This window comes from Anas acuta, chromosome W (genome assembly GCF_963932015.1).
Source record: "Anas acuta chromosome W, bAnaAcu1.1, whole genome shotgun sequence".
NCBI classification, from domain to species: domain Eukaryota; kingdom Metazoa; phylum Chordata; class Aves; order Anseriformes; family Anatidae; genus Anas; species Anas acuta.
In genome coordinates, this window is record NC_089016.1 from 7,930,370 (window position 1) to 7,999,628 (window position 69,259).

Below are 69,259 nucleotides of genomic sequence, written 5' to 3' on the forward strand. Positions count from 1 at the left end.
CTGCCATGCTGGCTAGGGATATATTTAGGGTTGCTCGTAAACAGCAAACACGGAGGGTCCAGTTGCATGTGGGGCTGCATAAAGGCTCCCCTGGGGAGTTCAGTTGTACCCAAAGCCTTCCTTTGGGGGCACTTCTGGATGGGTGAATGGGGCTTGAAACGCTTTTTCTGTGGCCCGAGTTTTCAGTCTTCTGCCATGCTGGCTAGTGTTATATATAGGGTTGCTCGTAAAGAGCAAACCCGGAGGGTCCAGTTGCATGTGGGGCTGCATAAAGGCTCCCCTGGGGAGTTCAGTTGTACCCAACGCCTTCCTTTAGGGGCACTTCTGGATGGTCAAACGGGGCTTGAAACTCTTTTTCTGTGGCCCGAGTTTTCAGTCTTCTGCCATGCTGTCTAGGGCTATGTTTAGTGTAGCTCGGAAAGAGCGAACCCGGAGGGTCCAGTTGCATATGGGACTGCGTAAAGGCTCCCCTGGGGAGTTCAGTTGTACCCAAATCCTTCCTTTAGGGGCACTTCTGGATGGGCGAAAGGGGCTTGAAACTCTTTTTCTGTGGCCCGAGTTTTCAGTCTTCTGCCATGCTGGCTAGGGATATATTTAGGGTTGCTCGTAACAGCAAACACGGAGGGTCCAGTTGCAAGTGGGGCTGCGTAAAGGCACCCCTTGAGCAGTTCACTTGTACCCAAAGCCTTCCTCTGGGGGCACTTTTGAATGGGTGAAAGGGGCTCGGAAATCCTTTTCTGGGGCCCGAATTTTCAGTCGTCTCCCATGCCGGCTAGGGCTATGTTTACTGTTGCTCGTAAAGAGCAAACCCGGAGGGTCCAGTTGCATGTGGGACTGCATAAAGGCTCCCCTGGGGAGTTCACTTGTACGCAAAGCCTTCCTTTGGGGGCACTTCTGGATGGGTGAATGGGGCTTGAAACTCTTTTTCTGTGGCCCGAATTTTCAGTCTTCTGCCAAGCTGGCTAAGGTTATATTTATGGTTGCTCGTAAAGAGCGAACCCGGAGGGTCCAGTTGCATGTGGGGCTGCATAAAGGCTCCCCTGGGGAGTTCACTTGTACCCAAAGCCTTCCTTTAGGGGCACTTCTGGATGGTCAAACGGGGCTTGAAACTCTTTTTCTGTGGCCCGAGTTTTCAGTCTTCTGCCATGCTGGCTAGGGATATATTAAGGGTTGCTCGGAAATAGCGAACCCGGAGGGTCCAGTTGCATGTGGGGCTGCGTAAAGGCTCCCCTGGGGAGTTCACTTGTACCCAAAGCCTTCCTCTGGGGTCACTTTTGAATGGGCGAAAGGGGCTTGTAACGCGTTTTCTGTGGCCCGATTTTTCAGTCGTCTGCCAAGCGGGCCAGGGTTATATTTAGGTTTGCTGTGAAAGAGCGAACCCGGAGGGTCCAGTTGCATGTGGGGCTGTATAAAGGCTCCCCTGGGGAGTTCAGTTGTACCCAAAGCCTTCCTTTGGGGGCACTTCTGGATGGGTGAATGGGGCTTGAAACGCTTTTTCTGTGGCCCGAGTTTTCAGTCTTCTGCCATGCTGGCTAGTGTTATATTTAGGGTTGCTCGTAAAGAGCAAACCCGGAGGGTCCAGTTGCATGTGTGGCTGCATAAAGGCTCCCCTGGGGAGTTCAGTTGTACCCAAAGCCTTCCTTTAGGGGCACTTCTTGATGGTCAAACGGGGCTTGAAACTCTTTTTCTGTGGCCCGAGTTTTCAGTCTTCTGCCATGCTGGCTAGGGCTATGTTTAGTGTAGCTCGGAAAGAGCGAACCCGGAGGGTCCAGTTGCATATGGGACTGCGTAAAGGCTCCCCTGGGGAGTTCACTTGTACCCAAAGCCTTCCTTTAGGGGCACTTCTGGATGGGCGAAAGGGGCTTGAAACTCTTTTTCTGTGGCCCGAGTTTTCAGTCTTCTGCCATGCTGGCTAGGGATATATTTAGGGTTGCTCGTAACAGCAAACATGGAGGGTCCAGTTGCAAGTGGGGCTGCGTAAAGGCACCCCTTGAGCAGTTCACTTGTACCCAAAGCCTTCCTCTGGGGGCACTTTTGAATGGGTGAAAGGGGCTCGGAAATCCTTTTCTGGGGCCCGAATTTTCAGTCGTCTCCCATGCCGGCTAGGGATATGTTTACTGTTGCTCGGAAAGAGCGAACCCGGAGGGTCCAGTTGCATGTGGGACTGCATAAAGGCTCCCCTGGGGAGTTCAGTTGTACCCAAAGCCTTCCTTTGGGGGCACTTCTGGATGGGTGAATGGGGCTTGAAACTCTTTTTCTGTGGCCCGAATTTTCAGTCTTCTGCCAAGCTGGCTAAGGTTATATTTATGGTTGCTAGTAAAGAGCGAACCCGGAGGGTCCAGTTGCATGTGGGGCTGCATAAAGGCTCCCCTGGGGAGTTCACTTGTACCCAAAGCCTTCCTTTAGGGGCTCTTCTGGATGGGCAAACGGGGCTTGAAACTCTTTTTCTGTGGCCCGAGTTTTCAGTCTTCTGCCATGCTGGCTAGGGATATATTAAGGGTTGCTCGGAAATAGCGAACCCGGAGGGTCCAGTTGCATGTGGGGCTGCGTAAAGGCTCCCCTGGGGAGTTCACTTGTACCCAAAGCCTTCCTCTGGGGTCACTTTTGAATGGGCGAAAGGGGCTTGTAACGCGTTTTCTGGGGCCCGATTTTTCAGTCGTCTGCCAAGCGGGCCAGGGTTATATTTAGGTTTGCTGTGAAAGAGCGAAACCGGAGGGTCCAGTTGCATGTGGGGCTGCATAAAGGCTCCCCTGGGGAGTTCACTTGTACCCAAAGCCTTCCTTTAGGGGCACTTCTGGATGGTCAAACGGGGCTTGAAACTCTTTTTCTGAGGCCCGAGTTTTCAGTCTTCTGCCATGCTGGCTAGGGCTATATTTAGGGTTGCTCGTAAACAGCAAACCCGGAGGGTCCAGTTGCATGTGTGGCTGCATAAAGGCTCCCCTGGGGAGTTCAGTTGTACCCAAAGCCTTTCTTTGGGGGCACTTTTGGATGGTCCAAGGGGAATCAAAATGCGTTTTCTGAGGCCCGCTTTTTCAGTCTTCTCCCATTGTGCCGAGTGCTCTATTTAGGCTTGCGGTGAAAGAGTGAACCCGGAGGGTCAGTTGCATGTGGGGCTGCGTAAAGGCTCCCCTGGGGAGTTCACTTGTACCCAAAGCCCTCCTCTGGGGGCACTTTTGAATGGGCGAAAGGGGCTCGGAAAGCCTTTTCTGGGGCCCGAGTTTTCAGTCGTCTCCCATGCCGGCTAGGGTTATGTTTAGTGTTGCTCGGAAAGAGCGAAACCGGAGGGTCCAGTTGCATGTGGGGCTGCATAAAGGCTCCCCTGGGGAGTTCACTTGTACCCAAAGCCTTCCTCTGGGGTCACTTCCGGATGGCTGAATGGGGCTTGAAACGCTTTTTCTGTGGCCCGAGTTTTCAGTCTTCTGCCATGCTGGCTAGTGTTATATTAAGGGTTGCTCGGAAACAGCGAACCCGGAGGGTCCAGTTGCATGTGGGGCTGTATAAAGGCTCCCCTGGGGAGTTCACTTGTACCCAAAGCCTTCCTTTGGGGGCACTTCTGGATGGGTGAATGGGGCTTGAAACGCTTTTTCTGTGGCCCGAGTTTTCAGTCTTCTGCCATGCTGGCTAGTGTTATATTTAGGGTTGCTCGTAAACAGCGAACCCGGAGGGTCCAGTTGCATGTGGGGCTGCATAAAGGCTCCCCTGGGGAGTTCAGTTGTACCAAAAGCCTTCCTTTGGGGGCACTTCTGGATGGGCGAATGGGGCTTGTAACGCGTTTTCTGGGGCCCGATTTTTCAGTCGTCTGCCATGCGGGACAGGGTTATATTTAGGGTTGCTGTGAAAGAGCGAATACGGAGGGTCCAGTTGCATGTGGGGCTGCATAAAGGCTCCCCTGCGGAGTTCACTTGTACCCAAAGCCTTCCTTTAGGGGCACTTCTGGATGGGCGAAAGGGGCTTGAAATTCTTTTTCTGTGGCCAGAGTTTTCAGTCTTCTGCCATGCTGGCTAGGGATATATTTAGGGTTGCTCGTAAACAGCAAACACGGAGGGTCCAGTTGCATGTGGGGCTGCATAAAGGCTCCCCTGGGGAGTTCAGTTGTACCCAAAGCCTTCCTTTGGGGGCACTTCTGGATGGGTGAATGGGGCTTGAAACGCTTTTTCTGTGGCCCGAGTTTTCAGTCTTCTGCCATGCTGGCTAGTGTTATATTTAGGGTTGCTCGTAAACAGCAAACACGGAGGGTCCAGTTGCATGTGTGGCTGCATAAAGGCTCCCCTGGGGAGTTCAGTTGTACCCAAAGCCTTCCTTTAGGGGCACTTCTGGATGGTCAAACGGGGCTTGAAACTCTTTTTCTGTGGCCCGAGTTTTCAGACTTTTGCCATGCTGGCTAGGGATATATTAAGGGTTGCTCGTAAACAGCGAACCCAAAGGGTCCAGTTGCATGTGGGGCTGCATAAAGGCTCCCCTGGGGAGTTCACTTGTACCCAAAGCCTTCCTTTAGGGGCACTTCTGGATGGGCGAAAGGGGCTTGAAACTCTTTTTCTGTGGCCCGAGTTTTCAGTCTTCTGCCATGCTGGCTAGGGATATATTTAGGGTTGCTCGTAACAGCAAACACGGAGGGTCCAGTTGCAAGTGGGGCTGCGTAAAGGCACCCCTTGAGCAGTTCACTTCTACCCAAAGCCTTCCTCTGGGGGCACTTTTGAATGGGTGAAAGGGGCTCGGAAATCCTTTTCTGGGGCCCGAATTTTCAGTCGTCTCCCATGCCGGCTAGGGCTATGTTTACTCTTGCTCGGAAAGAGCGAACCCGGAGGGTCCAGTTGCATGTGGGGCTGCATAAAGGCTCCCCTGGGGAGTTCACTTGTACCCAAAGCCTTTCTTTGGGGGCACTTTTGGATGGTCCAAGGGGAATCGCAATGCGTTTTCTGAGGCCCGCTTTTTCAGTCTTCTCCCATTGTGCCGAGTGCTATAATTAGGCTTGCGGTGAAAGAGTGAACCCGGAGGGTCAGTTGCATGTGGGGCTGCGTAAAGGCTCCCCTGGGGAGTTCACTTGTACCCAAAGCCCTCCTCTGGGGGCACCTTTGAATGGGCGAAAGGGGCTCGGAAAGCGTTTTCTGGGGCCCGAGTTTTCAGTCGTCTCCCATGCCGACTAGGGATATGTTTAGTGTTGCTCGGAAAGAGCGAAACCGGAGGGTCCAGTTGCATGTGGGGCTGCATAAAGGCTCCCCTGGGGAGTTCAGTTGTACCCAAAGCCTTCCTCTGGGGGCACTTCTGGAGGGGCGAATGGGGCTTGTAACGCGTTTTCTGGGGCCCGATTTTTCAGTCGTCTGCCATGCGGGCCAGGGTTATATTTAGGGTTGCTGAGAAAGAGCGAATACGGAGGGTCCAGTTGCATGTGGGGCTGCATAAAGGCTCCCCTGGGGAGTTCACTTGTACCCAAAGCCTTCCTTTGTGGGCCCTTTTGGATGGTCCAAGGGGAATCGAAATGCGTTTTCTCAGGACCGCTTTTTCAGTCTTCTCCCATTGCGCCGAGGGCTACATTTAGTCTTGCGGTGAAAGAGTGAAACCGGAGGGTCCAGTTGCATGTGGGGCTGCATAAAGGCTCCCCTGGGGAGTTCACTTGTACCCAAAGCCTTCCTCTGGGGGAACTTCTGGATGGGCGAATGGGGCTTGTAACGCGTTTTCTGGGGCTCGATTTTTCAGTCGTCTGCCATGCGGGCCAGGGATATATTTAGGTTTGCTGAGAAAGAGCGAATACGGAGGGTCCAGTTGCATGTGGGGCTGCATAAAGGCTCCCCTGGGGAGTTCAGTTGTACCAAAAGCCTTCCTCTGGGGGCACTTCTGGATGGGCGAATGGGGCTTGTAACGCGTTTTCTGGGGCCCGATTTTTCAGTCGTCTGCCATGCGGGACAGGGTTATATTTAGGGTTGCTGTGAAAGAGCGAATACGGAGGGTCCAGTTGCATGTGGGGCTGCATAAAGGCTCCCCTGCGGAGTTCACTTGTACCCAAACCCTTCCTTTAGGGGCACTTCTGGATGGGCGAAAGGGGCTTGAAATTCTTTTTCTGTGGCCAGAGTTTTCAGTCTTCTGCCATGCTGGCTAGGGATATATTTAGGGTTGCTCGTAAACAGCAAACCCGGAGGGTCCAGTTGCATGTGGGGCTGCATAAAGGCTCCCCTGGGGAGTTCAGTTGTACCCAAAGCCTTCCTTTGGGGGCACTTCTGGATGGGTGAATGGGGCTTGAAACGCTTTTTCTGTGGCCCGAGTTTTCAGTCTTCTGCCATGCTGGCTAGTGTTATATTTAGGGTTGCTCGTAAACAGCAAACACGGAGGGTCCAGTTGCATGTGTGGCTGCATAAAGGCTCCCCTGGGGAGTTCAGTTGTACCCAAAGCCTTCCTTTAGGGGCACTTCTGGATGGTCAAACGGGGCTTGAAACTCTTTTTCTGTGGCCCGAGTTTTCAGTCTTCTGCCATGCTGGCTAGGGATATATTTAGGGTTGCTCGTAACAGCAAACACGGAGGGTCCAGTTGCAAGTGGGGCTGCGTAAAGGCACCCCTTGAGCAGTTCACTTCTACCCAAAGCCTTCCTCTGGGGGCACTTTTGAATGGGTGAAAGGGGCTCGGAAATCCTTTTCTGGGGCCCGAATTTTCAGTCGTCTCCCATGCCGGCTAGGGCTATGTTTACTCTTGCTCGGAAAGAGCGAACCCGGAGGGTCCAGTTGCATGTGGGGCTGCATAAAGGCTCCCCTGGGGAGTTCAGTTGTACCCAAAGCCTTCCTTTGGGGGCACTTCTGGATGGGTGAATGGGGCTTGAAACTCTTTTTCTGTGGCCCGAATTTTCAGTCTTCTGCCAAGCTGGCTAAGGTTATATTTATGGTTGCTCGTAAAGAGCGAACCCGGAGGGTCCAGTTGCATGTGGGGCTGCATAAAGGCTCCCCTGGGGAGTTCACTTGTACCCAAAGCCATCCTTTAGGGGCTCTTCTGGATGGGCAAACGGGGCTTGAAACTCTTTTTCTGTGGCCCGAGTTTTCAGTCTTCTGCCATGCTGGCCAGGGTTATATTTAGGTTTGCTGTGAAAGAGCGAAACCGGAGGGTCCAGTTGCATGTGGGGCTGCATAAAGGCTCCCCTGCGGAGTTCACTTGTACCCAAAGCCTTCCTTTAGGGGCACTTCTGGATGGGCAAACGGGGCTTGAAACTCTTTTTCTGTGGCCCGAGTTTTCAGTCTTCTGCCATGCTGGCTAGGGCTATATTTAGGGTTGCTTGTAAACAGCAAACACGGAGGGTCCAGTTGCATGTGTGGCTGCATAAAGGCTCCCCTGGGGAGTTCACTTGTACCCAAAGCCTTCCTTTGGGGGCACTTCTGGATGGGTGAGTGGGGCTTGAAACGCTTTTTCTGTGGCCCGAGTTTTCAGTCTTCTGCCATGCTGGCTAGTGTTATATTAAGGGTTGCTCGGAAACAGCGAACCCGGAGGGTCCAGTTGCACGTGGGGCTGCGTAAAGGCACCCTTGGGGAGTTCAATTGTACCCAAAGCTTTATTTTGGGGGCACTTTTGGATGGTCCAAGTGGAATCGCAATGCGTTTTCTGAGGCCCGCTTTTTCAGTCTTCTCCCATAGTGCCGAGGGATATATTTAGTCTTGCGGTGAAAAAGTGAATACGGAGGGTCCAGTTGCATGTGGGGCTGCATAAAGGCTCCCCTGGGCAGTTCACTTGTACCCAAAGCGTTCCGTTGGGGGCACTTTTGGATGGGCGAAAGGGGCTCGGAAAGCCTTTTCTGGGGCCCGAGTTTTCAGTCCTCTCCCATGCCGGCTAGGGCTATGTTTACTGTTGCTCGGAAAGAGCGAACCCGCAGGGTCCAGTTGCATGTGGGGCTGCATAAAGGCTCCCCTGGGGAGTTCAGTTGTACCCAAAGCCTTCCTCTGCGGGCACTTCTGGATGGCTGAATGGGGCTTGAAACGCTTTTTCTGAGGCCCGAGTTTTCAGTCTTTTGCCATGCTGGCTAGTGTTATATTTAGGGTTGCTCGGAAACAGCGAACCCGTAGGGTCCCGTTGCATGTGGGGCTGCGTAAAGTCTCCCCTGCGGAGTTCACTTGTACCCAAAGCCTTCCTCTGGGGGCACTTTTGAATGGGCGAAAGGGGCTCGGAATGCGTTTTCTGGGGCCCGAGTTTTCAGTCGTTTCCAATGCCGGCTAGGGCTATGTTTAGTGTTGCTCGGAAAGAGCGAACCCGGAGGGTCCAGTTGCATGTGGGGCTGCATAAAGGCTCCCCTGGGGAGTTCACTTGTACCCAAAGCCTTCCTTTGGGGGCCCTTTTGGATGGTCCAAGGGGAATCGAAATGCGTTTTCTCAGGACCGCTTTTTCAGTCTTCTCCCATTGTGCCGAGGGCTATATTTAGTCTTGCGGTGAAAGAGTGAAACCGGAGGGTCCAGTTGCATGTGGGGCTGCATAAAGGCTCCCCTGGGGAGTTCACTTGTACCCAAAGCCTTCCTCTGGGGGAACTTCTGGATGGGCCAATGGGGCTTGTAACGCATTTTCTGGGGCCCTAGTTTTCAGTCTTCTGCCATGCGGGCCAGGGATATATTTAGGTTTGCTGAGAAAGAGCGAATACGGAGGGTCCAGTTGCATGTGGGGCTGCATAAAGGCTCCCCTGGGGAGTTCAGCTGTACCCAAAGCCTTCCTTTGGGGGCACTTCTGGATGGGTGAATGGGGCTTGAAACGCTTTTATGTGGCCCGAGTTTTCAGTCGACTGCCATGCTGGCTACGGATATATTTAGGGTTGCTCGTAAATAGCGAACCCGAAGGGTCCAGTTGCATGTGGGGCTGCATAAAGGCTCCCCTGGGGAGTTCACTTGTACCCAAAGCCTTTCTTTGGGTGCACTTTTGGATGGTCCAAGGGGAATCGCAATGCGTTTTCTGAGGCCCGCTTTTTCAGTCTTCTCCCATTGTGCCGAGGGCTATAATTAGGCTTGCGGTGAAAGAGTGAACCCGGAGGGTCAGTTGCATGTGGGGCTGCGTAAAGGCTCCCCTGGGGAGTTCACTTGTACCCAAAGCCCTCCTCTGGGGGCACCTTTGAATGGGCGAAAGGGGCTCGGAAAGCGTTTTCTGGGGCCCCAGTTTTCAGTCGTCTCCCATGCCGACTAGGGTTATGTTTAGTGTTGCTCGGAAAGAGCGAAACCGGAGGGTCCAGTTGCATGTGGGGCTGCATAAAGGCTCCCCTGGGGAGTTCACTTGTACCCAAAGCCTTCTTTTAAAGGCACTTCCGGATGTGCGAATGAGGCTTGAAACGCTTTTTCTGTGGCTCGAGTTTTCAGTCTTTTGCCATGCTGGGTAGGGATATATTAAGGGTTGCTCGGAAATAGCGAACCCGGAGGGTCCAGTTGCATGTGGGGCTGCATAAAGGCTCCCCTGGGGAGTTCACTTGTACCCAAAGCCTTCCTTTGGGGGCACTTCTGGATGGGTGAATGGGGCTTGAAACGCTTTTTCTGTGGCCCGAGTTTTCAGTCGACTACCATGCTGGCTAGGGATATATTTAGGGTTGCTCGTAAATAGCGAACCCGAAGGGTCCAGTTGCATGTGGGGCTGCATAAAGGCTCCCCTGGGGAGTTCAGTTGTACCCAAAGCCTTCCTTTGGGGGCACTTCTGGATGAGTGAGTGGGGCTTGAAACGCTTTTTCTGTGGCCCGAGTTTTCAGTCGACTGCCATGCTGGCTAGGGATATATTTAGGGTTGCTCGTAAATAGTGAACCCGAAGGGTCCAGTTGCATGTGGGGCTGCATAAAGGCTCCCCTGGGGAGTTCACTTGTACCCAAAGCCTTTCTTTGGGGGCACTTTTGGATGGTCCAAGGGGAATCGCAATGCGTTTTCTGAGGCCCGCTTTTTCAGTCTTCTCCCATTGTGCCGAGTGCTATATTTAGGCTTGCGGTGAAAGAGTGAACCCGGAGGGTCAGTTGCATGTGGGGTTGCGTAAAGGCTCCCCTGGGGAGTTCACTTGTACCCAAAGCCCTCCTCTGGGGGCACTTTTGAATGGGCGAAAGGGGCTCGGAAAGCGTTTTCTGGGGCCCGAGTTTTCAGTCGTCTCACATGCCGGCTAGGGTTATGTTTAGTGTTGCTCGGAAAGAGCGAAACCGGAGGGTCCAGTTGCATGTGGGGCTGCATAAAGGCTCCCCTGGGGAGTTCACTTGTACCCAAAGCCTTCCTCTGGGGTCACTTCCGGATGGCTGAATGGGGCTTGAAACGCTTTTTCTGTGGCCCGAGTTTTCAGTCTTCTGCCATGCTGGCTAGTGTTATATTAAGGGTTGCTCGGAAACAGCGAACCCGGAGGGTCCAGTTGCATGTGTGGCTGCATAAAGGCTCCCCTGGGGAGTTCAGTTGTACCCAAAGCCTTCCTTTGGGGGCACTTCTGGATGTGCGAATGAGGCTTGAAACGCTTTTTCTGTGGCCCGAGTTTTCAGTCTTTTGCCATGCTGGCTAGGGATATATTAAGGGTTGCTCGTAAACAGCGAACCCGGAGGGTCCAGTTGCATGTGGGGCTGCATAAAGGCTCCCCTGGGGAGTTCAGTTGTACCAAAAGCCTTCCTCTGGGGGCACTTCTGGATGGGCGAATGGGGCTTGTAACGCGTTTTCTGGGGCCCGATTTTTCAGTCGTCTGCCATGCGGGACAGGGTTATATTTAGGGTTGCTGTGAAAGAGCGAATACGGAGGGTTCAGTTGCATGTGGGGCTGCATAAAGGCTCCCCTGCGGAGTTCACTTGTACCCAAAGCCTTCCTTTAGGGGCACTTCTGGATGGGCGAAAGGGGCTTGAAACTCTTTTTCTGTGGCCCGAGTTTTCAGTCTTCTGCCATGCTGGCTAGGGATATATTTAGGGTTACTCGTAAACAGCAAACACGGAGGGTCCAGTTGCACGTGGGGCTGCGTAAAGGCACCCTTGGGGAGTTCAATTGTACCCAAAGCCTTATTTTGGGGGCACTTTTGGATGGTCCAAGGGGAATCGCAATGCGTATTCTGAGGCCCGCTTTTTCAGTCTTCTCCCATAGTGCCGAGGGATATATTTAGTCTTGCGGTGAAAAAGTGAATACGGAGGGTCCAGTTGCATGTGTGGCTGCATAAAGGCTCCCCTGGGCAGTTCACTTGTACCCAAAGCGTTCCGTTGGGGGCACTTTTGGATGGGCGAAAGGGGCTCGGAAAGCCTTTTCTGGGGCCCGAGTTTTCAGTCCTCTCCCATGCCGGCTAGGGCTATGTTTACTGTTGCTCGGAAAGAGCGAACCCGGAGGGTCCAGTTGCATGTGGGGCTGCATAAAGGCTCCCCTGGGGAGTTCAGTTGTACCCAAAGCCTTCCTTTGGGGGCACTTCTGGATGGGTGAATGGGGCTTGAAACGCTTTTTCTGTGGCCCGAGTTTTCAGTCTTTTGCCATGCTGGCTAGTGTTATATTTAGGGTTGCTCGGAAACAGCGAACCCGGAGGGTCCAGTTGCATGTGGGGCTGCGTAAAGGCTCCCCTGCGGAGTTCACTTGTACCCAAAGCCTTCCTCTGGGGGCACTTTTGAATGGGCGAAAGGGGCTCGGAATGCGTTTTCTGGAGCCCGAGTTTTCAGTCGTCTCCAATGCCGGCTAGGGCTATGTTTAGTGTTGCTCGGAAAGAGCGAACCCGGAGGGTCCAGTTGCATGTGGGGCTGCATAAAGGCTCCCCTGGGGAGTTCACTTGTACCCAAAGCCTTTCTTTGGGTGCACTTTTGGATGGTCCAAGGGGAATCGCAATGCGTTTTCTGAGGCCCGCTTTTTCAGTCTTCTCCCATTGTGCCGAGGGCTATAATTAGGCTTGCGGTGAAAGAGTGAACCCGGAGGGTCAGTTGCATGTGGGGCTGCGTAAAGGCTCCCCTGGGGAGTTCACTTGTACCCAAAGCCCTCCTCTGGGGGCACCTTTGAATGGGCGAAAGGGGCTCGGAAAGCGTTTTCTGGGGCCCGAGTTTTCAGTCGTCTCCCATGCCGACTAGGGTTATGTTTAGTGTTGCTCGGAAAGAGCGAAACCGGAGGGTCCAGTTGCATGTGGGGCTGCATAAAGGCTCCCCTGGGGAGTTCACTTGTACCCAAAGCCTTCCTCTGGGGGCACTTCTGGAGGGGCGAATGGGGCTTGTAACGCGTTTTCTGGGGCCCGATTTTTCAGTCGTCTGCCATGCGGGCCAGGGTTATATTTAGGGTTGCTGAGAAAGAGCGAATACGGAGGGTCCAGTTGCATGTGGGGCTGCATAAAGGCTCCCCTGGGGAGTTCACTTGTACCCAAAGCCTTCCTTTGTGGGCCCTTTTGGATGGTCCAAGGGGAATCGAAATGCGTTTTCTCAGGACCGCTTTTTCAGTCTTCTCCCATTGCGCCGAGGGCTACATTTAGTCTTGCGGTGAAAGAGTGAAACCGGAGGGTCCAGTTGCATGTGGGGCTGCATAAAGGCTCCCCTGGGGAGTTCACTTGTACCCAAAGCCTTCCTCTGGGGGAACTTCTGGATGGGCGAATGGGGCTTGTAACGCGTTTTCTGGGGCTCGATTTTTCAGTCGTCTGCCATGCGGGCCAGGGATATATTTAGGTTTGCTGAGAAAGAGCGAATACGGAGGGTCCAGTTGCATGTGGGGCTGCATAAAGGCTCCCCTGGGGAGTTCACTTGTACCCAAAGCCTTCCTTTGGGGGCACTTCTGGATGGGCAAACGGGGCTTGAAACTCTTTTTCTGTGGCCTGATTTTTCAGTCTTCTGCCATGCTGGCTAGGGTTATATTAAGGGTTGCTCGTAAACAGCAAACACGGAGGGTCCAGTTGCATGTGGGGCTGCATAAAGGCTCCCCTGGGGAGTTCAGTTGTACCCAAAGCCTTCCTTTGGGGGCACTTCTGGATGGGTGAATGGAGCTTGAAACGCTTTTTCTGTGGCCCGAGTTTTCAGTCGACTGCCATGCTGGCTAGGGATATATTTAGGGTTGCTCGTAAATAGCAAACCCGAAGGGTCCAGTTGCATGTGGGGCTGCATAAAGGCTCCCCTGGGGAGTACACTTGTACCCAAAGCCTTTCTTTGGGGGCACTTTTGGATGGTCCAAGGGGAATCGCAATGCGTTTTCTGAGGCCCGCTTTTTCAGTCTTCTCCCATTGTGCCGAAGGCTATATTTAGGCTTGCGGTGAAAGAGTGAACCCGGAGCGTCAGTTACATGTGGGGCTGCGTAAAGGCTCCCCTGGGGAGTTCACTTGTACCCAAAGCCTTCCTTTAGGGGCACTTCTGGATGGGCGAAAGGGGCTTGAAACTCTTTTTCTGTGGCCAGAGTTTTCAGTCTTCTGCCATGCTGGCTAGGGATATATTTAGGGTTGCTCGTAAACAGCAAACACGGAGGGTCCAGTTGCACGTGGGGCTGCGTAAAGGCACCCTTGGGGAGTTCAATTGTACCCAAAGCCATATTTTGGGGGCACTTTTGAATGGTCCAAGGGGAATCACAATGCGTTTTCTGAGGCCCGCTTTTTCAGTCTTCTCCCGTAGTGCCGGGGGATATATTTAGTCTTGCGGTGAAAAAGTGAATACGGAGGGTCCAGTTGCATGTGTGGCTGCATAAAGGCTCCCCTGGGGAGTTCACTTGTACCCAAAGCCTTCCTCTGGGGGCACTTTTGGATGGGCGAAAGGAGCTCGGAAAGCCTTTTCTGGGGCCCGAGTTTTCAGTCCTCTCCCATGCCGGCTAGGGCTATGTTTACTGTTGCTCGGAAAGAGCGAACCCGGAGGGTCCAGTTGCATGTGGGGCTGCATAAAAGCTCCCCTGGGGAGTTCAGTTGTACCCAAAGCCTTCCTTTGGGGGCACTTCTGGATGGCTGAATGGGGCTTGAAACGCTTTTTCTGTGGCCCGAGTTTTCAGTCTTAAGCCATGCTGGCTAGTGTTATATTTAGGGTTGCTCGGAAACAGCGAACCCGGAGGGTCCAGTTGCATGTGGGGCTGCATAAAGGCTCCACTGGGGAGTTCAGATGTACCCAAAGCCCTCCTCTGGGGGCACTTTTGAATGGGCGAAAGGGGCTCGGAAAGCGTTTTCTGGGGCCCCAGTTTTCAGTCTTCTCCCATGCCGGCTAGGGTTATGTTTAGTGTTGCTCGGAAAGAGCGAAACCGGAGGGTCCAGTTGCATGTGGGGCTGCAAAAAGGCTCCCCTGGGGAGTTCACTTGTACCCAAAGCCTTCTTTTAAAGGCACTTCCGGATGTGCGAATGAGGCTTGAAACGCTTTTTCGGTGGCCCGAGTTTTCAGTCTTTTCCCATGCTGGCTAGGGATATATTAAGGGTTGCTCGTAAACAGCGAACCCGGAGGGTCCAGTTGCATGTGGGGCTGCATAAAGGCTCCCCTGGGGAGTTCAGTTGTACCCAAAGCCTTCCTCTGCGGGCACTTCTGGATGGCTGAATGGGGCTTGAAACGCTTTTTCTGTGGCCCGAGTTTTCAGTCTTTTGCCATGCTGGCTAGTGTTATATTAAGGGTTGCTCGGAAACAGCGAACCCGGAGGGTCCAGTAGCATGTGGGGCTGCATAAAGGCTCCCCTGGGGAGTTCAGTTGTACCCAAAGCCTTCTTTTAAAGGCACTTCCGGATGTGCGAATGAGGCTTGAAACGCTTTTTCTGTGGCCCGAGTTTTCAGTCTTTTGCCATGCTGGCTAGGGATATATTAAGGGTTGCTCGTAAACAGCGAACCCGGAGGGTCCAGTTGCATGTGGGGCTGCATAAAGGCTCCCCTGGGGAGTTCACTTGTACCAAAAGCCTTCCTCTGGTGGCACTTCTGGATGGGCGAATGGGGCTTGTAACGCGTTTTCTGGGGCCCGATTTTTCAGTCGTCTCCCATGCGGGCCAGGGTTATATTTAGGGTTGCTGAGAAAGAGCGAATACGGAGGGTCCAGTTGCATGTGGGGCTGCATAAAGGCTCCCCTGCGGAGTTCACTTGTACCCAAAGCCTTCCTTTGGGGGCTCTTTTGGATGGGTGAATGGGGCTTGAATCTCTTTTTCTGTGGCCCGAGTTTTCAGTCTTCTGCCATGCTGGCTAGTGTTATATTAAGGGTTGCTCGGAAACAGCGAACCCGGAGCGTCCAGTTGCATGTGGGGCTGCGTAAAGGGACCCTTAGGCAGTTCACTTGTACCCAAAGCCTTCCTCTGGGGGCACTTTTGAATGGGCGAAAGGGGCTCGGAAAGCGTTTTCTGTGGCCAGAGTTTTCAGTCGTCTCCCATGCCGGCTAGGGCTATGTTTAGTGTTGCTCGGAAAGAGCGAACCCGGAGGGTCCAGTTGCATGTGGGGCTGCATAAAGGCTCCCCTGGGGAGTTCACTTGTACCCAAAGCCTTCCTTTGGGGGCCCTTTTGGATGGTCCAAGGGGAATCGAAATGCGTTTTCTCAGGACCGCTTTTTAAGTCTTCTCCCATTGCGCCGAGGGTTATATTTAGACTTGCGGTGAAAGAGTGAAACCGGAGGGTCCAGTTGCATGTGGGGCTGCATAAAGGCTCCCCTGGGGAGTTCACTTGTACCCAAAGCCTTCCTCTGGGGGCTCTTTTGGATGGGAGAATGGGGCTTGTAACGCGTTTTCTGGGGCCCGATTTTTCAGTCGTCTGCCATGCGGGCCAGGGATATATTTAGGGTTGATGAGAAAGAGCGAATACGGAGGGTCCAGTTGCATGTGGGACTGCATAAAGGCTCCCCTGGGGAGTTCACTTGTACTCAAAGCCTTCCTTTAGGGGCACTTCTGGATGGGCGAAAGGGGCTTGAAACTCTTTTTCTGTGGCCCGAGTTTTCAGTCTTCTGCCATGCTGGCTAGGGATATATTTAGGGTTACTCGTAAACAGCAAACACGGAGGGTCCAGTTGCACGTGGGGCTGCGTAAAGGCACCCTTGGGGAGTTCAATTGTACCCAAAGCCTTATTTTGGGGGCACTTTTGGATGGTCCAAGGGGAATCGCAATGCGTATTCTGAGGCCCGCTTTTTCAGTCTTCTCCCATAGTGCCGAGGGATATATTTAGTCTTGCGGTGAAAAAGTGAATACGGAGGGTCCAGTTGCATGTGTGGCTGCATAAAGGCTCCCCTGGGCAGTTCACTTGTACCCAAAGCGTTCCGTTGGGGGCACTTTTGGATGGGCGAAAGGGGCTCGGAAAGCCTTTTCTGGGGCCCGAGTTTTCAGTCCTCTCCCATGCCGGCTAGGGCTATGTTTACTGTTGCTCGGAAAGAGCGAACCCGGAGGGTCCAGTTGCATGTGGGGCTGCATAAAGGCTCCCCTGGGGAGTTCAGTTGTACCCAAAGCCTTCCTTTGGGGGCACTTCTGGATGGGTGAATGGGGCTTGAAACGCTTTTTCTGTGGCCCGAGTTTTCAGTCTTTTGCCATGCTGGCTAGTGTTATATTTAGGGTTGCTCGGAAACAGCGAACCCGGAGGGTCCAGTTGCATGTGGGGCTGCGTAAAGGCTCCCCTGCGGAGTTCACTTGTACCCAAAGCCTTCCTCTGGGGGCACTTTTGAATGGGCGAAAGGGGCTCGGAATGCGTTTTCTGGGGCCCGAGTTTTCAGTCGTCTCCAATGCCGGCTAGGGCTATGTTTAGTGTTGCTCGGAAAGAGCGAACCCGGAGGGTCCAGTTGCATGTGGGGCTGCATAAAGGCTCCCCTGGGGAGTTCACTTGTACCCAAAGCCTTTCTTTGGGTGCACTTTTGGATGGTCCAAGGGGAATCGCAATGCGTTTTCTGAGGCCCGCTTTTTCAGTCTTCTCCCATTGTGCCGAGGGCTATAATTAGGCTTGCGGTGAAAGAGTGAACCCGGAGGGTCAGTTGCATGTGGGGCTGCGTAAAGGCTCCCCTGGGGAGTTCACTTGTACCCAAAGCCCTCCTCTGGGGGCACCTTTGAATGGGCGAAAGGGGCTCGGAAAGCGTTTTCTGGGGCCCGAATTTTCAGTCGTCTCCCATGCCGACTAGGGTTATGTTTAGTGTTGCTCGGAAAGAGCGAAACCGGAGGGTCCAGTTGCATGTGGGGCTGCATAAAGGCTCCCCTGGGGAGTTCACTTGTACCCAAAGCCTTCCTCTGGGGGCACTTCTGGATGGGCGAATGGGGCTTGTAACGCGTTTTCTGGGGCCCGATTTTTCAGTCGTCTCCCATGCGGGCCAGGGTTATATTTAGGGTTGCTGAGAAAGAGCGAATACGGAGGGTCCAGTTGCATGTGGGGCTGCATAAAGGCTCCCCTGGGGAGTTCACTTGTACCCAAAGCCTTCCTTTGTGGGCCCTTTTGGATGGTCCAAGGGGAATCGAAATGCGTTTTCTCAGGACCGCTTTTTCAGTCTTCTCCCATTGCGCCGAGGGCTACATTTAGTCTTGCGGTGAAAGAGTGAAACCGGAGGGTCCAGTTGCATGTGGGGCTGCATAAAGGCTCCCCTGGGGAGTTCACTTGTACCCAAAGCCTTCCTCTGGGGGAACTTCTGGATGGGCGAATGGGGCTTGTAACGCGTTTTCTGGGGCTCGATTTTTCAGTCGTCTGCCATGCGGGCCAGGGATATATTTAGGTTTGCTGAGAAAGAGCGAATACGGAGGGTCCAGTTGCATGTGGGGCTGCATAAAGGCTCCCCTGGGGAGTTCACTTGTACCCAAAGCCTTCCTTTGGGGGCACTTCTGGATGGGCAAACGGGGCTTGAAACTCTTTTTCTGTGGCCTGATTTTTCAGTCTTCTGCCATGCTGGCTAGGGTTATATTAAGGGTTGCTCGTAAACAGCAAACACGGAGGGTCCAGTTGCATGTGGGGCTGCATAAAGGCTCCCCTGGGGAGTTCAGTTGTACCCAAAGCCTTCCTTTGGGGGCACTTCTGGATGGGTGAATGGAGCTTGAAACGCTTTTTCTGTGGCCCGAGTTTTCAGTCGACTGCCATGCTGGCTAGGGATATATTTAGGGTTGCTCGTAAATAGCAAACCCGAAGGGTCCAGTTGCATGTGGGGCTGCATAAAGGCTCCCCTGGGGAGTACACTTGTACCCAAAGCCTTTCTTTGGGGGCACTTTTGGATGGTCCAAGGGGAATCGCAATGCGTTTTCTGAGGCCCGCTTTTTCAGTCTTCTCCCATTGTGCCGAAGGCTATATTTAGGCTTGCGGTGAAAGAGTGAACCCGGAGCGTCAGTTACATGTGGGGCTGCGTAAAGGCTCCCCTGGGGAGTTCACTTGTACCCAAAGCCTTCCTTTAGGGGCACTTCTGGATGGGCGAAAGGGGCTTGAAACTCTTTTTCTGTGGCCAGAGTTTTCAGTCTTCTGCCATGCTGGCTAGGGATATATTTAGGGTTGCTCGTAAACAGCAAACACGGAGGGTCCAGTTGCACGTGGGGCTGCGTAAAGGCACCCTTGGGGAGTTCAATTGTACCCAAAGCCATATTTTGGGGGCACTTTTGAATGGTCCAAGGGGAATCACAATGCGTTTTCTGAGGCCCGCTTTTTCAGTCTTCTCCCGTAGTGCCGGGGGATATATTTAGTCTTGCGGTGAAAAAGTGAATACGGAGGGTCCAGTTGCATGTGTGGCTGCATAAAGGCTCCCCTGGGGAGTTCACTTGTACCCAAAGCCTTCCTCTGGGGGCACTTTTGGATGGGCGAAAGGAGCTCGGAAAGCCTTTTCTGGGGCCCGAGTTTTCAGTCCTCTCCCATGCCGGCTAGGGCTATGTTTACTGTTGCTCGGAAAGAGCGAACCCGGAGGGTCCAGTTGCATGTGGGGCTGCATAAAAGCTCCCCTGGGGAGTTCAGTTGTACCCAAAGCCTTCCTTTGGGGGCACTTCTGGATGGCTGAATGGGGCTTGAAACGCTTTTTCTGTGGCCCGAGTTTTCAGTCTTTTGCCATGCTGGCTAGTGTTATATTTAGGGTTGCTCGGAAACAGCGAACCCGGAGGGTCCAGTTGCATGTGGGGCTGCATAAAGGCTCCCCTGGGGAGTTCAGATGTACCCAAAGCCCTCCTCTGGGGGCACTTTTGAATGGGCGAAAGGGGCTCGGAAAGCGTTTTCTGGGGCCCCAGTTTTCAGTCTTCTCCCATGCCGGCTAGGGTTATGTTTAGTGTTGCTCGGAAAGAGCGAAACCGGAGGGTCCAGTTGCATGTGGGGCTGCAAAAAGGCTCCCCTGGGGAGTTCACTTGTACCCAAAGCCTTCTTTTAAAGGCACTTCCGGATGTGCGAATGAGGCTTGAAACGCTTTTTCGGTGGCCCGAGTTTTCAGTCTTTTCCCATGCTGGCTAGGGATATATTAAGGGTTGCTCGTAAACAGCGAACCCGGAGGGTCCAGTTGCATGTGGGGCTGCATAAAGGCTCCCCTGGGGAGTTCAGTTGTACCCAAAGCCTTCCTCTGCGGGCACTTCTGGATGGCTGAATGGGGCTTGAAACGCTTTTTCTGTGGCCCGAGTTTTCAGTCTTTTGCCATGCTGGCTAGTGTTATATTAAGGGTTGCTCGGAAACAGCGAACCCGGAGGGTCCAGTAGCATGTGGGGCTGCATAAAGGCTCCCCTGGGGAGTTCAGTTGTACCCAAAGCCTTCTTTTAAAGGCACTTCCGGATGTGCGAATGAGGCTTGAAACGCTTTTTCTGTGGCCCGAGTTTTCAGTCTTTTGCCATGCTGGCTAGGGATATATTAAGGGTTGCTCGTAAACAGCGAACCCGGAGGGTCCAGTTGCATGTGGGGCTGCATAAAGGCTCCCCTGGGGAGTTCACTTGTACCCAAAGCCTTCCTCTGGTGGCACTTCTGGATGGGCGAATGGGGCTTGTAACGCGTTTTCTGGGGCCCGATTTTTCAGTCGTCTCCCATGCGGGCCAGGGTTATATTTAGGGTTGCTGAGAAAGAGCGAATACGGAGGGTCCAGTTGCATGTGGGGCTGCATAAAGGCTCCCCTGCGGAGTTCACTTGTACCCAAAGCCTTCCTTTGGGGGCTCTTTTGGATGGGTGAATGGGCCTTGAAACGCTTTTTCTGTGGCCCGAGTTTTCAGTCTTCTGCCATGCTGGCTAGTGTTATATTAAGGGTTGCTCGGAAACAGCGAACCCGGAGCGTCCAGTTGCATGTGGGGCTGCGTAAAGGGACCCTTAGGCAGTTCACTTGTACCCAAAGCCTTCCTCTGGGGGCACTTTTGAATGGGCGAAAGGGGCTCGGAAAGCGTTTTCTGTGGCCAGAGTTTTCAGTCGTCTCCCATGCCGGCTAGGGCTATGTTTAGTGTTGCTCGGAAAGAGCGAACCCGGAGGGTCCAGTTGCATGTGGGGCTGCATAAAGGCTCCCCTGGGGAGTTCAGTTGTACCCAAAGCCTTCCTCTGCGGGCACTTCTGGATGGCTGAATGGGGCTTGAAACGCTTTTTCTGTGGCCCGAGTTTTCAGTCTTTTGCCATGCTGGCTAGTGTTATATTAAGGGTTGCTCGGAAACAGCGAACCCGGAGGGTCCAGTAGCATGTGGGGCTGCATAAAGGCTCCCCTGGGGAGTTCAGTTGTACCCAAAGCCTTCTTTTAAAGGCACTTCCGGATGTGCGAATGAGGCTTGAAACGCTTTTTCTGTGGCCCGAGTTTTCAGTCTTTTGCCATGCTGGCTAGGGATATATTAAGGGTTGCTCGTAAACAGCGAACCCGGAGGGTCCAGTTGCATGTGGGGCTGCATAAAGGCTCCCCTGGGGAGTTCACTTGTACCCAAAGCCTTCCTCTGGTGGCACTTCTGGATGGGCGAATGGGGCTTGTAACGCGTTTTCTGGGGCCCGATTTTTCAGTCGTCTCCCATGCGGGCCAGGGTTATATTTAGGGTTGCTGAGAAAGAGCGAATACGGAGGGTCCAGTTGCATGTGGGGCTGCATAAAGGCTCCCCTGCGGAGTTCACTTGTACCCAAAGCCTTCCTTTGGGGGCTCTTTTGGATGGGTGAATGGGCCTTGAAACGCTTTTTCTGTGGCCCGAGTTTTCAGTCTTCTGCCATGCTGGCTAGTGTTATATTAAGGGTTGCTCGGAAACAGCGAACCCGGAGCGTCCAGTTGCATGTGGGGCTGCGTAAAGGGACCCTTAGGCAGTTCACTTGTACCCAAAGCCTTCCTCTGGGGGCACTTTTGAATGGGCGAAAGGGGCTCGGAAAGCGTTTTCTGTGGCCAGAGTTTTCAGTCGTCTCCCATGCCGGCTAGGGCTATGTTTAGTGTTGCTCGGAAAGAGCGAACCCGGAGGGTCCAGTTGCATGTGGGGCTGCATAAAGGCTCCCCTGGGGAGTTCACTTGTACCCAAAGCCTTCCTTTGGGGGCCCTTTTGGATGGTCCAAGGGGAATCGAAATGCGTTTTCTCAGGACCGCTTTTTAAGTCTTCTCCCATTGCGCCGAGGGTTATATTTAGACTTGCGGTGAAAGAGTGAAACCGGAGGGTCCAGTTGCATGTGGGGCTGCATAAAGGCTCCCCTGGGGAGTTCACTTGTACCCAAAGCCTTCCTCTGGGGGCTCTTTTGGATGGGAGAATGGGGCTTGTAACGCGTTTTCTGGGGCCCGATTTTTCAGTCGTCTGCCATGCGGGCCAGGGATATATTTAGGGTTGATGAGAAAGAGCGAATACGGAGGGTCCAGTTGCATGTGGGGCTGCATAAAGGCTCCCCTGGGGAGTTCAGTTGTACCCAAAGCCTTCCTTTGGGGTCACTTCTGGATGGCTGAATGGGGCTTGAAGCGCTTTTTCTGTGGCCCGATTTTTCAGTCTTAAGCCATGCTGGCTAGTGTTATATTTAGGGTTGCTCGGAAAGAGCGAACCCGTAGGGTCCAGTTGCATGTGGGGCTGCATAAAGGCTCCCCTGGGGAGTTCACTTGTACGCAAAGCCTTCCTTTGGGGGCACTTCTGGATGGTCCCAGGGGAATCGCAATGCGTTTTCAGAGGCCCGCTTTTTCAGTCTTCTCCCATTGCGCCGAGGGATATATTTAGGATTGCGGAGAAAGAGTGAACCCGGAGGGTCCAGTTGCATGTGGGGCTGCATAAAGGCTCCCCTGGGGAGTACACTTGTACCTAAGGCCTTCCTCTGGGGGCACTTTTGGATGGGCGAATTGGGCTTGTAACGCGTTTTCTGGGGCCCGATTTTTCAGTCGTCTGCCATGCGGGCCAAGGTTATATTTAGGGTTGCTGAGAAGGAGCGAACCCGGAGGGTCCAGTTGCATGTGGGGCTGCATAAAGGCTCCCCTGCGGAGTTCACTTGTACCCAAAGCCTTCCTTTAGGGGCACTTCTGGATGGGCGAAAGGGGCTTGAAACTCTTTTTCTGTGGCCCGAGTTTTCAGTCTTCTGCCATGCTGGCTAGGGATATATTTAGGGTTGCTCGTAAACAGCAAACACGGAGGGTCCAGTTGCAAGTGGGGCTGCGTAAAGGCACCCTTGGGGAGTTCAATTGTACCCAAAGCCTTATTTTGGGGGCCCTTTTGGATGGTCCAAGGGGAATCGCAATGCGTTTTCTGAGGCCCGCTTTTTCAGTCTTCTCCCATTGCGCCGACGGCTATATTTAGTCTTGCGGTGAAAGAGTGAACCCGGAGGGTCCAGTTGCATGTGGGGCTGCATAAAGGCTCCCCTGGGGAGTTCAGTTGTACACAAAGCCTTCCTTTAGGGGCAATCTGGATGGGCGAAAGGGGCTTGAAACTCTTTTTCTGTGGCCCGAGTTTTCAGTCGTCTCCCATGCTGGCTAGGGATATATTTAGGGTTGCTCGTAAACAGCAAACACGGAGGGTCCAGTTGCATGTGGGGCTGCATAAAGGCTCCCCTGGGGAGTTCACTTGTACCCAAAGCCTTCCTTTGGGGGCTGTTTTGGATGGGCGAATGGGGCTTGTAACGCGTTTTCTGGGGCCCGATATTTCAGTCGTCTGCCATGCGGGCCAGGGATATATTTAGGGTTGCTGTGAAAGAGCGAATACGGAGGGTCCAGTTGCATGTGGGGCTGCATAAAGGCTCCCCTGGGGAGTTCACTTGTACCCAAAGCCTTCCTTTGGGGGCACTTTGTATGGGCGAACGGGGCTTGAATCTCTTTTTCTGTGGCCCGAGTTTTCAGTCTTCTGCCATGCTGGCTAGGGTTATATTTAGCGTTGCTGTGAAAGAGCGAATACGGAGGGTCCAGTTGCATGTGGGGCTGCATAAAGGCTCCCCTGGGGAGTTCACTTGTACCCAAAGCCTTCCTTTGGGGGCACTTCGGGATGGGCGAAAGGGGCTTGAAACTCTTTTTCTGTGGCCCGAGTTTTCAGTCTTCTGCCATGATGGCTAGTGTTATATTAAGGGTTGCTCGGAAACACCAAACCCGGAGAGTCCAATGCATGTGCGGCTGCATAAAGGCTCCCCTGGGGAGTTCACTTGTACCCAAAGCCTTCCTTTGGGGGCACTTCTGGATGGGTGTATGGGGCTTGAAATGCCTTTTCTGTGGCCTGAGTTTTCAGTCACCTCCCATGCCAGCTAGGGATACATTTAGTGTTGCTCGGAAAGAGCGAACCCGGAGTGTACAGTTGCATGTGGGGCTGCATAAAGACTCCCCTGGGGAGTTCAGTTGTACCCAAAGCCTTCCTTTGGGGTCACTTCTGGATGGCTGAATGGGGCTTGAAGCGCTTTTTCTGTGGCCCGATTTTTCAGTCTTAAGCCATGCTGGCTAGTGTTATATTTAGGGTTGCTCGGAAACAGCGAACCCGGAGGGTCCAGTTGCATGTGGGGCTGCATAAAGGCTCCCCTGGGGAGTTCACTTGTACGCAAAGCCTTCCTTTGGGGGCACTTCTGGATGGTCCCAGGGGAATCGCAATGCGTTTTCAGAGGCCCGCTTTTTCAGTCTTCTCCCATTGCGCCGAGGGATATATTTAGGATTGCGGAGAAAGAGTGAACCCGGAGGGTCCAGTTGCATGTGGGGCTGCATAAAGGCTCCCCTGGGGAGTACACTTGTACCTAAGGCCTTCCTCTGGGGGCACTTTTGGATGGGCGAATTGGGCTTGTAACGCGTTTTCTGGGGCCCGATTTTTCAGTCGTCTGCCATGCGGGCCAAGGTTATATTTAGGGTTGCTGAGAAGGAGCGAACCCGGAGGGTCCAGTTGCATGTGGGGCTGCATAAAGGCTCCCCTGCGGAGTTCACTTGTACCCAAAGCCTTCCTTTAGGGGCACTTCTGGATGGGCGAAAGGGGCTTGAAACTCTTTTTCTGTGGCCCGAGTTTTCAGTCTTCTGCCATGCTGGCTAGGGATATATTTAGGGTTGCTCGTAAACAGCAAACACGGAGGGTCCAGTTGCAAGTGGGGCTGCGTAAAGGCACCCTTGGGGAGTTCAATTGTACCCAAAGCCTTATTTTGGGGGCACTTTTGGATGGTCCAAGGGGAATCGCAATGCGTTTTCTGAGGCCCGCTTTTTCAGTCTTCTCCCATTGCGCCGACGGCTATATTTAGTCTTGCGGTGAAAGAGTGAACCCGGAGGGTCCAGTTGCATGTGGGGCTGCATAAAGGCTCCCCTGGGGAGTTCAGTTGTACCCAAAGCCTTCCTTTAGGGGCAATCTGGATGGGCGAAAGGGGCTTGAAACTCTTTTTCTGTGGCCCGAGTTTTCAGTCGTCTCCCATGCTGGCTAGGGATATATTAAGGGTTGCTCGGAAGCAGCGAACCCGGAGGGTCCAGTTGCATGTGGGGCTGCGTAAAGGCTCCCCTGGGGAGTTCACTTGTACCCAAAGCCTTCCTTTGGGGGCACTTCTGGATGGTCCAAGGGGAATCGCAATGCGTTTTCTGAGGCCCGATTTTCAGTCTTCTCCCATGGCGGCGAGGGATATATTTACGATTGCGGTGAAAGAATGAACCCGGAGGGTCCAGTTGCATGTGGGGCTGCATAAAGGCTCCCCTGGGGAGTACACTTGTACCTAAGGTCTTCCTCTGGGGGCACTTTTGTATGGGCGAATTGGGCTTGTAACGCGTTTTCTGGGGCCCGATTTTTCAGTCGTGTGCCATGCGGGCCAGGGTTATATTTAGGGTTGCTGTGAAAGAGCGAATACGGAGGGTCCAGTTGCATGTGGGGCTGCATAAAGGCTCCCCTGGGGAGTTCAGTTGTACCCAAAGCCTTCCTCTGGGGGCACCTTTGAATGGGCGAAAGGGGCTCGGAAAGCGTTTTCTGGGACCCGAGTTTTCAGTCCTCTCCCTTGCCGGCTAGGGCTATGTTTACTGTTGCTCGGAAAGAGCGAACCCGGAGGGTCCAGTTGCATGTGGGGCTGCATAAAGGCTCCCCTGGGGAGTTCAGTTTTACCCAAGCCTTCCTTTGGGGGCACTTCTGGATGGCTGAATGGGGCTTGAAACGCTTTTTCTGTGGCCCGAGTTTTCAGTCTTTTGCCATGCTGGCTAGTGTTATATTAAGGGTTGCTCGGAAACAGCGAACCCGGAGGGTCCAGTTGCATGTGGGGCTGCATAAAGGCTCCCCTGGGGAGTTCAGATGTACCCAAAGCCTTCCTTTGGGGGCACTTTTGGATGGTCCAAGGGGAATCGCAATGCGTTTTCTGAGGCCCGCTTTTTCAGTCTTCTCCCATTGCGCCGACGGCTATATTTAGTCTTGCGGTGAAAGAGTGAACCCGGAGGGTCCAGTTGCATGTGGGGCTGCATAAAGGCTCCCCTGCGGAGTTCACTTGTGCCCAAAGCCTTCCTTTAGGGGAACTTCTGGATGGTCGAAAGGGGCTTGAAACTCTTTTTCTGTGGCCCGAGTTTTCAGTCTTCTGCCATGCTGGCTACGGATATATTTAGGGTTGCTCGTAAACAGCAAACACGGAGGGTCCAGTTGCATGTGGGGCTGCGTAAAGGCTCCCCTGGGGAGTTCACTTGTACCCAAAGCCTTCCTTTGGGGGCTCTTTTGGATGGGCGAACGGGGCTTGTAACGCATTTTCTGTGGCCCGAGTTTTCAGTCTTCTGCCATGCGGGCCAGGGTTATATTTAGGGTTGCTGAGAAAGAGCGAATACGGAGGGTCCAGTTGCATGTGGGGCTGCATAAAGGCTCCCCTGGGGAGTTCAGTTGTACCCAAAGCCTTCCTTTGGGGGCACTTCTGGATGGCTGAATGGGGCTTGAAACGCTTTTTCTGTGGACCGAGTTTTCTGTCTTCTGCCATGCTGGCTAGTGTTATATATAGGGTTGCTCGGAAACAGCGAACCCGGAGCGTCCAGTTGCATGTGGGGCTGCGTAAAGGCACCCTTGGGGAGTTCAGTTGTACCCAAAGCCTTCCTCTGGGGGCACTTTTGAATGGGCGAAAGGGGCTCGGAAATCCTTTTCTGGGGCCCGAGTTTTCAGTCCTCTCCCCTGCCGGCTAGGGCTATGTTTATTGTTGCTCGTAAAGAGCGAACCCGGAGGGTCCAGTTGCATGTGGGACTGCATAAAGGCTCCCCTGGGGAGTTCAGTTGTACCCAAAGCCTTCCTTTGGGGGCACTTCTGGATGGGTGAATGGGGCTTGAAACTCTTTTTCTGTGGACTCAGTTTTCAGTCTTCTGCCATGCGGGCCAAGGTTATATTTAGGGTTGCTCGTAAAGAGCAAACCCGGAGGGTCCAGTTGCATGTGTGGCTGCATAAAGGCTCCCCTGGGGAGTTCAGTTGTACCCAAAGCCTTCCTTTACGGGCACTTCTGGATGGTCAAACGGGGCTTGAAACTCTTTTTCTGTGGCCCGAATTTTCAGTCTTCTGCCATGCTGGCTAGGGCTATGTTTAGTGTAGCTCGGAAAGAGCGAACCCGGAGGGTCCAGTTGCATATGGGACTGCGTAAAGGCTCCCCTGCGGAGTTCACTTGTACCCAAAGCCTTCCTTTAGGGGCACTTCTGGATGGGCGAAAGGGGCTTGAAACTCTTTTTCTGTGGCCCGAGTTTTCAGTCTTCTGCCATGCTGGCTAGGGATATATTTAGGGTTGCTCGTAACAGCAAACACGGAGGGTCCAGTTGCATGTGTGGCTGCGTAAAGGCTCCCCTGGGGAGTTCACTTGTACCCAAAGCCTTCCTTTGGGGGCACTTTTGAATGGGCGAAAGGGGCTTGTAACGCGTTTTCTGTGGCCCGATTTTTCAGTCGTCTGCCATGTGGGCCAGGGTTATATTTAGGGTTGCTGTGAAAGAGCGAATACGGAGGGTCCAGTTGCATGTGGGGCTGCATAAAGGCTCCCCTGCGGAGTTCACTTGTACCCAAAGCCTTCCTTTGGGGGCACTTCTGGATGGGCTAAAGGGGCTTGAAACTCTTTTTCTGTGGCCCGAGTTTTCAGTCTTCTGCCATGCTGGCTAGGGATATATTTAGGGTTGCTCGTAAACAGCAAACACGGAGGGTCCAGTTGCATGTGGGGCTGCGTAAAGGCTCCCCTGGGGAGTTCAGTTGTACCCAAAGCCTTCCTTTGGGGGCTCTTTTGGATGGGCGAATGGGGCTTGTAACGCGTTTTCTGGGGCCCGAGTTCTAAGTCGTCTGCCATGCGGGCCAGGGTTATATTTAGGGTTGCTCGGAAAGAGCGAACCCGGAGGGTCCAGTTGCATGTGGGGCTGCATAAAGGCTCCCCTGGGGAGTTCGCTTGTACCCAAAGCCTTCCTTTGGGGGCACTTTTGGATGGTCCAAGGGGAATCGCAATGCGTTTTCTGAGGCCCGCTTTTTCAGTCTTCTCCCATTGCACCGACAGCTATATTTAGTCTTGCGGTGAAAGAGTGAACCCGGAGGGTCCAGTTGCATGTGGGGCTGCATAAAGGCTCCCCTGGGGAGTTCACTTGTACCCAAAGCCTTCCTTTGGGGGCTGTTTTGGATGGGCGAATGGGGCTTGTAACGCTTTTTCTGTGGCCCGAGTTTTCAGTCTTCTGCCATGCTGGCTAGGGATATATTTAGGGTTGATCGTAAACAGCGAACCCGGAGGGTCCAGTTGCATGTGGGGCTGCATAAAGGCTCCTCTGGGGAGTTCACTTGTACCCAAAGCCTTCCTTTGGGGGCACTTTTGAATGGCCGAATCGGGCTTGTAAAGCGTTTTCTGGGGCCCGATTTTTCAGTCGTCTCCCATGCCGGCCAGGGTTACGTTTAGGGTTGTTCTGAACGAGCGAATACGGAGGGTCCAGTTGCATGTGCGGCTGCATAAAGGCTCCCCTGGGGAGTTCACTTGTACCCAAAGCCTTCCTTTCGGGGCACTTCTGGATGGGCAAAGGGGCCTGAAACTCTTTTTCTGTGGCCCGAGTTTTCAGTCTTCTCCCATTGTGCCGAGGGCTATATTTAGTCTTGCGGTGAAACAGTGAACCCGGAGGGTCCAGTTGCATGTGGGGCTGCATAAAGGCTCCCCTGGGGAGTTCATTTGTACCCAAAGCCTTCCTTTGGGGGCACTTTTGGATGGGCGAAAGGGTCTTGTAAGGCGTTTTCTTTGGCCCGTTTTTTCAGTTATCTCCGATGCCGTTTAGGGCTATATATAGGCTTGCAGTGAAAGAGCGAATAAGGATGGTCCAGTTGCATGTGGGGCTGCATAAAGGCTCCCCTGGGGAGTTCACTTGTACTCAAAGCCTTCCTCTGGGGGCACTTTTTTAAGGGCGAAAGGGGCTCGGAATGCGTTTTCTGGGCCCGAGTTTCAAGTTCTCTCCAATGCCGTCTAGTGCTATATTTAGTGTTGCTCAGAAACAGCGAACCCGGAGGGTCCAGTTGCATGTGGGGCTGCATAAAGGCTCCCCTGGGGAGTTCACTTGTAACTAAACCTTCCTTTGGGGGCACTTTTGGATGGTCCAAGGGGAATCGCAATGCGTTTTCTGAGGCCCGATTTTTCAGTCTTCTCCCATAGTGCCGAGGGATATATTTAGTCTTGCGGTGAAAAAGTGAATACGGAGGGTCCAGTTGCATGTGGGGCTGCATAAAGGCTCCCCTGGGGAGTTCAGTTGTACCAAAAGCATTCCTTTGGGGGCACATTTGTATGGTCTAAGGGGAATCGCAATGCGTATTCTGAGGCCCGCTTTTTCAGTCCTCCCATTGCGTCTAGGGCTTTATTTAGTCTTTCGGTGAAAGACCGAACCCGGAGGGTCCAGTTGCATGTGGGGCTGCATAAAGGCTCCCCTGGGGAGTTCACTTGTACTCAAAGCCTTCCTCTGGGGGCACTTTTTTAAGGGCGAAAGGGGCTCGGAATGCGTTTTCTGGGCCCGAGTTTTCAGTTCTCTCCAATGCCGTCTAGTGCTATATTTAGTGTTGCTCGGAAACAGCGAACCCGGAGGGTCCAGTTGCATGTGGGGCTGCATAAAGGCTCCCCGGGGGAGTTCACTTGTAACTAAACCTTACTTTGGGGGCACTTTTGGATGGTCCAAGGGGAATCGCAATGCATTTTCTGTGGCCCGAGTTTTCAGTCGTCTCCCATGCGGCCAGGGTTATATTTAGTGTTGCTGTAAAAGAGCGAATACGGAGGGTCATGTTGCATGTGGGGCTGCATAAAGGCTCCCCTGGGGAGTTCACTTGTACCCAAAGCCTTCCTTTGGGGGCACTTCTGGATGGGTGAATGGGGCTTGAAACTCTTTTTCTGGGACCCGAGTTTTCAGTCTTCTGCCATGCTGGCAAGTGTTATATTAAGGGTTGCTCGGAAACAGCGAACCCGGAGGGTCCAGTTGCATGTGTGGCTGCATAAAGGCTCCCCTGGGGAGTTCACTTGTACCCAAAGCCTTCCTCTGGGGGCACTTTTCAATGGGCGAAAGGGGCTCGGAATGCGTTTTCTGAGGCCCGCTTTTTCAGTCTTCTCCCATAGTGCCGAGGGATATATTTAGTCTTGCGGTGAAAAAGTGAACCCGGAGGGTCCAGTTGCATGTGGGGCTGCATAAAGGCTCCCCTGGGGAGTTCACTTGTACCCAAAGCCTTCCTTTGGGGGCACTTCTGTTTTGGCAAACGGGCCTTGAACCTCTTTTTCTGTGGCCCGAGTTTTCAGTCGACTGCCATGCTGGCTAGGAATATATTTAGGATTGCTCGTAAACAGCGAACCCGAAGGGTCCAGTTGCATGTGGGGCTGCATAAAGGCTCCCCTGGGGAGTTCAGTTGTACCCAAAGCATTCCTTTGGGGGCACATTTGGATGGTCTATGGGGAATCGCAATGCGTTTTCTGAGGCCCGCTTTTTCAGTCTTCTCCCATTGCGTCTAGGGCTTTCTTTAGGCTTGCGGAGAAAGAGCGAATACGGAGTGTCCAGTTGCATGTGGGGCTGCATAAAGGCTCCACTGGGGAGTTCACTTGTACCCAAAGCCTTCCCCTGGGTGCACTTTTGAATGGGCGAAAGGGGCTCGAAAAGCGTTTTCTGGGGCCCGAGTTTTCAGTCGTCTCCCATGCCGGCTAGGGTTATGTTTAGTGTTGCTCGGAAAGAGCGAACCCGGAGGGTCCAGTTGCATGTGGGGCTGCATAAAAGCTCCCCTGGGGAGTTCACTTGTACCCAAAGCCTTCCTTTGGGGGCACTTTTGGATGGTCCAAGGGGAATCGCAATGCGTTTTCTGAGGCCCGCTTTTTCAGTCTTCTCCCATAGCGCCGAGGGATATATTTAGTCTTGCGGTGAAAGAGTGAACGCGGAGGGTCCAGTTGCATGTGGAGCTGCATAAAGGCTCCCCTGGGGAGTTCATTTGTACCCAAAGCCTTCCTTTAGGGGCACTTCTGGATGGGTGAATGGGGCCTGAAACGCTTTTTCTGTGGCCCGAGTTTTCAGACTTCTGCCATGCTGGCTAGGGATATATTTAGGGTTGCTCGTAAACAGCGAACCCGGAGGGTCCAGTTGCATGTGGGGCTGCATAAAGGCTCCCCTGGGGAGTTCACTTGTACCCAAAGCCTTCCTTTGGGGGCACTTCTGGATGGGTGAATGGGGCTTGAAACACTTTTTCTGTGGCCCGAGTTTTCAGTCTTCTGCCATGCCGACTAGTGTTATATTAAGGGTTGCTCGGAAACAGCGAACCCGGAGGGTCCAGTTGCATGTGGGGCTGCGTAAAGGCTCCTCTGCGGAGGTCACTTGTACCCAAAGCCTTCCTCTGGGGGCACTTTGGAATGGGCGATAGGGGCTCAGAAAGCGTTTTCTGGGGCCCCAGTTTTCAGTCGTCTCCCATGCCGGCTAGGGATATGTTTAGTGTTGCTCGGAAACAGCGAACCCGGAGGGTCCAGTTGCATGTGGGGCTGCATAAAGGCTCCCCTGGGGAGTTCAGATGTACCCAAAGCCTTCCTTTGGGGGCACTTTTGGATGGTCCAAGGGGAATCGCAATGCGTTTTCTGAGGCCCGCTTTTTCAGTCTTCTCCCATTGCGCCGACGGCTATATTTAGTCTTGCGGTGAAAGAGTGAACCCGGAGGGTCCAGTTGCATGTGGGGCTGCATAAAGGCTCCCCTGCGGAGTTCACTTGTACCCAAAGCCTTCCTTTAGGGGAACTTCTGGATGGTCGAAAGGGGCTTGAAACTCTTTTTCTGTGGCCCGAGTTTTCAGTCTTCTGCCATGCTGGCTACGGATATATTTAGGGTTGCTCGTAAACAGCAAACACGGAGGGTCCAGTTGCATGTGGGGCTGCGTAAAGGCTCCCCTGGGGAGTTCACTTGTACCCAAAGCCTTCCTTTGGGGGCTCTTTTGGATGGGCGAACGGGGCTTGTAACGCATTTTCTGTGGCCCGAGTTTTCAGTCTTCTGCCATGCGGGCCAGGGTTATATTTAGGGTTGCTGAGAAAGAGCGAATACGGAGGGTCCAGTTGCATGTGGGGCTGCATAAAGGCTCCCCTGGGGAGTTCAGTTGTACCCAAAGCCTTCCTTTGGGGGCACTTCTGGATGGCTGAATGGGGCTTGAAACGCTTTTTCTGTGGACCGAGTTTTCTGTCTTCTGCCATGCTGGCTAGTGTTATATATAGGGTTGCTCGGAAACAGCGAACCCGGAGCGTCCAGTTGCATGTGGGGCTGCGTAAAGGCACCCTTGGGGAGTTCAGTTGTACCCAAAGCCTTCCTCTGGGGGCACTTTTGAATGGGCGAAAGGGGCTCGGAAATCCTTTTCTGGGGCCCGAGTTTTCAGTCCTCTCCCCTGCCGGCTAGGGCTATGTTTATTGTTGCTCGTAAAGAGCGAACCCGGAGGGTCCAGTTGCATGTGGGACTGCATAAAGGCTCCCCTGGGGAGTTCAGTTGTACCCAAAGCCTTCCTTTGGGGGCACTTCTGGATGGGTGAATGGGGCTTGAAACTCTTTTTCTGTGGACCGAGTTTTCAGTCTTCTGCCATGCGGGCCAAGGTTATATTTAGGGTTGCTCGTAAAGAGCAAACCCGGAGGGTCCAGTTGCATGTGTGGCTGCATAAAGGCTCCCCTGGGGAGTTCAGTTGTACCCAAAGCCTTCCTTTACGGGCACTTCTGGATGGTCAAACGGGGCTTGAAACTCTTTTTCTGTGGCCCGAATTTTCAGTCTTCTGCCATGCTGGCTAGGGCTATGTTTAGTGTAGCTCGGAAAGAGCGAACCCGGAGGGTCCAGTTGCATATGGGACTGCGTAAAGGCTCCCCTGCGGAGTTCACTTGTACCCAAAGCCTTCCTTTAGGGGCACTTCTGGATGGGCGAAAGGGGCTTGAAACTCTTTTTCTGTGGCCCGAGTTTTCAGTCTTCTGCCATGCTGGCTAGGGATATATTTAGGGTTGCTCGTAACAGCAAACACGGAGGGTCCAGTTGCATGTGTGGCTGCGTAAAGGCTCCCCTGGGGAGTTCACTTGTACCCAAAGCCTTCCTTTGGGGGCACTTTTGAATGGGCGAAAGGGGCTTGTAACGCGTTTTCTGTGGCCCGATTTTTCAGTCGTCTGCCATGTGGGCCAGGGTTATATTTAGGGTTGCTGTGAAAGAGCGAATACGGAGGGTCCAGTTGCATGTGGGGCTGCATAAAGGCTCCCCTGCGGAGTTCACTTGTACCCAAAGCCTTCCTTTGGGGGCACTTCTGGATGGGCTAAAGGGGCTTGAAACTCTTTTTCTGTGGCCCGAGTTTTCAGTCTTCTGCCATGCTGGCTAGGGATATATTTAGGGTTGCTCGTAAACAGCAAACACGGAGGGTCCAGTTGCATGTGGGGCTGCGTAAAGGCTCCCCTGGGGAGTTCAGTTGTACCCAAAGCCTTCCTTTGGGGGCTCTTTTGGATGGGCGAATGGGGCTTGTAACGCGTTTTCTGGGGCCCGAGTTCTAAGTCGTCTGCCATGCGGGCCAGGGTTATATTTAGGGTTGCTCGGAAAGAGCGAACCCGGAGGGTCCAGTTGCATGTGGGGCTGCATAAAGGCTCCCCTGGGGAGTTCGCTTGTACCCAAAGCCTTCCTTTGGGGGCACTTTTGGATGGTCCAAGGGGAATCGCAATGCGTTTTCTGAGGCCCGCTTTTTCAGTCTTCTCCCATTGCACCGACAGCTATATTTAGTCTTGCGGTGAAAGAGTGAAACAAGAGCGTCCAGTTGCATGTGGGGCTGCATAAAGGCTCCCCTGGGGAGTTCACTTGTACCCAAAGCCTTCCTTTGGGGGCTGTTTTGGATGGGCGAATGGGGCTTGTAACGCTTTTTCTGTGGCCCGAGTTTTCAGTCTTCTGCCATGCTGGCTAGGGATATATTTAGGGTTGATCGTAAACAGCGAACCCGGAGGGTCCAGTTGCATGTGGGGCTGCATAAAGGCTCCTCTGGGGAGTTCACTTGTACCCAAAGCCTTCCTTTGGGGGCACTTTTGAATGGCCGAATCGGGCTTGTAAAGCGTTTTCTGGGGCCCGATTTTTCAGTCGTCTCCCATGCCGGCCAGGGTTACGTTTAGGGTTGTTCTGAACGAGCGAATACGGAGGGTCCAGTTGCATGTGCGGCTGCATAAAGGCTCCCCTGGGGAGTTCACTTGTACCCAAAGCCTTCCTTTCGGGGCACTTCTGGATGGGCAAAGGGGCCTGAAACTCTTTTTCTGTGGCCCGAGTTTTCAGTCTTCTCCCATTGTGCCGAGGGCTATATTTAGTCTTGCGGTGAAACAGTGAACCCGGAGGGTCCAGTTGCATGTGGGGCTGCATAAAGGCTCCCCTGGGGAGTTCATTTGTACCCAAAGCCTTCCTTTGGGGGCACTTTTGGATGGGCGAAAGGGTCTTGTAAGGCGTTTTCTTTGGCCCGTTTTTTCAGTTATCTCCGATGCCGTTTAGGGCTATATATAGGCTTGCAGTGAAAGAGCGAATAAGGATGGTCCAGTTGCATGTGGGGCTGCATAAAGGCTCCCCTGGGGAGTTCACTTGTACTCAAAGCCTTCCTCTGGGGGCACTTTTTTAAGGGCGAAAGGGGCTCGGAATGCGTTTTCTGGGCCCGAGTTTCAAGTTCTCTCCAATGCCGTCTAGTGCTATATTTAGTGTTGCTCAGAAACAGCGAACCCGGAGGGTCCAGTTGCATGTGGGGCTGCATAAAGGCTCCCCTGGGGAGTTCACTTGTAACTAAACCTTCCTTTGGGGGCACTTTTGGATGGTCCAAGGGGAATCGCAATGCGTTTTCTGAGGCCCGATTTTTCAGTCTTCTCCCATAGTGCCGAGGGATATATTTAGTCTTGCGGTGAAAAAGTGAATACGGAGGGTCCAGTTGCATGTGGGGCTGCATAAAGGCTCCCCTGGGGAGTTCAGTTGTACCAAAAGCATTCCTTTGGGGGCACATTTGTATGGTCTAAGGGGAATCGCAATGCGTATTCTGAGGCCCGCTTTTTCAGTCCTCCCATTGCGTCTAGGGCTTTATTTAGTCTTTCGGTGAAAGACCGAACCCGGAGGGTCCAGTTGCATGTGGGGCTGCATAAAGGCTCCCCTGGGGAGTTCACTTGTACTCAAAGCCTTCCTCTGGGGGCACTTTTTTAAGGGCGAAAGGGGCTCGGAATGCGTTTTCTGGGCCCGAGTTTTCAGTTCTCTCCAATGCCGTCTAGTGCTATATTTAGTGTTGCTCGGAAACAGCGAACCCGGAGGGTCCAGTTGCATGTGGGGCTGCATAAAGGCTCCCCGGGGGAGTTCACTTGTAACTAAACCTTACTTTGGGGGCACTTTTGGATGGTCCAAGGGGAATCGCAATGCATTTTCTGTGGCCCGAGTTTTCAGTCGTCTCCCATGCGGCCAGGGTTATATTTAGTGTTGCTGTAAAAGAGCGAATACGGAGGGTCATGTTGCATGTGGGGCTGCATAAAGGCTCCCCTGGGGAGTTCACTTGTACCCAAAGCCTTCCTTTGGGGGCACTTCTGGATGGGTGAATGGGGCTTGAAACTCTTTTTCTGGGACCCGAGTTTTCAGTCTTCTGCCATGCTGGCAAGTGTTATATTAAGGGTTGCTCGGAAACAGCGAACCCGGAGGGTCCAGTTGCATGTGTGGCTGCATAAAGGCTCCCCTGGGGAGTTCACTTGTACCCAAAGCCTTCCTCTGGGGGCACTTTTCAATGGGCGAAAGGGGCTCGGAATGCGTTTTCTGAGGCCCGCTTTTTCAGTCTTCTCCCATAGTGCCGAGGGATATATTTAGTCTTGCGGTGAAAAAGTGAACCCGGAGGGTCCAGTTGCATGTGGGGCTGCATAAAGGCTCCCCTGGGGAGTTCACTTGTACCCAAAGCCTTCCTTTGGGGGCACTTCTGTTTTGGCAAACGGGCCTTGAACCTCTTTTTCTGTGGCCCGAGTTTTCAGTCGACTGCCATGCTGGCTAGGAATATATTTAGGATTGCTCGTAAACAGCGAACCCGAAGGGTCCAGTTGCATGTGGGGCTGCATAAAGGCTCCCCTGGGGAGTTCAGTTGTACCCAAAGCATTCCTTTGGGGGCACATTTGGATGGTCTATGGGGAATCGCAATGCGTTTTCTGAGGCCCGCTTTTTCAGTCTTCTCCCATTGCGTCTAGGGCTTTCTTTAGGCTTGCGGAGAAAGAGCGAATACGGAGTGTCCAGTTGCATGTGGGGCTGCATAAAGGCTCCACTGGGGAGTTCACTTGTACCCAAAGCCTTCCCCTGGGTGCACTTTTGAATGGGCGAAAGGGGCTCGAAAAGCGTTTTCTGGGGCCCGAGTTTTCAGTCGTCTCCCATGCCGGCTAGGGTTATGTTTAGTGTTGCTCGGAAAGAGCGAACCCGGAGGGTCCAGTTGCATGTGGGGCTGCATAAAAGCTCCCCTGGGGAGTTCACTTGTACCCAAAGCCTTCCTTTGGGGGCACTTTTGGATGGTCCAAGGGGAATCGCAATGCGTTTTCTGAGGCCCGCTTTTTCAGTCTTCTCCCATAGCGCCGAGGGATATATTTAGTCTTGCGGTGAAAGAGTGAACGCGGAGGGTCCAGTTGCATGTGGAGCTGCATAAAGGCTCCCCTGGGGAGTTCATTTGTACCCAAAGCCTTCCTTTAGGGGCACTTCTGGATGGGTGAATGGGGCCTGAAACGCTTTTTCTGTGGCCCGAGTTTTCAGACTTCTGCCATGCTGGCTAGGGATATATTTAGGGTTGCTCGTAAACAGCGAACCCGGAGGGTCCAGTTGCATGTGGGGCTGCATAAAGGCTCCCCTGGGGAGTTCACTTGTACCCAAAGCCTTCCTTTGGGGGCACTTCTGGATGGGTGAATGGGGCTTGAAACACTTTTTCTGTGGCCCGAGTTTTCAGTCTTCTGCCATGCCGACTAGTGTTATATTAAGGGTTGCTCGGAAACAGCGAACCCGGAGGGTCCAGTTGCATGTGGGGCTGCGTAAAGGCTCCTCTGCGGAGGTCACTTGTACCCAAAGCCTTCCTCTGGGGGCACTTTGGAATGGGCGATAGGGGCTCAGAAAGCGTTTTCTGGGGCCCCAGTTTTCAGTCGTCTCCCATGCCGGCTAGGGATATGTTTAGTGTTGCTCGGAAAGAGCGAACACGGAGGGTCCAGTTGCATGTGGGGCTGCATAAAGGCTCCCCTGGGGAGTTCAGTTATTCCCAAAGCCTTCCTTTGGGGGCACTTCTGGATGAGTTAATGGGGCTTGAAATGCTTATTGTGGCCCGAGTTTTCAGTCTTCTGCCATGCTGGCTAGGGATATATTTAGGGTTGCTCGTAAACAGCGAACCCGGAGGGTCTAGTTGCATGTGGGGCTGCATAAAGGCTCCCCTGGGGAGTTCACTTGTACCCAAAGCCTTCCTTTGGGGGCACTTTTGGATGGTCCAAGGGGAATCGCAATGCGTTTTCTGAAGCCCGCTTTTTCAGTCTTCTCCCATTGCGCCGAGGGCTATATTTAGTCTTGCGGTGAAAGAGTGAACCCGGAGGGTCCAGTTGCATGTGGGGCTGCATAAAGGCTCCCCTGGGGAGTTCAGTTGTACCCAAAGCCTTACTTTGGGGGCACTTTTGGATGGCCGAATCGGGCTTGTAAAGCGTTTTCTGGGGCCCGATTTTTCAGTCTTCTCCCATGCCGGCCAGAGTTACGTTTAGTGTTGTTCTGACCGAGCGAATACGGAGGGTCCAGTTGCATGTGCGGCTGCATAAAGGCTCCCCTGGGGAGTTCACTTGTACCAAAAGCCTTCCTTTGGGGGCACTTTTGGATGGGCGAAAGGGTCTTGTAAGGCGTTTTCTTTGGCCCGTTTTTTCAGTTATCTCCGATGCCGTTTAGGGCTATATATAGGCTTGCAGTGAAAGAGCGAATAAGGATGGTCCAGTTGCATGTGGGGCTGCATAAAGGCTCCCCTGGGGAGTTCTCTTGTACTCAAAGCCTTCCTCTGGGGGCACTTTTGGATGGGCGAAAGGGGCTCGGAATGCGTTTTCTGGGCCCGAGTTTTCAGTTCTCTCCAATGCCGTCTAGTGCTATATTTAGTGTTGCTCGGAAACAGCGAACCCGGAGGGTCCAGTTGCATGTGGAGCTGCATAAAGGCTCCCCTGGGGAGTTCACTTGTAACTAAACCTTCCATTGGGGGCACTTTTGGATGGTCCAAGGGGAATCGCAATGCATTTTCTGAGGCCCGCTTTTTCAGTCTTCTCCAATTGCGCCGAGGGCTATATTTAGGCTTGCGGTGAAAGAGCGAATAAGGAGTGTCCGGTTGCATGTGGGGCTGCATAAAGGCTCCCCTGGGGAGTTCATTTTTACCCAAAGCCTTCCTTTGGAGGCACTTTTGGATGGACCAAGGGGAATCGCAATGCGTTTTCTGAGGCCCGCTTTTTCAGTCTTCTCCCATAGCGACAAGGGATATATTTAGTCTTGCGGTGAAAGAGTGAAACAAGAGCGTCCAGTTGCATGTGGGGCTGCATAAATGCTCCCCAAAGGAGTTCACTTGTACCCAAAGCCTTCCTCTGGGGGCACTTCTGGATGAGTTAATGGGGCTTGAAATGCTTTTTCTGTGGCCCGAGTTTTCAGTCTTCTGCCATGCTGGCTAGGGATATATTTAGGGTTGCTCGTAAACAGCGAACCCGGAGGGTCCAGTTGCATGTGGGGCTGCATAAAGGCTCCCCTGGGGAGTTCAGTTGTACCCAAAGCCTTCCTTTGGGGGCACTTTTGGATGGCCGAATCGGGCTTGTAAAGCGTTTTCTGGGGCCCGAGTTTTCAGTCGTCTCCCATGCGGGCCAGGGTTATATTTAGTGTTGCTGTAAAAGAGCGAATACGGAGGGTCATGTTGCATGTGGGGCTGCATAAATGCTCCCCTGGGGAGTTCACTTGTACCCAAAGCCTTCCTTTCGGGGCACTTCTGGATGGGTGAATGGGGCTTGAAACACTTTTTCTGGGGCCCGAGTTTTCAGTCTTCTGCCATGCCGGCAAGTGTTATATTAAGGGTTGCTAGGAAACAGCGAACCCGGAGGGTCCAGTTGCATGTGGGGCTGCATAAAGGCTCCCCTGGGGAGTTCACTTGTACTCAAAGCCTTCCTCTGGGGGCACTTTTTTAAGGGCGAAAGGGGCTCGGAATGCGTTTTCTGGGCCCGAGTTTTCAGTTCTCTCCAATGCCGTCTAGTGCTATATTTAGTGTTGCTCGGAAACAGCGAACCTAGAGGGTCCAGTTGCATGTGGGGCTGCATAAAGACTCCCCGGGGGAGTTCACTTGTAACTAAACCTTACTTTGGGGGCACTTTTGGATGGTCCAAGGGGAATCGCAATGCATTTTCTGTGGCCCGAGTTTTCAGTCGTCTCCCATGCGGCCAGGGTTATATTTAGTGTTGCTGTAAAAGAGCGAATACGGAGGGTCATGTTGCATGTGGGGCTGCATAAAGGCTCCCCTGGGGAGTTCACTTGTACCCAAAGCCTTCCTTTGGGGGCACTTCTGGATGGGTGAATGGGGCTTGAAACTCTTTTTCTGGGACCCGAGTTTTCAGTCTTCTGCCATGCCGGCAAGTGTTATATTAATGGTTGCTCGGAAAGAGCGAACCCGGAGGGTCCAGTTGCATGTGTGGCTGCATAAAGGCTCCCCTGGGGAGTTCACTTGTACCCAAAGCCTTCCTCTGGGGGCACTTTTGAATGGGCGAAAGGGGCTCGGAATGCGTTTTCTGAGGCCCGCTTTTTCAGTCTTCTCCCATAGTGCCGAGGGATATATTTAGTCTTGCGGTGAAAAAGTGAACCCGGAGGGTCCAGTTGCATGTGGGGCTGCATAAAGGCTCCCCTGGGGAGTTCACTTGTACCCAAAGAATTCCTTTGGGGGCACTTTTGGATGGTCCAAGGGGAATCGCAATGCGTTTTCTGAGGCCCGCTTTTTCAGTCTTCTCCCATAGCGCCGAGGGATATATTTAGTCTTGCGGTGAAAGAGTGAACGCGGAAGGTCCAGTTGCATGTGGAGCTGCATAAAGGCTCCCCTGGGGAGTTCATTTGTACCCAAAGCCTTCCTTTAGGGGCACTTCTGGATGGGTGAATGGGGCCTGAAACGCTTTTTCTGTGGCCCGAGTTTTCAGTCTTCTGCCATGCTGGCTAGTGTTATAAATAGTGTTGCTCGGAAAGAGCGAACCCGGAGGGTCCAGTTGCATGTGGGGCTACGTAAAGGCTCCTCTGCGGAGGTCACTTGTACCCAAAGCCTTCCTCTGAGGGCACTTTTGAATGGGCGATAGGGCTCAGAAAGCGTTTTCTGGGGCCCGAGTTTTCAGTCGTCTCCCATGCCGGCTAGGGATATGTTTAGTGTTGCTCGGAAAGAGCGAACACGGAGGGTCCAGTTGCATGTGGGGCTGCATAAAGGCTCCTCTGCGGAGTTCACTTGTACCCAAAGCCTTCCTCTGGGGGCACTTTGGAATGGGCGAAATGGGCTCGGATAGCGTTTTCTAGGGCCCGAGTTTTCAGTCGTCTCCCATGCCGGCTAGGGATATGTTTATTGTTGCTCGGAAAGAGCGAACACGGAGTGTCCAGTTGCATGTGGGGCTGCATAAAGGCTCCCCTGGGGAGTTCACTTGTACCCAAAGCCTTCCTTTGAGGGCACTTTTGGATGGTCCAAGGGGAATCGCAATGCGTTTTCTGAGGCCCGCTTTTTCAGTCTTCTCCCATAGCGACAAGGGATATATTTAGTCTTGCGGTGAAAGAGTGAAACCAGAGCGTCCAGTTGCATGTGGGGCTGCATAAAGGCTCCCCTGGGGAGTTCAGTTGTTCCCAAAGCCTTCCTTTGGGGGCACTTCTGGATGAGTTAATGGGGCTTGAAATGCTTTTTCTGTTGACCGAGTTTTCAGTCTTCTGCCATGCTGGCTAGGGATATATTTAGGGTTGCTCGTAAACAGCGAACCCGGAGGGTCCAGTTGCATGTGGGGCTGCATAAAGGCTCCCCTGGGGAGTTCATTTGTACCCAAAGCCTTCCTTTGGGGGCACTTTTCGATGGCCGATTCGGGCTTGTAAAGCGTTTTCTGGGGCCCGATTTTTCAGTCTTCTCCCATGCCGGCCAGGGTTACGTTTAGTGTTGTTCTGACCGAGCGAATACGGAGGGTCCAGTTGCATGTGCGGCTGCATAAAGGCTCCCCTGGGGAGTTCATTTGTACCCAAAGCCTTCCTTTGGGGGCACTTTTGGATGGGCGAAAGGGTCTTGTAAGGCGTTTTCTTTGGCCCGTTTTTTCAGTTATCTCCGATGCCGTTTAGGGCTATATATAGGCTTGCAGTGAAAGAGCGAATAAGGATGGTCCAGTTGCATGTGGGGCTGCATAAAGGCTCCCCTGGGGAGTTCACTTGTACTCAAAGCCTTCCTCTGGGGGCACTTTTTTAAGGGCGAAAGGGGCTCGGAATGCGTTTTCTGGGCCCGAGTTTTCAGTTCTCTCCAATGCCGTCTAGTGCTATATTTAGTGTTGCTCGGAAACAGCGAACCCGGAGGGTCCAGTTGCATGTGGAGCTGCATAAAGGCTCCCCGGGGGAGTTCACTTGTAACTAAACCTTCCTTTGGGGGCACTTTTGGATGGTCCAAGGGGAATCGCAATGCATTTTCTGAGGCCCGCTTTTTCAGTCTTCTCCAATTGCGCCGAGGGCTATATTTAGGCTTGCGGTGAAAGAGCGAATAAGGAGTGTCCGGTTGCATGTGGGGCTGCATAAAGGCTCCCCTGGGGAGTTCATTTTTACCCAAACCCTTCCTTTGGAGGCACTTTTGGATGGTCCAAGGGGAATCGCAATGCGTTTTCTGAGGCCCGCTTTTTCAGTCTTCTCCCATAGTGCTGAGGGATATATTCAGTCTTGCGGTGAAAAAGTGAATACGGAGGGTCCAGTTGCATGTGGGGCTGCGTAAATGCTCCCCTGGGGAGTTCACTTGTACCCAAAGCCTTCCTTTGGGGGCACTTCTGGATGGGTGAATGGGGCTTAAAACGCTTTTTCTGTGGCCCGAGTTTTCAGTCTTCTGCCATGCTGGCTAGGGTTATATTAAGGGTTGCTCGGAAACAGCGAACCCGGAGGGTCCAGTTGCATGTGGGGCTGCATAAAGGCTCCCCTGGGGAGTTCACTTGTACCCAAAGCCTTCCTCTGGGGGCACCTTTGAATGGGCGAAAGGGGCTCGAAAAGCGTTTTCTGGGGCCCGAGTTTTCAGTCGTCTCACATGCCGGCTAGGGATATGTTTAGTGTTGCTCCGAAAGAGCGAACACGGAGGGTCCAGTTGCATGTGGGGCTGCAGAAAGGCTCCCCTGGGGAGTTCACTTATACCCAAAGCATTCCTTTGGGGGCACATTTGGATGGTCTAAGGGGAATCGCAATGCGTTTTCTGAGGCCTGAGTTTTCAGTCCTCCCATTGCGTCTAGGGCTTTATTTAGGCTTGCGGTGAAAGACCGAACCCGGAGGGTCCAGTTGCATGTGGGGCTGCATAAAGGCTCCCCTGGGGAGTTCACTTGTACCCAAAGCCTTCCTTTGGGGGCACTTTTGGATGGGCGAATGGGGCTTGTAACGCGTTTTCTGGGGCCCGAGTTTTAAGTCGTCTCCCATGCTGGCTAGGGCTATGTTTAGTGTTGCTCGGAAAGAGCTAACCCGGAGGGTCCAGTTGCATGTGGGGCTGCATAAAGGCTCCCCTGGGGAGTTCAGTTTTATCCAAAGCCTTCCTTTGGGGGCACTTCTGGATGGGTGAACGGGGCTTGAACCTCTTTTTCTGTGGCCCGAGTTTTCAGTCGACTGCCATGCTGGCTAGGGTTTCTATTTAGGGTTGCTCGTAAACAGCGAACCCGTAGGGTCCCGTTGCATGTGGGGCTGCATAAAGGCTCCCCTGGGGAGTTCACTTGTACCCAAATCCTTCCACTGGGGGCACATTTGAATGGGCGAAAGGGGCTCGGAAAGCGTTTTCTGGGGCCCGAGTTTTCAGTCTTCTCCCATGCCGGCTAGGGTTATGTTTAGTGTTGCTCGGAAAGAGCGAACCCGGAGGGTCCAGTTGCATGTGGGGCTGCATAAAGGCTCCCCTGGGGAGTTCCGTTGTACCCAAAGCCTTCCTTTAGGGGCACTTCCGGATGGGCGAACGGGGCCTGAAACTCTTTTTCTGTGGCCCGAGTTTTCAGACTTCTGCCATGCTGGCTAGGGTTATGTTTAGGGTTGCTTGTAAAGAGCGAACCCGGAGGGTCCAGTTGCATGTGGGGCTGCATAAAGGCTCCCCTGGGGAGTTCACTTGTACCCAAAGCCTTCCTTTGGGGGCACTTCTGGATGGGCAAACGGGGCTTGAAAAGCTTTTTCTGTGCCCCGAGTTTTCAGTCTTCTCCCATTGTGCCGAGGGCTATATTTAGTCTTGCGGTGAAACAGTGAACCAGGAGGGTCCAGTTGCATGTGCGGCTGCATAAAGGCTCCCCTGGGGAGTTCATTTTTACCCAAAGTCTTCCTTTGGGGGCACTTTTGGATGGGCGAAAGGGTCTTGTAAGGCGTTTTCTTTGGCCCGTTTTTTCAGTTATCTCCGATGCCGTTTAGGGCTATATATAGGCTTGCAGTGAAAGAGCGAATAAGGATGGTCCAGTTGCATGTGGGGCTGCATAAAGGCTCCCCTGGGGAGTTCACTTGTACTCAAAGCCTTCCTCTGGGGGCACTTTTTTAAGGGCGAAAGGGGCTCGGAATGCGTTTTCTGGGCCCGAGTTTTCAGTTCTCTCCAATGCCGTCTAGTGCTATATTTAGTGTTGCTCGGAAACAGCGAACCCGGAGGGTCCAGTTGCATGTGGAGCTGCATAAAGGCTCCCCGGGGGAGTTCACTTGTAACTAAACCTTCCTTTGGGGGCACTTTTGGATGGTCCAAGGGGAATCGCAATGCATTTTCTGAGGCCCGCTTTTTCAGTCTTCTCCAATTGCGCCGAGGGCTATATTTAGGCTTGCGGTGAAAGAGCGAATAAGGAGTGTCCAGTTGCATGTGGGGCTGCATAAAGGCTCCCCTGGGGAGTTCATTTTTACCCAAAGCCTTCCTTTGGAGGCACTTTTGGATGGTCCAAGGGGAATCGCAATGCGTTTTCTGTGGCCCGAGTTTTCAGTCGTCTCCCATGCGGGCCAGGGTTATATTTAGTGTTGCTGTAAAAGAGCGAATACGGAGGGTCATGTTGCATGTGGGGCTGCATAAAGGCTCCCCTGGGGAGTTCACTTGTACCCAAAGCCTTCCTTTGGGGGCACTTCTGGATGGGCGAATGGGGCTTATAACGCGTTTTCTGGGGCCGGATTTTTCAGTCGTCTGCCATGCGGGCCAGGGTTATATTTAGTGTGGCGGTGAAAGAGCGAATACGGAGGGTCCAGTTGCATGTGGGGCTGCGTAAAGGCTCCCCTGGGGAGTTCACTTGTACCCAAAGCCTTCCTTTGGGGGCACTTCTGGATGGGTGAATGGGGCTTAAAACGCTTTTTCTGTGGCCCGAGTTTTCAGTCTTCTGCCATGCTGGCTAGGGTTATATTAAGGGTTGCTCGGAAACAGCGAACCCGGAGGGTCCAGTTGCATGTGGGGCTGCATAAAGGCTCCCCTGGGGAGTTCACTTGTACCCAAAGCCTTCCTCTGGGGGCACCTTTGAATGGGCGAAAGGGGCTCGAAAAGCGTTTTCTGGGGCCCGAGTTTTCAGTCGTCTCACATGCCGGCTAGGGATATGTTTAGTGTTGCTCCGAAAGAGCGAACATGGAGGGTCCAGTTGCATGTGGGGCTGCAGAAAGGCTCCCCTGGGGAGTTCACTTATACCCAAAGCATTCCTTTGGGGGCACATTTGGATGGTCTAAGGGGAATCGCAATGCGTTTACTGAGGCCCGCTTTTTCAGTCCTCCCATTGCGTCTAGGGCTTTATTTAGGCTTACGGTGAAAGACCGAACCCGGAGGGTCCAGTTGCATGTGGGGCTGCATAAAGGCTCCCCTGGGGAGTTCACTTGTACCCAAAGCCTTCCTTTGGGGGCACTTTTGGATGGGCGAATGGGGCTTGTAACGCGTTTTCTGGGGCCCGAGTTTTAAGTCGTCTCCCATGCTGGCTAGGGCTATGTTTAGTGTTGCTCGGAAAGAGCTAACCCGGAGGGTCCAGTTGCATGTGGGGCTGCATAAAGGCTCCCCTGGGGAGTTCAGTTTTATCCAAAGCCTTCCTTTGGGGGCACTTCTGGATGGGTGAACGGGGCTTGAACCTCTTTTTCTGTGGCCCGAGTTTTCAGTCGACTGCCATGCTGGCTAGGGTTTCTATTTAGGGTTGCTCGTAAACAGCGAACCCGTAGGGTCCCGTTGCATGTGGGGCTGCATAAAGGCTCCCCTGGGGAGTTCACTTGTACCCAAATCCTTCCACTGGGGGCACATTTGAATGGGCGAAAGGGGCTCGGAAAGCGTTTTCTGGGGCCCGAGTTTTCAGTCTTCTCCCATGCCGGCTAGGGTTATGTTTAGTGTTGCTCGGAAAGAGCGAATAAGGAGTGTCCAGTTGCATGTGGGGCTGCATAAAGGCTCCCCTGGGGAGTTCCGTTGTACCCAAAGCCTTCCTTTAGGGGCACTTCCGGATGGGCGAACGGGGCCTGAAACTCTTTTTCTGTGGCCCGAGTTTTCAGACTTCTGCCATGCTGGCTAGGGTTATGTTTAGGGTTGCTTGTAAAGAGCGAACCCGGAGGGTCCAGTTGCATGTGGGGCTGCATAAAGGCTCCCCTGGGGAGTTCACTTGTACCCAAAGCCTTCCTTTGGGGGCACTTCTGGATGGGCAAACGGGGCTTGAAAAGCTTTTTCTGTGGCCCGAGTTTTCAGTCTTCTCCCATTGTGCCGAGGGCTATATTTAGTCTTGCGGTGAAACAGTGAACCAGGAGGGTCCAGTTGCATGTGGGGCTGCATAAAGGCTCCCCTGGGGAGTTCATTTTTACCCAAAGTCTTCCTTTGGGGGCACTTTTGGATGGGCGAAAGGGTCTTGTAAGGCGTTTTCTTTGGCCCGTTTTTTCAGTTATCTCCGATGCCGTTTAGGGCTATATATAGGCTTGCAGTGAAAGAGCGAATAAGGATGGTCCAGTTGCATGTGGGGCTGCATAAAGGCTCCCCTGGGGAGTTCACTTGTACTCAAAGCCTTCCTCTGGGGGCACTTTTTTAAGGGCGAAAGGGGCTCGGAATGCGTTTTCTGGGCCCGAGTTTTCAGTTCTCTCCAATGCCGTCTAGTGCTATATTTAGTGTTGCTCGGAAACAGCGAACCCGGAGGGTCCAGTTGCATGTGGAGCTGCATAAAGGCTCCCCGGGGGAGTTCACTTGTAACTAAACCTTCCTTTGGGGGCACTTTTGGATGGTCCAAGGGGAATCGCAATGCATTTTCTGAGGCCCGCTTTTTCAGTCTTCTCCAATTGCGCCGAGGGCTATATTTAGGCTTGCGGTGAAAGAGCGAATAAGGAGTGTCCAGTTGCATGTGGGGCTCCATAAAGGCTCCCCTGGGGAGTTCATTTTTACCCAAAGCCTTCCTTTGGAGGCACTTTTGGATGGTCCAAGGGGAATCGCAATGCGTTTTCTGTGGCCCGAGTTTTCAGTCGTCCCCCTTGCGGGCCAGGGTTATATTTAGTGTTGCTGTAAAAGAGCGAATACGGAGGGTCATGTTGCATGTGGGGCTGCATAAAGGCTCCCCTGGGGAGTTCACTTGTACCCAAAGCCTTCCTTTGGGGGCACTTCTGGATGGGCGAATGGGGCTTATAACGCGTTTTCTGGGGCCCTATTTTATAGTCGTCTGCCATGCGGGCCAGGGATATATTTATGGTGGCGGTGAAAGAGCGAATACGGAGGGTCCAGTTGCATGTGGGGCTGCGTAAAGGCTCCCCTGGGGAGTTCACTTGTACCCAAAGCCTTCCTCTGAGGGCACTTTTGAATGGGCGAATGGGACTTGTAACGCGTTTTCTGGGGCCCGATTTTTAAGTCGTCTCCCATGCTGGCTAGGGCTATGTTTAGTGTTGCTCGGAAAGAGCTAACCCGGAGGGTCCAGTTGCATGTGGGGCTGCATAAAGGCTCCCCTGGGGAGTTCGGTTTTACCCAAAGCCTTCCTATGGGGGCATTTCTGGTTGGGTGAACGGGGCTTGAACCTCTTTTTCTGTGGCCCGAGTTTTCAGTCGGCTGCCATGCTGGCTAGGGATATATTTAGGGTTGCTCGTAAACAGCGAACCAGAAGGGTCCAGTTGCATGTGGGGCTGCATAAAGGCTCCCCTGGGGAGTTCACTTGTACCCAAAGCATTTCTTTGGGGGCACATTTGGATGGTCTAAGGGAAATCGCAATGCGTTTTCTGAGGCCCGCTTTTTCAGTCTTCTCCCATTGCGTCTAGGGCTTTATTTAGGCTTGCGGTGAAAGAGCGAATACGGAGTGTCCAGTTGCATGTGGGGCTGCAAAAAGGCTCCACTGGGGAGTTCACTTGTACCCAAAGCCTTCCTCTGGGGGCACTTTTGAATGGGCAAATTGGGCTTGTAAGGCGTTTTCTGGGGCCCGAGTTTTAAGTCGTCTCCCATGCCGGCTAGGGCTATGTTTAGGGTTGCTTGTAAAGAGCGAACCCGGAGGGTCCAGTTGCATGTGGGGCTGCATAAAGGCTCCCCTGGGGAGTTCACTTGTACCCAAAGCCTTCCTCTGAGGGCACTTTTGAATGGGCGAATGGGGCTTGTAACGCGTTTTCTGGGGCCCGAGTTTTAAGTCGTCTCCCATGCTGGCTAGGGCTATGTTTAGTGGTGCTCAGAAAGAGCTAACCCTGAGGGTCCATTTGCATGTGGGGCTGCATAAAGGCTCCCCTGGGGAGTTCACTTGTACCCAAAGCATTCCTTTGGGGGCACATTTGGATGGTCTAAGGGGAATCGCAATGCGTTTTCTGAGGCCCGCTTTTTAAGTCTTCTCCCATTGCGTCTAGGGCTTTATTTAGGCTTGCGGAGAAAGAACGAATACGGAGTGTCCAGTTGCATGTGGGGCTGCATAAAGGCTCCACTGGGGAGTTCAGATGTACCCAAAGCCTTCCTTTGGGGGCGCTTTTCGATGGTCCAAAGGGACTCACAAAGCGTTTTCTGAGGCCTGTTTTTTCAGTCTTTTCCCTTTGTGGCTAGGGCTATATTTAAGCTTGCGTTGAAAGAGTGAACCCGGAGGGTGCAGTTGCATGTGGGGCTGCGTAAAGGCTCCCCTGGGGAGTTCACTTGTACCCAAAGCCTTCCTTTGGGGGCACTTTTGGATGGTCCAAGGGGAATCGCAATGCGTTTTCTGAGGCCCGCTTTTTCAGTCTTCTCCCATAGCGCCGAGGGATATATTTAGTCTTGCGGAGAAAGAGTGAACGCGGAGGGTCCAGTTGCATGTTGGGCTGCATAAAGGCTCCCCTGGGGAGTTCATTTGTACCCAAAGCCTTCCTTTAGGGGCACTTCTGGATGGGTGAATGGGGCCAGAAACGCTTTTTCTGTGGCCCGAGTTTTCAGTCTTCTGCCATGCTGGCTAGGGATATATATAGGGTTGCTCGTAAACAGCGAACACGGAGGGTTCAGTTGCATGTGGGGCTGCATAAAGGCTCCCCTGTGGAGTTCACTTGTACCCAAAGCCTTCCTTTGGGGGCACTTCTGGATGGGTGAATGGGGCTTGAAACGCTTTTTCTGTGGCCCGAGTTTTCAGTCTTCTGCCATGCCGACTAGTGTTATATTAAGGGTTGCTCGGAAACAGCGAACCCGGAGGGTCCAGTTGCATTTGGGGCTGCGTAAAGGCTCCTCTGCGGAGTTCACTTGTACCCAAAGCCTTCCTCTGGGGGCACTTTTGAATGGGCGAATGGGGCTCAGAATGCGTTTTCTGGGGCCCGAGTTTTCAGTCGTCTCCCATGCCGGCTAGGGATATGTTTAGTGTTGCTCGGAAAGAGCGAACCCGGAGGGTCCAGTTGCATGTGGGGCTGCATAAAGGCTCCCCTGGGGAGTTCAGTTGTACCCAAAGCCTTCCTTTGGGGGCACTTTTGGATTGCCGAATCGGGCTTTTAACGCGTTTTCTGGGGCCCGATTTTTCAGTTGTCTCCCATGCCGGCCAGGGATACGTTTAGGGTTGTTCTGAACGAGCGAATACGGAGGGTCCAGTTGCATGTGGGGCTGCATAAAGGCTCCCCTGGGGAGTTCACTTGTACCCAAAGCCTTCCTTTGGGGGCACTTTTGGATGGTCCAAGGGGAATCGCAATGCGTTTTCTGAGGCCCGCTTTTTCAGTCTTCTCCCATTGCGCCGAGGGCTATATTTAGTCTTGCGGTGAAAGTGTGAACCCGGAGGGTCCAGTTGCATGTGGGGCTGCATAAAGGCTCCCCTGGGGAGTTCATTTGTACCCAAAGCCTTCCTTTTGGGGCACTTTTGGATGGCCGAATCGGGCTTGTAAAGCGTTTTCTGGGGCCTGATTTTTCAGTCGTCTCCCATGCCGGCCAGGGTTACGTTTAGGGTTGTTCTGAACGAGCGAATACGGAGGGTCCAGTTGCATGTGCGGCTGCATAAAGGCTCCCCTGGGGAGTTAACTTGTACCCAAAGCCTTCCTTTGGGGGCACTTCTGGATGGGTGAATGGGGCTTGAAACGCGTTTTCTGTGGCCCGAGTTTTCAGTCTTCTGCCATGCCGGCTAGTGTTATATTTAGGGTTGCTCGGAAACAGCGAACCCGTAGGGTCCCGTTGCATGTGGGGCTGCGTAAAGGCTCCCCTGGGGAGTTCACTTGTACCCAAAGCCTTCCTCTGGGGGCACTTATGAATGGGCGAAATGGGCTCGGAAAGCGTTTTCTGGGGCCCGAATTTTCAGTCTTCTCCCATGCCGGCTAGGGTTATGTTTAGTGTTGCTCGGAAAGAGCGAACCCGGAGGGTCCAGTTGCATATGGGGCTGCATAAAGGCTCCCCTGGGCAGTTCACTTGTACCCAAAGCCTTCCTTTCGGGGCACTTCTGGATGGGCGAACGGGGCCTGAAACTCTTTTTCTGTGGCCCGAGTTTTCAGTCTTCTCCCATTGTGCCGAGGGCTATATTAATCTTGCGGTGAAACAGTGAACCTGGAGGGTCCAGTTGCATGTGGGGCTGCATAAAGGCTCCCCTGGGGAGTTCATTTTTACCCAAAGTCTTCCTTTGGGGGCACTTTTGGATGGCCGAAAGGGTCTTGTAAGGCGTTTTCTTTGGCCCGTTTTTTCAGTTATCTCCGATGCCGTTTAGGGCTATATATAGGCTTGCAGTGAAAGAGCGAATAAGGATGGTCCAGTTGCATGTGGGGCTGCATAAAGGCTCCCCTGGGGAGTTCACTTGTACTCAAAGCCTTCCTCTGGGGGCACTTTTTTAAGGGCGAAAGGGGGTCGGAATGCGTTTTCTGGGCCCGAGTTTTCAGTTCTCTCCAATGCCGTCTAGTGCTATATTTAGTGTTGCTCGGAAACAGCGAACCCGGAGGGTCCAGTTGCATGTGGGGCTGCATAAAGGCTCCCCTGGGGAGTTCACTTTTCCTTTGGGGGCACTTTTGGATGGTCCAAGGGGAATCGCAATGCATTTTCTGAGGCCCGCTTTTTCAATCTTCTCCAATTGCGCCGAGGGCTATATTTAGGCTTGCGGTGAAAGAGCGAATAAGGAGTGTCCAGTTGCATGTGGGGCTGCATAAAGGCTCCCCTGGGGAGTTCATTTTTACCCAAAGCCTTCCTTTGGAGGCACTTTTGGATGGTCCAAGGGGAATAGCAATGCGTTTTCTGTGGCCCGAGTTTTCAGTCGTCTCCCATGCGGGCCAGGGCTATATTTAGCATTGCTGTAAAAGAGCGAATACGGAGGGTCATGTTGCATGTGGGGCTGCATAAATGCTCCCCTGGGGAATTCATTCACTTGTACTTAAAGTCTTCCTTTGGGGGCACTTTTGGATAGGCGAATGGGGCTTGTAACGCTTTTTCTGGGGCCCGATTTTTCAGTCGACTGCCATGCGGGCCAGGGATATATGAAGGATTGCTGTGAAAGAGCGAATACGGAGGGTCCAGTTGCATGTGGGGCTGCATAAAGGCTCCCCTGGGGAGTTCAGATGTACCCATAGCCTTCCTCTGGGGGCACTTTTGGATGGGCGAAAGGGTCTCGGAATACAATTTCTGGGACCTGAGTTTTCAGTCGTCTGCCATACGGGCCAGGGCTATATTTAGGGTTGTTGTGAAAGATCGAATACGGAGGATCCAGTTGCATGTGGGGCTGCATACAGGCTCCCCTGGGGAGTTCACTTGTACCCAAAGCCTTCCTTTGGGGGCACTTCTGGATGGACGAATGGGGCTTGAAACGCTTTTTCTGTTGCCCGAGTTTTCAATTTTCTGCCATGCTGGCTAGGGATATATTTAGGGTTGCTTGTAAACAGCGAACCCGGAGGGTCCAGTTGCATGTGGGGCTGCATAAAGGCTCCCCTGGGGAGTTCACTTGTACCCAAAGCCTTCCTTTGGGCACTTTTGGATGGTCCAAGGGGAATCGCAATGCGTTTTCTGAGGCCCGCTTTTTCAGTCTTCTGCCATTGCGCCGAGGGCTATATTTAGGCTTGCGGTGAAAGACCGAACCCGGAGTGTCCAGTTGCATGTGGGGCTGCATAAAGGCTCCCCTGGGGAGTTCAGTTGTACCCAAAGCCTTCCTCTGGGGGCACTTCTGGATGGGCGAATGGGGATTGTAACACGTTTTCTGGGGCCCGAGTTTTCAGTCGTCTGCCATGCGGGCAGGGTTATATCTAAATATAACCCTAAGGTTGCTGTGAAAGAGCGAACCCGGTGGGTCCAGTTGCATGTGGGGCTGCATAAAGGCTCCCCTGGGGAGTTCACTTGTACCCAAAGCCTTCCTTTAGGGGCACTTCTGTTTGGGCAAAAGGGGCTCGGAATGCGTTTTCTGGGACCCGACTTTTCAGTCGTCTCCAATACCAGCTAGGGCTATGTTTGGTGTTGCTCGGAAAGAGCGAACCCGGAGGGTCCAGTTGCATGTGGGGCTGCGTAAAGGCTCCCCTGGGGAGTTCACTTGTACCCAAAGCCTTCCTTTGGGGGCACTTCTGGATGGGCGAATGGGGCTTCTAACGCGTTTTCGGGGGCCCGATTTTATCAGTCGTCTGCCATGCGGGCCAGGTCTATATTTAGGGTTGCTGTGAAAGAGCGAATACGGAGGATCCAGTTGCATGTGGGGCTGCATAAAGGCTCCCCTGGGGAGTTCACTTGTACCCAAAGCCTTCCTTTGGGGGCACTTCTGGATGGGCGAATGGGGCTTGAAACACTTTTTCTGTGGCCCGAGTTTTCAGTCTTCTGCCATGCTGGCTAGGGATATATTAAGGATTGCTCGTAAACAGCGAACATGGAGGGTCCAGTTGCATGTGGGGCTGCATAAATGCTCCCCTGGGGAATTAATTCACTTGTACTCAAAGACTTCCTTTAGGGGCACTTTTGGATGGGCTAAAGTGTCTTGTAAGTCATTTTCTGGGGTCGGAATTTTCTCTTTCTGCCATGCTGTCTAGGATTCTATTTAGGGTTGCTCGTAAACAGCGAATACGGAGGGTCCAGTTGCATGTGGGGCTGCAGAAAGGCTCCCCTGGGGAGTTCACTTGTACCCAAAGCCTTCCTCTGGGGGCACTCTTGGATGGGCGAAAGGGGCTCGAAAAGCTTTTTCTGTGGCCCGAGTTTTCAGTCGTCTCCCATGGCGGCTAGGGCTATGTTTAGTGTTGCTCGGAAAGAGCTAAACCGGAGGGTCCAGTTGCATGTGGGGCTGCATAAAGGCTCCCCTGGGGAGTTCACTTTTACTCAAAGCCTTCCTTTGGGGTACTTTTGGATAAGCGAAAGGGTCTTGTAAGTCATTTTCTGGGGTCCGAGTTTTCAGTTACTCCCATGCTGGCTAGGGTTATATTTAAGGTTGCTAGGAAACAGCGAATACGGAGAGTCCAGTTGCATGTGGGGCTGCATAAAGGCTCCCCTGGGGAGTTCACTTGTAACCAAAGCCTTCCTTTGGGGGCACTTCTTTATGTGCGAAAGGGGCTATAAATGCTTTTTCTGTGGCCCGAGTTTTCAGTCGTCTCCCATGCCGGCTAGGGTTATGTTTAATGTTGCTTTGAAAGAGCGAATAAGGACGGTCCAGTTGCATGTGGGGCTGCATAAAGGCTCCCCTGGGGAGCTCACTTGTACCCAAAGCCTTCCTTTCGGGGCACTTTTGGATGGTCCAAGGGGAATCGCAATGCGTTTTCTGAGGACCGCTTTTTCAGTCTTCTCCCACTGCGCCGAGGCCTATATTTAGGCTTGCGGTAAAAGAGTGAACCCGGAGGGTCCAGTTGCATGTGGGGCTGCATAAAGGCTCCCCTGGGGAGTTCAGTTGTACCCAAAGCCATCCTTTGGGGGCACTTCTGGATGGGTGAATGGGGCTTGAAACGCTTTTTCTGTGGCCCGAATTTTCAGTCTTCTGCCACGCTGGCTAGGGATATATTAAGGATTGCTCGTAAACAGCGAACACTGAGGGTCCAGTTGCATGTGGGGCTGCGTAAAGGCTCCCCTACAAAGTTCACTTGTACCCAAAGCCTTCCTTTCGGGGCACACTTGGATGGGCGAAAGGGGCTCGGAATGCTTTTTTTGGGGCCCGAGTTTTCAGTCGTCTCCCATGCCGGCTAAGGCTATGTTTAGCGTTGCTCGGAAAGAGCGAACCCGGAGGGTCCAGTTGCATGTGGGGCTGCATAAAGGCTCCCCTGGGGAGTTCACTTGTACCTAAAGCCTTCCTTTGGGGGCACGTTTGGATGGTCCAATGGGAATCGCAATGCTTATTCTGAGGCCCCCTTTTTCAGTCCTCTCCCATTGCGCCGAGGGCTATATTTAGGCTTGCGGTGAAAAAGCGAATAATGAGGGTCCAGTTGCATGTGGGGCTGCGTAAAGGCTCCCCTGGGGAGTTCAGTTGTACCCAAAGCCTTCCTTTTGGGGCACTTCTGGATGGGCGAAAGAGACTCGCAATGCATTTTCTGAGGCCCGCTTTTTCAGTCTTCTCCCTTTGCAGCTAGGGCTATCTTTAGTGTTGCTCGGAAAGAGCGAACCCGGAGGGTCGAATTGCATGTGGGGCTGCATAAAGGCTCCCCTGGGGAATTCACTTGTACCCAAAGTCTTCCTTTGGACACTTCTGGATGGGCGAATGGGGCTCGGAATGCATTTTCTGGGACCCGAGTTTTCAGTCTTCTGCCATGCTGGCTAGGGTTATATTAAGGGTTGCTCGTAAACACCGAACCCGGAGGGTCCAGTTGCATGTGGGGCTGCATAAAGGCTCCCCTGGGGAGTTCAGCTGTACCCAAAGCCTTCCTCTGGGGGCACTCTTGGATGGGCGAAAGGGGCTCGAAAAGCTTTTTCTGTGGCCCGAGTTTTAAGTCATCTCCCATGGCGGCTAGGGCTATGTTTAGTGTTGCTCGGAAAGAGCTAAACCGGAGGGTCCAGTTGCATGTGGGGCTGCATAAAGGCTCCCCTGGGGAGTTCACTTTTACTCAAAGCCTTCCTTTGGGGTACTTTTGGATAAGCGAAAGGGTCTTGTAAGGCATTTTCTGGGGTCCGAGTTTTCAGTTACTCCCATGCTGGCTAAGGTTATATATAAGGTTGCTAGGAAACAGCGAATACGGAGAGTCCAGTTGAATGTGGGGCTGCATAAAGGCTCCCTTGGGGAGTTCACTTGTAACCAAAGCCTTCCTTTGGGGGCACTTTTGGATGGGCGAATGGGGCTTGTAACGCGTTTTCTGGGGCCCGATTTTTCAGTCGTGTGCCATGCTGGCCAGGGATATATTTAGGGTTGCTGTGAAGAAGCGAACCCGGAGGGCCCATTTGCATGTGGGGCTGCGTAAAGGCTCTCCTGGGGAGTTCACTTGTACCCAAAGCCTTCCTTTGGGGGCACTTCTTTATGTGCGAAAGGGGCTATAAATGCTTTTTCTGTGGCCCGAGTTTTCAGTCGTCTCCCATGCCGGCTAGGGTTATGTTTAATGTTGATTTGAAAGAGCGAATAAGGACGGTCCAGTTGCATGTGGGGCTGCATAAAGGCTCCCCTGGGGAGTTCACTTGTACCCAAAGCCTTCCTTTGGGGGCACTTTTGGATGGTCCAAGGGGAATCGCAATGCGTTTTCTGAGGACCGCTTTTTCAGTCCTCTCCCATTGCGCTGAGGGCTATATTTAGGCTTGCGGTGAAAAAGCGAATAATGAGGGTCCAGTTGCATTTGGGGCTGCGTAAAGGCTCCCCTGGGGAGTTCAGTTGTACCCAAAGCCTTCCTTTTGGGGCACTTCTGGATGGGCGAAAGAGACTCGCAATGCATTTTCTGAGGCCCGCTTTTTCAGTCTTCTCCCTTTGCAGCTAGGGCTATCTTTAGTGTTGCTCGGAAAGAGCGAACCCGGAGGGTCGAATTGCATGTGGGGCTGCATAAAGGCTCCCCTGGGGAATTCACTTGTACCCAAAGCCTTCCTTTGGACACTTCTGGATGGGCGAATGGGGCTCGGAATGCATTTTCTGGGACCCGAGTTTTCTGTCTTCTGCCATGCTGGCTAGGGTTATATTAAGGGTTGCTCGTAAACACCGAACCCGGAGGGTCCAGTTGCATGTGGGGCTGCATAAAGGCTCCCCTGGGGAGTTCATTTGTACCCAAAGTCTTCCTTTGGGGGCACTTTTGGATGGGCGAAAGGGTCTTGTAAGGCGTTTTCTTTGGCCCGATTTTTCAGTTATCTCCGATGCCGTTTAGGGCTATATATAGGCTTGCAGTGAAAGAGCGAATAAGGATGGTCCAGTTGCATGTGGGGCTGCATAAAGGCTCCCCTGGGGAGTTCACTTGTACTCAAAGCCTTCCTCTGGGGGCACTTTTTTAAGGGCGAAAGGGGCTCGGAATGCGTTTTCTGGGCCCGAGATTTCAGTTCTCTCCAATGCCGTCTAGTGCTATATTTAGTGTTGCTCGGAAACAGCGAACCCGGAGGGTCCAGTTGCATGTGGGGCTGCATAAAGGCTCCCCGGGGGAGTTCACTTGTAACTAAACCTTCCTTTGGGGGCACTTTTGGATGGTCCAAGGGGAATCGCAATGCATTTTCTGAGGCCCGCTTTTTCAGTCTTCTCCAATTGCGCCGAGGGCTATATTTAGGCTTGCAGTGAAAGAGCGAATAAGGAGTGTCCAGTTGCATGTGGGGCTGCATAAAGGCTCCCCTGGGGAGTTCATTTTTACCCAAAGCCTTCCTTTGGAGGCACTTTTGGATGGTCCAAGGGGAATCGCAATGCGTTTTCTGTGGCCCGAGTTTTCAGTCGTCTCCCATGCGGGCCAGGGTTATATTTAGTGTTGCTGTAAAAGAGCGAATACGGAGGGTCATGTTGCATGTGGGGCTGCATAAAGGCTCCCCTGGGGAGTTCACTTGTACCCAAAGCCTTCCTTTGGGGGCACTTTTGGATTGCCGAATCGGGCTTTTAACGCGTTTTCTGGGGCCGGATTTTTCAGTCGTCTGCCATGCGGGCCAGGGTTATATTTAGGGTGGCGGTGAAAGAGCGAATACGGAGGGTCCAGTTGCATGTGGGGCTGCATAAAGGCTCCCCTGGGGAGTTCACTTGTACCCAAAGCCTTCCTCTGAGGGCACTTTTGAATGGGCGAATGGGGCTTGTAACGCGTTTTAGGGGCCCGAGTTTTAAGTCGTCTCCCATGCTGGCTAGGGCTATGTTTAGTGTTGCTCGGAAAGAGCTAACCCGGAGGGTCCAGTTGCATGTGGGGCTGCATAAAGGCTCCCCTGGGGAGTTCAGTTTTACCCAAAGCCTTCCTTTGGGGACACTTCTGGATGGGTGAATGGGGCTTGAAACACGTTTTCTATGGCCCGAGTTTTCAGTCTTCTGCCATGCCGGCAAGTGTTATATTAAGGGTTGCTTGGAAACAGCGAACCCGAAGGGTCCAGTTGCATGTGGGGCTGCATAAAGGCTCCCCTGGGGAGTTCACTTGTACCCAAAGCCTTCCTTTCGGGGCACTTTTGGATGGGCGAAAGGGTCTTGTAAGGCGTTTTCTTTGGCCCGATTTTTCAGTTATCTCCGATGCCGTTTAGGGCTATATATAGGCTTGCAGTGAAAGAGCGAATACGGAGTGTCCAGTTGCATGTGGGGCTGCATAAAGGCTCCCCTGGGGAGTTCACTTGTACCCAAAGCCTTCCTTTCGGGGCACTTCTGGATGGGTGAATGGGGCTTGAAACACTTTTTCTGGGGCCCGAGTTTTCAGTCTTCTGCCATGCCGGCAAGTGTTATATTAAGGGTTGCTCGGAAACAGCGAACCCGGAGGGTCCAGTTGCATGTGGGGCTGCATAAAGGCTCCCCTGGGGAGTTCACTTGTACCCAAAGCCTTCCTTTGGGGGCACTTTTGGATGGTCCAAGGGGAATCGCAATGCGTTTTCTGAGGCCCGCTTTTTCAGTCTTCTCCCATAGTTCCGAGGGATATATTTAGTCTTGCGGTGAAAAAGTGAATACGGAGGGTCCAGTTGCATGTGGGGCTGCATAAAGGCTCCCCTGGGGAGTTCAGTTGTACCCAAAGCCTTCCTTTAGGGGCACTTCTGGATGGGCGAACGGGGCCTTAAACTCTTTTTCTGGGGCCCGAGTTTTCAGACTTCTGCCATGCTGGCTAGGGTTATGTTTAGGGTTGCTTGTAAAGAGCGAACCCGGAGGGTCCAGTTGCATGTGGGGCTGCATAAAGGCTCCCCTGGGGAGTTCACTTGTACCCAAAGCCTTCCTTTGGGGGCACTTTGGGATGGGCAAACGGGGCTTGAAAAGCTTTTTCTGTGGCCCGAGTTTTCAGTCTTCTCCCATGGTGCCGAGGGCTATATTTAGTCTTGCGGTGAAACAGTGAACAAGGAGGGTCCAGTTGCATGTGGGGCTGCATAAAGGCTCCCCTGGGGAGTTCATTTGTACCCAAAGTCTTCCTTTGGGGGCACTTTTGGATGGGCGAAAGGGTCTTGTAAGGCGTTTTCTTTGGCCCGATTTTTCAGTTATCTCCGATGCCGTCTAGTGCTATATTTAGTGTTGCTCGGAAACAGCGAACCCGGAGGGTCCAGTTGCATGTGGAGCTGCATAAAGGCTCCCCGGGGGAGTTCACTTGTAACTAAACCTTCCTTTGGGGGCACTTTTGGATGGTCTAAGGGGAATCGCAATGCATTTTCTGAGGCCCGCTTTTTCAGTCTTCTCCAATTGCGCCGAGGGCTATATTTAGGCTTGCGGTGAAAGAGCGAATAAGGAGTGTCCAGTTGCATGTGGGGCTGCATAAAGGCTCCCCTGGGGAGTTCATTTTTACCCAAAGCCTTCCTTTGGAGGCACTTTTGGATGGTCCAAGGGGAATCGCAATGCGTTTTCTGTGGCCCGAGTTTTCAGTCGTCTCCCATGCGGGCCAGGGTTATATTTAGTGTTGCTGTAAAAGAGCGAATACGGAGGGTCATGTTGCATGTGGGGCTGCATAAAGGCTCCCCTGGGGAGTTCACTTGTACACAAAGCCTTCCTTTGGGGGCACTTCTGGATGGGCGAATGGGGCTTATAACGCGTTTTCTGGGGCCCTATTTTTCAGTCGTCTGCCATGCGGGCCAGGGTTATATTTAGGGTGGCGGTGAAAGAGCGAATACGGAGGGTCCAGTTGCATGTGGGGCTGCGTAAAGAATCCCATGGGGTGTTCACTTGTACCCAAAGCCTTCCTCTGAGGGCACTTTTGAATGGGCGAATGGGGCTTGTAACGCGTTTTCTGGGGCCCGAGTTTTAAGTCGTCTCCCATGCTGGCTAGGGATATGTTTAGTGTTGCTCGGAAAGAGCTAACCCGGAGGGTCCAGTTGCATGTGGGGCTCCATAAAGGCTCCCCTGGGGAGTTCAGTTTTACCCAAAGCCTTCCTTTGGGGGCACTTCTGGATGGGTGAATGGGGCTTGAACCTCTTTTTCTGTGGCCCGAGTTTTCAGTCTTCTGCCATGCCGGCAAGTGTTATATTAAGGGTTGCTCGGAAACAGCGAACCCGGAGGGTCCAGTTGCATGTGGGGCTGCATAAAGGCTCCCCTGGGGAGTTCACTTGTACCCAAAGCCTTCCTTTCGGGGCACTTCTGGATGGGTGAATGGAGCTTGAAACGCTTTTTCTGTGGCCCGAGTTTTCAGTCTTCTGCCATGCTGGCTAGTGTAATACTTAGGGTTGCTCGGAAACAGCGAACCCGGAGGGTCCAGTTGCATGTGGGGCTGCATAAAGGCTCCCCTGGGGAGTTCACTTGTACCCAAAGCCTTCCTCTGGGGGCACTTTTCAATGGGCGAAAGGGGCTCGAAAAGCGTTTTCTGGGGCCCGAGTTTTCAGTCGTCTCCCATGCCGGCTAGGGTTATGTTTAGTGTTGCTCGGAAAGAGCGAACACGAAGGGTCCAGTTGCATGTGGGGCTGCAGAAAGGCTCCCCTGGGGAGTTCAGTTGTACCAAAAGCCTTCCTTTGGGGGCACATTTGGATGGTCTAAGGGGAATCGCAATGCGTTTTCTGAGGCCAGCTTTTTCAGTCTTCTCCCATTGCGTCTAGGGCTTTATTTAGGCTTGCGGTGAAAGACCGAACCCGGAGTGTCCAGTTGCATGTGGGGCTGCATAAAGGCTCCCCTGGGGAGTTCACTTGTACCCAAAGCCTTCCTTTGGGGGCACTTTTGGATGGGCGAATGGGGCTTATAACGCGTTTTCTGTGGCCCGATTTTTTAGTCGTCTGCCATGCGGGCCAGGGTTATATTTAGGGTGGCGGTGAAAGAGCGAATACGGAGGGTCCAGTTGCATGTGGGGCTGCATAAAGGCTCCCCTGGGGAGTTCAGCTGTACCCAAAGCCTTCCTCTAGGGGCACATTTGGATGGTCTAAGGGGAATCGCAATGCGTTTTCTGAGGCCCGCTTTTTCAGTCTTCTCCCATTGCGTCTAGGGCTTTATTTAGGCTTGCGGTGAAAGAACGAATACGGAGGGTCCAGTTGCATGTGGGGCTGCATAAAGGCTCCACTGGGGAGTTCAGATGTACCCAAAGCCTTCCTTTGGGGGCACTTTTCGATGGTCCAAAGGGACTCACAAAGCGTTTTCTGAGGCCCGTTTTTTCAGTCTTTTCCCTTTGTGGCTAGGGCTATATTTAAGCTTGCGTTGAAAGAGTGAACCCGGAGGGTGCAGTTGCATGTGGGGCTGCGTAAAGGCTCCCCTGGGGAGTTCACTTGTACCCAAAGCCTTCCTTTGGGGGCACTTTTGGATGGTCCAAGGGGAATCGCAATGCGTTTTCTGAGGCCCGCTTTTTCAGTCTTCTCCCATAGTTCCGAGGGATATATTTAGTCTTGCGGTGAAAAATTGAATACGGAGGGTCCAGTTGCATGTGGGGCTGCATAAATTCTCCCCTGGGGAGTTCACTTGTACCCAAAGCCTTCCTTTCGGGGCACTTCTGGATGGGTGAATGGGCTTAAAACGCTTTTTCTGTGGCCCGAGTTTTCAGTCTTCTGCCATGCCGACTAGTGTTATATTAAGGGTTGCTCGGAAACAGCGAACCAGGAGGGTCCAGTTGCATTTGGGGCTGCATAAAAGCTCCCCTGGGGAGTTCACTTGTACCCAAAGCCTTCCTTTCGGGGCACTTCTGGATGGGTGAATGGGCTTAAAACGCTTTTTCTGTGGCCCGAGTTTTCAGTCTTCTGCCATGCCGACTAGTGTTATATTAAGGGTTGCTCGGAAACAGCGAACCAGGAGGGTCCAGTTGCATTTGGGGCTGCGTAAAAGCTCCCCTGGGGAGTTCACTTGTACCCAAAGCCTTCCTTTGGGGGCACTTTTGAATGGGAGAAAGGGGCTCAGAAAGCGTTTTCTGGGGCCCGAGTTTTCAGTCGTCTCCCATGCCGGCTAGGGTTATGTTTATTGTTGCTCGGAAAGAGCGAACCCGGAGGGTCCAGTTGCATGTGGGGCTGCATAAAGGCTCCCCTGGGGAGTTCACTTGTACCCAAAGCCTTCCTTTGGGGGCACTTTTGGATGGTCCAAGGGAATCGCAATGCGTTTTCTGAGGCCCGCTTTTTCAGTCTTCTCCCATTGCTCCGAGGGCTATATTTAGTCTTGCGGTGAAAGTGTGAACCCGGAGGGTCCAGTTGCATGTGGGGCTGCATAAAAACTCCCCTGGGGAGTTCATTTGTACCCAAAGCCTTCGTCTGGGGGCACTTTTGAATCGGCGAAATGGGCTCGGAAAGCTTTTTCTGGGGCCCGAATTTTCAGTCTTCTCCCATGCCGGCTAGGATTATGCTTAGTGTTGCTCGGAAAGAGCGAACCCGGAGGGTCCAGTTGCATGTGGGGCTGCATAAAGGCTCCCCTGGGCAGTTCACTTGTACCCAAAGCCTTTCTTTCGGGGCACTTCTGGATGGGAGAACGGGGCCTGAAACTCTTTTTCTGTGGCCCGAGTTTTCAGTCTTCTCCCATTGTGCCGAGGGCTATATTTAGTCTTGCGGTGAAACAGTGAACCAGGAGGGTCCAGTTGCATGTGGGGCTGCATAAAGGCTCCCCTGGGGAGTTCATTTGTACCCAAAGTCTTCCTTTGGGGGCACTTTTAGATGGGCGAAAGGGTCTTGTAAGGCGTTTTCTTTGGCCCGATTTTTCAGTTATCTCCGATGCCGTTTAGGGCTATATATAGTCTTGCAGTGAAAGAGCGAATAAGGATGGTCCAGTTGCATGTGGGGCTGCATAAAGGCTCCCCTGGGGAGTTCACTTGTACTCAAAGCCTTCCTCTGGGGGCACTTTTTTAAGGGCGAAAGGGGCTCGGAATGCGTTTTCTGGGCCCGAGTTTTCAGTTCTCTCCAATGCCGTCTAGTGCTATATTTAGTGTTGCTCGGAAACAGCGAACCCGGAGGGTCCAGTTGCATGTGGGGCTGCATAAAGGCTCCCCTGGGGAGTTCACTTTTCCTTTGGGGGCACTTTTGGATGGTCCAAGGGGAATCGCAATGCATTTTCTGAGGCCCGCTTTTTCAATCTTCTCCAATTGCGCCGAGGGCTATATTTAGGCTTGCGGTGAAAGAGCGAATAAGGAGTGTCCAGTTGCAGGTGGGGCTGCATAAAGGCTCCCCTGGGGAGTTCAGTTGTACCCAAAGCCTTCCTCTGGGGGCACTTCTGGATGGGCGAATGGGGATTGTAACACGTTTTATGGGGCCCGAGTTTTCAGTCGTCTGCCATGCGGGCAGGGTTATATCTAAATATAACCCTAAGGTTGCTGTGAAAGAGCGAACCCGGAGGGTCCAGTTGCATGTGGGGCTGCATAAAGGCTCCCCTGGGGAGTTCACTTGTACCCAAAGCCTTCCTTTAGGGGCACTTCTGTTTGGGCAAAAGGGGCTCGGAATGCGTTTTCTGGGACCCGACTTTTCAGTCGTCTCCAATACCAGCTAGGGCTATGTTTGGTGTTGCTCAGAAAGAGCGAACCCGGAGGGTCCAGTTGCATGTGGGGCTGCATAAAGGCTCCCCTGGGGAGTTCACTTGTACCCAAAGCCTTCCTTTGGGGGCACTTCTGGATGGGCGAATGGGGCTTGTAACGCGTTTTCTGGGGCCCGATTTTATCAGTCGTCTGCCATGCGGGCCAGGTCTATATTTAGGGTTGCTGTGAAAGAGTGAATACGGAGGGTCCAGTTGCATGTGGGGCTGCATAAAGGCTCCCCTGGGGAGTTCACTTGTACCCAAAGCCTTCCTTTGGGGGCACTTCTGGATGGGCGAAAGGGGCTTGAAACGCTTTTTCTGTGGCCCGAGTTTTCAGTCTTCTGCCATGCCGACTAGTGTTATATTAAGGGTTGCTCGGAAACAGCGAACCAGGAGGGTCCAGTTGCATTTGGGGCTGCGTAAAAGCTCCCCTGGGGAGTTCACTTGTACCCAAAGCCTTCCTTTGGGGGCACTTTTGAATGGGAGAAAGGGGCTCGGATAGCGTTTTCTGGGGCCCGAGTTTTCAGTCGTCTCCCATGCCGGCTAGGGTTATGTTTATTGTTGCTCGGAAAGAGCGAACCCGGAGGGTCCAGTTGCATGTGGGGCTGCATAAAGGCTCCCCTGGGGAGTTCAGTTGTACCCAAAGCCTTCCTTTGGGGGCACTTTTGAATGGTCCAAGGGGAATCGCAATGCGTTTTCTGAGGCCCGCTTTTTCAGTCTTCTCCCATTGAGCCGAGGGCTATATTTAGTCTTGCAGTGAAAGAGTGAACCCGGAGGGTCCAGTTGCATGTGGGGCTGCATAAAGGCTCCCCTGGGGAGTTCATTTGTACCCAAAGCCTTCCTTTGGGGGCACTTTTGGATTGCCGAATCGGGCTTTTAACGCGTTTTCTGGGGCCCGATTTTTCAGTTGTCTCCCATGCCGGCCAGGGATACATTTAGGGTTGTTCTGAACGAGCGAATACGGAGGGTCCAGTTGCATGTGGGGCTGCATAAAGGCTCCCCTGGGGAGTTCACTTGTACCCAAAGCCTTCGTCTGGGGGCACTTTTGAATCGGCGAAATGGGCTCGGAAAGCTTTTTCTGGGGCCCGAATTTTCAGTCTTCTCCCATGCCGGCTAGGATTATGTTTAGTGTTGCTCGGAAAGAGCGAACCCGGAGGGTCCAGTTGCATGTGGGGCTGCATAAAGGCTCCCCTGGGCAGTTCACTTGTACCCAAAGCCTTCCTTTCGGGGCACTTCTGGATGGGCGAACGGGGCCTGAAACTCTTTTTCTGTGGCCCGAGTTTTCAGTCTTCTCCCATTGTGCCGAGGGCTATATTTAGTCTTGCGGTGAAACAGTGAACCAGGAGGGTCCAGTTGCATGTGGGGCTGCATAAAGGCTCCCCTGGGGAGTTCATTTTTACCCAAAGTCTTCCTTTGGGGGCACTTTTAGATGGGCGAAAGGGTCTTGTAAGGCGTTTTCTTTGGCCCGATTTTTCAGTTATCTCCGATGCCGTTTAGGGCTATATATAGGCTTGCAGTGAAAGAGCGAATAAGGATGGTCCAGTTGCATGTGGGGCTGCATAAAAGCTCCCGTGGGGAGTTCACTTGTACTCAAAGTATTCCTCTGGGGGCACTTTTTTAAGGGCGAAAGGGGCTCGGAATGCGTTTTCTGGGCCCGAGTTTTCAGTTCTCTCCAATGCCGTCTAGTGCTATATTTAGTGTTGCTCGGAAACAGCGAACCCGGAGGGTCCAGTTGCATGTGGGGCTGCATAAAGGCTCCCCTGGGGAGTTCACTTTTCCTTTGGGGGCACTTTTGGATGGTCCAAGGGGAATCGCAATGCATTTTATGAGGCCCGCTTTTTCAATCTTCTCCAATTGCGCCGAGGGCTATATTTAGGCTTGCGGTGAAAGAGCGAATAAGGAGTGTCCAGTTGCATGTGGGGCTGCATAAAGGCTCCCCTGGGGAGTTCACTTGTACCCAAAGCCTTCCTCTGGGGGCACTTTTGGATGGACGAAAGGGGCTTGTGAGGCATTTTCTGGTGTCCGAGTTTTCAGTCGTCTCCCATGCCGGCTAGGGCTATGTTTAGTGTTGTTCAGAAAGAGCGAACCCGGAGGGTCCAGTTGCATGTGGGGCTGCATAAAGGCTCCCCTGGGGAGTTCACTTGTACCCAAAGTCTTCCTTTGGGGACACTTCTCAATGGGCGAATGGGGCTCGGAATGCATTTACTGGGGCTGTAGTTTTCAGTCTTCTGCCATGCTGGCTGGGGTTATATTTAGGGTTGCTCGTAAACACCGAACACGGAGGGTCCAGTTGCATGTGGGTCTGCGTAAAGGCTTCCCTGGGGAGTTCACTTCTACCCAAAGCCTTCGTTTCGTGGCACTTTTTGATTGGCGAAAGGGACTCGGAACTCATCTTCTGGGTCCCGATTTTTCAGTCGTCTCCCATACAGGGTAGGCCTATATTTCGTTTTGCGGTGAAAGAGTGAACGCGGAGGGTCCAGTTGCATGTGTGGCTGCGTAACGGCTCCCGTGGGGATTTCCATTGTACCGTAGCCCATCTTACGTGCAGATTAACTCTCTAGGGGAGCCTTTATGCAACCCCACATTAAATTGGACCTTCCGGGTTCGCTGTTTCCGAGCAACACTAAATATAGACCTAGCCGGCATGGGAGACCACTGAAAACTCGGGCCCTATAAAACGCATTCCGAGCCCCTTTCGCCCATCCAAAAGTGCCCCCAAAGGAAGGCTTTGGGTACAAGTGAACTCCCCTTGGGAGCCTTCACATAGCCTGAAAAATTGGGCCCCAAAAAACGCGTTCATTTAAGGATATGGTGAGTGGGTTAGGTTAATGTTTTGGGTTCTGGTTAGGTTTAGGTTTATTGTGAGCGTATTAGGGCTAGGTTTAGGGATAGGGTTAGAGAATAAGGTTTAGTGTTAGGGTAAGTTTTAGGTTTAGTGTAACTTTTTTTTAGCGTAAGGTTAAGGGTTAAGTTTTGGATAAGAGTAAGGGTTAGAGTTAGGGTAAGTGTTAAAGGGTTAGAGGAAGGGGAAGAGGAAGGGGAATGGAAAGCGGAAGGGGAAGGAGGAGGGTAACGGGAACGGGAATAGGAACGGGAAGGGTTAATGTAGTGGCCGTCCCAGTGCCGGGGTTCAGTCCCATGCGGATGGGAGGCTTGCCGTCCCGAGCTCCCGGGTGCCTCCGTCCGGAGGCGAGGAAGCAGACCGTCCCGAGCCCCTTGGTTCCAGTCTTGGGAGACAATAGTGCTAGCCGCACCAGGGACCAGAGCCGACCTCGGGTGTCTCAGAGACGGCTATCCAATGGCACAGGTATCTGGCCACATACGGCGCGGTGCTTGCCGTGCGTTGAACGAGGTTGTTGCTGTCGAGACGTTCGGGGACCGGCTGTTCCGAAATCTGTGGACTGTGTCGGGCGGCATGCCGGCAGACTGTCCCGTGTCCCGGGTGTCCGGCCTCGATCGGCACGTTGGCAGGCCGTGCCGTGAAGCGGGAGGCTGGTGTCCGCTGCTATTGGGACTCGCCGTTCCCGTCCTATCCCGTGCGGATCGGCAAACAACCATCCCACGCTCCCGGTTATATCCGTTCGGAGGCGCGGGAGCCGACCGTCCCGAGTTCCTTGACGCAGTGGGCAACGTGTGTGATAGACACACTACGGTCCAGGCCCCGTCTCGGGCGGATCGGAAAAGGCGATCCCACGACACGGTTGTGCGGCCACGAGCTGACTGTGTAGCAGCCGTGTCGTGAAACAGGAGGTTGTCATCAGGAGGCTCGGGGGCTGCCTGTCCCCGACACCAAAGCTTCTGTCCTGTCCGGAGCGGCGGCAGTCCTTCCCGAACAGCCAAGCTCCTTTCCTGCGCGACGTGTGTGCTAGCCGCACCGGGGTCCGGGTCCCGTCTTGGGCGGCTCGGGGAAGGAGATCCCTCGACACAGTGGTCCGGCCACGAGCTGCATGCGTAGCAGCCGCGTCGTGAAACAGGAGGCTGTCATCCTCTGGCTCGGGGGCTGCTTGTCCCCGAGACGAAAGCTTCTGTCCTGTCCGGAGCGGCGGCCGTCCTTCCCGAACAGCCACGCTCCTATCCTGGGCGACGTGTGTGCTAGCCGCACCGGGGTCCGGGTCCCGTCTCGGGCGGACTGGGGACAACGATCCGTCCCGAACACGCACGCTCCTATCCTGGGCGACGTGTGTGCTAGCCGCACTAGGACCCGGTCGAACCTCTGTCGGCTCCGCTATTTCGATCGCAGGAAACGTGTGTCCCTCTACGGGCTGCGTGGGTCCGGCTTCCCGAGCCCCTAGGCTCCGGTCCTGCGCGACGTGTGTGCTAGCCGCACCGGGGTCCGGCTACCGCCTTGGGCGGCTCGACGAAAGTGATCGCAAGACTCGGGTGACCGGCCACAAGCGGTGTGGATGCCAGCCCTGCCGCGAAGCAGGAGGCTGTGTTCCGTTCTCTCGGCAACTGTCCGCCCCGGAGCGGCCGCCGTCTTTCCCGAACGCAAGACTCCGGTCCTGGGAGACGTGTATGCTAGCCGCGCAAGGGTAAGAATTCCGTTTCGGGCAGATTGGGGACAACGATCCCATGACACGGTTGTCCGGCCACGAGCGGCATGGGAGCCAGACTTGCCGCGAAGCGACCAGCAGTCCTCCGCCGGCTCGTAGGCTGGCAGTCGCGGGGATATGGGGTTCTGTCCTCTCCGGAGCGGCAGCCGTCCGCCCCGTACACCCTCGCTCCTATCCTGGGCTACGTGTGTGCTAGCCGCACCGGGGTCCGGGTCCCGTCTTGGGCGGCTCGGGGAAGGAGATCCCACGACACAGTGGTCCGGCCACGAGCTGCATGCGTAGCAGCCGTGTCGTGAAACAGGAGGCTGTCATCCTCTGGCTCGGGGGCTGCTTGTTCCCGAGACGAAAGCTTCTGTCCTTTCCGGAGCGGCGGACGTCCTTCCCGAACAGCCACGCTCCGGTCCTGGGCGATGTGAGTGCTAGCCGCACTAGGACCCGGTCGAACCTCTGTCGGCTCCGCTATTTCGATCGCAGGAAACGGGTGTCCCTCTACGGGCTGCGTGGGTCCGGCTTCCCGAGCCCCTAGGCTCCGGTCCTGCGCGACGTGTGTGCTAGCCGCGCCGGGGTCCGGGTCCCGTCTCGGGCGGACTGGGGACAACGATCCCAAGACACGGTTGTCCGGCCACGAGCGGCAGGGAAGCCAGACTTTCCGCGAAGCGTCAGGCTGTCGTTCACCGGCTAGGAGTTACGCCGTCCCTGGGACCGGGGATTCAGACAGTCCAGAGCGGCAGGCGTCCGGATATGGACCCTGGGCTCCCGTCCTGGGCGACGTGTGTGCTAGCCGCACCGGGGTCCGGGTCCCGTCTCGGGCGGACTGGGGACAACGATCCGTCCCGAACACCCACGCTCCTATCCTGGGCGACGTGTGTGCTAGCCGCACTGGGGTCCGGGTGGGACCTCGTTCGGCTCAGCTATTTCGATCGCAGGACACGAGTGTCCCTCCACGGGCAGCGTGGGTCCGGCTTCCCGAGCCCTTTGGCTCCATCCTGGGTGTCGTGTTTACTCGCCGCACCGGGGTCCGGATCCCATTTCGGGCGCCTCGGGGAAGGAGATCCTACGACACGGTTGTCCGGCCACAAGCGCTGTGGCTGCCAGCCGTGTCGAGAAGTGGAGGCTGTCGTTCAGCGGCTCGGAGTTACGCAGTGCCGCGGACCGGGGATTCAGACAGTCCAGAGCGGCAGGCGTCCGGATATGGACCCTGGGCTCCGGTCCTGGGGCAGCGATCCCATGACACGGTTGTCCGGCCACGAGCGGCATGGGAGCCAGACTTGCCGCGAAGCGTGCGGCTGTCCTCCGCCGGCTCGTGGGCTGGCAGTCGCGGGGACATGGAGTTCTGTCCTCTCCGGAGCGGAAGCCGTCCGTCACGAACAGCCACGCTCATATCCTGGGCGACGTGTGTGCTAGCCGCACTGGGGTCCGGGTGGGACCTCGTTCGGCTCAGCTATTTCGATCGCAGGACACGAGTGGCCCTCCACGGGCTGTGTGGGTCCGGCATCCCGAGCCCTTTGGCTCCATCCTGGGTGTCGTGTTTGCTCGCCGCACCGGGGTCCGGATCCCATTTCGGGCGACTCGGGGAAGGAGATCCTACGACACGGTTGTCCGGCCACAAGCGCTGTGGCTGCCAGCCGTGTCGAGAAGTGGAGGCTGTCGTTCAGCGGCTCGGAGTTACGCAGTGCCGGGGACCGGGGATTCAGACAGTCCAGAGCGGCAGGCGTCCGGATATAGACCCTGAGCTTCGGTCCTGGGCGACGTGTGTGCTAGCCGCACTAGGACCCGGTCGAACCTCTGTCGGCTCCGCTATTTCGATCGCAGGAAACGGGTGTCCCTCTACGGGCTGCGTGGGTCCGGCTTCCCGAGCCCCTAGGCTCCGGTCCTGCGTGACGTGTGTGCTAGCCGCGCCGGGGTCCGGGTCCCGTCTCGGGCGGACTGGGGACAACGATCCTAAGACACGGTTGTCCGGCCACGAGCGGCATGGGAGCCAGACTTGCCGCGAAGCGTGCGGCTGTCCTCCGCCGGCTCGTGGGCTGGCAGTCGCGGGGACATGGAGTTCTGTCCTCTCCGGAGCGGCAGCCGTCCGTCCCGAACAGCCACGCTCATATCCTGGGCGACGTGTGTGCTAGCCGCACTGGGGTCCGGGTGGGACCTCGTTCGGCTCAGCTCTTTCGATCGCAGGACACGAGTGGCCCTCCACGGGCTGTGTGGGTCCGGCATCCCGAGCCCTTTGGCTCCATCCTGGGTGTCGTGTTTGCTCGCCGCACCGGGGTCCGGATCCCATTTCGGGCGCCTCGGGGAAGGAGATCCTACGACACGGTTGTCCGGCCACAAGCGCTGTGGCTGCCAGCCGTGTCGAGAAGGGGAGGCTGTCGTTCAGCGGCTCGGAGTTACGCAGTGCCGCGGACCGGGGATTCAGACAGTCCAGAGCGGCAGGCGTCCGGATATGGACCCTGGGCTCCGGTCCTGGGGGACGTGTGTGCTAGCCGCGCCGGGGTCCGGGTCCCGTCTTGGGCGGCTCGGGGAAGGAGATCCCACGACACAGTGGTCCGGCCACGAGCTGCATGCGTAGCAGCCGTGTCGTGAAACAGGAGGCTGTCATCCTCTGGCTCGGGGGCTGCTTGCTCCCGAGACGAAAGCTTCTGTCCTGTCCGGAGCGGCGGACGTCCTTCCCGAACAGCCACGCTCCGGTCCTGGGCGATGTGTATGCTAGCCTCACTAGTACCCGGTCGAACCTCTGTCGGCTCCGCTATTTCGATCGCAGGAAACGGGTGTCCCTCTACGGGCTGCGTGGGTCC